The sequence below is a fragment of the Toxorhynchites rutilus genome, chromosome 2, assembly GCF_029784135.1.
Source record: "Toxorhynchites rutilus septentrionalis strain SRP chromosome 2, ASM2978413v1, whole genome shotgun sequence".
NCBI lineage: Eukaryota > Metazoa > Arthropoda > Insecta > Diptera > Culicidae > Toxorhynchites > Toxorhynchites rutilus.
Window position 1 is genome coordinate 319,269,069 of NC_073745.1, and position 70,339 is coordinate 319,339,407.

General features: G+C 42.0%; 7 protein-coding genes and 1 long non-coding RNA gene across 11 annotated transcripts in view; 3 read left to right on the forward strand and 5 right to left on the reverse strand.

The window, feature by feature from the left end:
* LOC129770046 (cyclic nucleotide-gated potassium channel mll3241-like) overlaps nucleotides 1-1,360 on the reverse strand; it is a 2,082-nt gene extending 722 nt beyond the window's left edge. The window contains exons 1-3 of the mRNA XM_055772639.1: nucleotides 947-1,360; nucleotides 758-886; nucleotides 1-299 (exon numbers count right to left, since the gene is read on the reverse strand). The exon at nucleotides 1-299 is cut by the window's left edge and continues 722 nt beyond it. Of these exons, the coding sequence (XP_055628614.1) occupies nucleotides 6-299; nucleotides 758-886; nucleotides 947-1,009 (486 nt within the window). The 5' untranslated portion in view covers nucleotides 1,010-1,360 and the 3' untranslated portion in view covers nucleotides 1-5. The remainder of the gene's footprint in view (nucleotides 300-757; nucleotides 887-946) is intronic.
* A 6,146-nt stretch (nucleotides 1,361-7,506) lies between these two features.
* LOC129765375 (solute carrier family 12 member 8) lies at nucleotides 7,507-11,296 on the reverse strand. The gene is made up of 5 exons (XM_055765632.1): nucleotides 10,835-11,296; nucleotides 9,305-10,772; nucleotides 8,965-9,243; nucleotides 8,729-8,907; nucleotides 7,507-8,666 (listed from the first exon to the last, which is right to left on the reverse strand). Exons 1-5 carry the CDS (start codon nucleotides 10,873-10,875, stop codon nucleotides 8,507-8,509), a joined length of 2,127 nt encoding a protein of 708 aa, XP_055621607.1. The 5' UTR covers nucleotides 10,876-11,296; the 3' UTR covers nucleotides 7,507-8,506.
* Nucleotides 11,297-31,274: 19,978 nt separating this feature from the next.
* On the forward strand, nucleotides 31,275-32,042 carry LOC129767072 (uncharacterized protein K02A2.6-like). The gene has a single exon (XM_055767691.1). The coding sequence runs from the start codon at nucleotides 31,275-31,277 to the stop codon at nucleotides 32,040-32,042; it is 768 nt and encodes a 255-aa protein (XP_055623666.1).
* Nucleotides 32,043-35,005: 2,963 nt separating this feature from the next.
* On the forward strand, nucleotides 35,006-37,143 carry LOC129768216 (eukaryotic translation initiation factor 3 subunit J). Of its 2 annotated transcripts, XM_055769707.1 has the most exons (7): nucleotides 35,009-35,107; nucleotides 35,170-35,208; nucleotides 35,369-35,460; nucleotides 35,786-35,896; nucleotides 35,959-36,259; nucleotides 36,328-36,467; nucleotides 36,534-37,143. In XM_055769707.1, exons 2-7 carry the CDS (start codon nucleotides 35,193-35,195, stop codon nucleotides 36,594-36,596), a joined length of 723 nt encoding a protein of 240 aa, XP_055625682.1. In that variant the 5' UTR covers nucleotides 35,009-35,107; nucleotides 35,170-35,192; the 3' UTR covers nucleotides 36,597-37,143. The 2 variants fall into 2 exon arrangements, with proteins under 2 accessions (XP_055625681.1, XP_055625682.1); XM_055769706.1 differs by having other exon boundaries at nucleotides 35,006-35,208.
* Nucleotides 37,144-38,901: 1,758 nt separating this feature from the next.
* On the reverse strand, nucleotides 38,902-40,289 carry LOC129768807 (survival of motor neuron-related-splicing factor 30-like). The gene is made up of 4 exons (XM_055770696.1): nucleotides 39,917-40,289; nucleotides 39,595-39,851; nucleotides 39,386-39,532; nucleotides 38,902-39,326 (listed from the first exon to the last, which is right to left on the reverse strand). Exons 1-4 carry the CDS (start codon nucleotides 39,956-39,958, stop codon nucleotides 39,056-39,058), a joined length of 717 nt encoding a protein of 238 aa, XP_055626671.1. The 5' UTR covers nucleotides 39,959-40,289; the 3' UTR covers nucleotides 38,902-39,055.
* Nucleotides 40,290-41,474: 1,185 nt separating this feature from the next.
* Nucleotides 41,475-43,424, reverse strand: LOC129768911 (uncharacterized). Of its 3 annotated transcripts, XR_008741761.1 has the most exons (7): nucleotides 43,381-43,424; nucleotides 43,126-43,313; nucleotides 42,909-43,059; nucleotides 42,599-42,848; nucleotides 41,993-42,526; nucleotides 41,725-41,932; nucleotides 41,475-41,666 (listed from the first exon to the last, which is right to left on the reverse strand). It is a non-coding gene; the product is annotated as an uncharacterized LOC129768911 (long non-coding RNA). The 3 variants fall into 3 exon arrangements; XR_008741759.1 differs by having other exon boundaries at nucleotides 41,475-41,932; XR_008741760.1 differs by having other exon boundaries at nucleotides 41,475-41,932; nucleotides 43,377-43,407.
* Nucleotides 43,425-45,258: 1,834 nt separating this feature from the next.
* On the reverse strand, nucleotides 45,259-56,755 carry LOC129767073 (uncharacterized). Its single transcript, XM_055767692.1, has 3 exons — nucleotides 56,718-56,755; nucleotides 51,371-56,659; nucleotides 45,259-45,347 (listed from the first exon to the last, which is right to left on the reverse strand). Exons 2-3 carry the CDS (start codon nucleotides 56,538-56,540, stop codon nucleotides 45,259-45,261), a joined length of 5,259 nt encoding a protein of 1,752 aa, XP_055623667.1. The 5' UTR covers nucleotides 56,541-56,659; nucleotides 56,718-56,755.
* A 5,336-nt stretch (nucleotides 56,756-62,091) lies between these two features.
* LOC129768521 (peflin) lies at nucleotides 62,092-63,380 on the forward strand. Its single transcript, XM_055770231.1, has 4 exons — nucleotides 62,092-62,279; nucleotides 62,352-62,601; nucleotides 62,654-62,797; nucleotides 62,864-63,380. The coding sequence occupies exons 1-4, from the start codon at nucleotides 62,268-62,270 to the stop codon at nucleotides 63,088-63,090; spliced, it is 633 nt and encodes a 210-aa protein (XP_055626206.1). The 5' UTR covers nucleotides 62,092-62,267; the 3' UTR covers nucleotides 63,091-63,380.
* The last annotated feature ends 6,959 nt before the right edge of the window (nucleotides 63,381-70,339 follow it).

Sequence of the window (70,339 nt, forward strand, 5' to 3'; positions counted from 1 at the left end):
GACATTTAATAGTCCATCCCTATGCTGCAGTTTTCGCTGCAACCCGCGATAAGAACCCATTGGCCGGCGACGCAACCGTTCAACCGGTGAATGGCCCCCGTCATCAAAGCAGTAGCCCCAGGATTAACTTGGGCACATATCCCGAGGATTGCTAAGCGCATCATTTCCCCCCTCCGCTCGTTGCCACAAACTAATAATAAAGTTAATAAATAAATAAGTAAGACGCAAAACGATGCAATGATTTTTCCTTGCCACGTTTCCGGGACCATATCGCCGTATCCGACCGTACACAGCGTTATCTGGCGGTCGGAATTCGGATCCAGCCGGATGATGCGAAGGTGCGTGGAGGTTCGCCACAGAGCGAAGGTGTCGATTAATTCCGACGGATTTTCAACATACATTATGGTATTTCCACGTATGAGCACACAGGTTGGCAGGCGAGATGAAAAAAAAAGAGAGAAGGTAAAGGTAAATTTGGAAGACATTAAACATTGAAATTCTAATCTGCACTCAGGGCAGGTTCGCATGCGCGTGAGTGGGGTGCGGGATAATTCGGTTGATTGCTTTGCTTCAGTCGGGGGAATTTTTCATTCCTGATTAGGGACCGACTTTCGCCGCCATGTGAGGAACAGGCACGCACGTTTTGGGGGCCAATCTTTCTTCCCACTGGTGGATAATTTAATTGCTCTCGCACCCCATTCGATCTGCGCTGCTGCCGCTGGAATTTCTGGTTTCCGTAGCTAAATCCCGTACTCACCACACTCCACCATAAGGCTTGAGCAAAGTTGTTGAATATTGTGTTCTCCACTTCCTTCTCCATTAAATACACTAAAGACGAGGCAAAAATAAGGCCCAGAAATCCTATGTACAACGTTGTAATTAATTCCTGAAACGAGAATGGAACAGATAAAGTTTGGTGAGAGTTAGTCGGCCACACTATCGTTACAATAATAAATCTGCTTGAATTGGTGGCCTTATCACTGTTGGCCCTCCGGGCTGATATTAACATAGTTGATTTTTTGTTTTCAGTCTCAAATCTATCTTCTATCTTCTATATATATAAAAATGGAGTGATGTCTGTCTGTCTGTCTGATTCTTATAGACTCGGAAACTACTGAACCGATCGACATGAAAATTGGTATGTAGGGGTTTTTGGGGCCGGGGAAGGTTTTCGTGATATTTTGAGACCCCTCCCCCCTCTCTAAGGGGGGGCTGCCATACAAATGAAACACAAATTTCTGCATTACTCGGAAATTAACCAAGCAAACGAAACCAAAGTTGGCATGTGAAAGTTTTAGGGTGCAATAAATGTTTCTATGATGGTTAGACAGTCCTTCCCCCACTCAAAGGGGGGCTGCCATACAAATGAAACACAAATTTCTGCATTACTCGAGAATTAATCAAGCAAATGAAACCAAATTTGGCATGTGGAGGTTTTAGGATGCAATAAATGTTTCTATGGTGATAAGATACTCCTTCCCCCTCTCTTAGAGGGGGCTGCCATACAAATGAAACACAATTTTTTGCATTACTCGGAAATTAATCAATCAAACGAAACCAAAGTTGGCATGTGAATGTTTTAGGGTGCAATAAATGTTTCTATGATGGTTAGACAGTCCTTCCCCCACTCAAAGGGGGGGCTGCCATACAAATGAAACACAAATTTCTGCATTACTCGAGAATTAATCAAGCAAATGAAACCAAATTTGGCATGTGGAGGTTTTAGGATGCAATAAATGTTTCTATGGTGTTAAGATACTCCTTTCCCCTCTCTTAGAGGGGGCTGCCGTACAAATGAAACACAAATTTTTGCATTACCCGAGAATTAATCAAGCAAATTAAACCAAATTAGGCATATGGAAACTTTAGGGTGCAATGAATGTTTCTATGGTAGTTAGATACCCCTCCCTCCTCTCTTAGGGGTGGCTGCCATACAAATGAAACACAAATTTCTGCATTACTCGAGAATTAATCAAGCAAATGAAACCAAATTTGGCATGTGGAGGTTTTAGGATGCAATAAATGTTTCTATGGTGATAAGATACTCCTTCCCCCTCTCTTAGAGGGGGCTGCCATACAAATGAAACACAAATTTCTGCATTACTCGAGAATTAATCAAGTAAATGGGCGGGACGAAGTTTGCCGGGTTAGCTAGTAAGTTATATTTATATCTAATTTACAATAGAGGCTGTTAATATGATGTTTACACACCATTCGATAATCCATGTAGAATGGCCATCATAGCCATCATAGAAGAATTGGATCGAAATCCACCTTCTACCCTCACTGTTAACAGGAATAGAACATTATTCCGGGTTCAAGTTACAGATAAGATTAATGCGATAATTAGTTACTATCATTGTCAGGAGTGCTACGGTACATCGGCCCACCCCGAGCAAACCGGTGAACAAATACGTCCCATCGGTACAAGAAACAAATGACCAGTTCCTTCATTACGTCGGACAATGCCTTGGGTGGGCCCAAAAGGGGAGCCTTCACTGTGGCGTCATGCGAGAAGTTTACCCGGAGATCCGACCGAACCAATCTAACTTGGGAATGGTCGAAGAAACTGCGAATTAGTAAAAAAAACAAATAAAACATTGCCATCGCTGCTGCCGCAAACATAAAAGAGAAAACAAAACGGCTGATGGCAATTTAGATAATGAACTTCTGGGACGCGTTTCTCTTCGGCTCCCAGGAACGAATATCAAGAAAATTATACAAAAAATATTAAGTAAGAGTCAGTACGCGATGTATGCTTTTATCGACATTTCATATGAGGGGATTAGAATGCAAGGGGTGTAAGTGATTTGCTCGATTTCTCTTCATCAACTTTTTCTTTAGTTAATAATTCAACTGCAAAAACGTTCCAAAATATACAAGTTAATGCCATAATTAGACGCTATATTTATACATCCAAGCTACATTTGGGTGATATATGGTGCGTATAATGTCCGAGATTCAGGTGCAGGGAAAGATTCTTCCAGAGGAAATAACACCTAGTCGAGTTGACGGTTGAACTACTAATGAAAAATCTTTATTATTCTACAGTAGTTGCTATGTTCAATATATATAGCAACGGAACGATGTTGCATATGCCCAGGTTGCCTTGATGCTTCAACACTCCTCCTCAACATCGTATGGTAGAATCCCAATGGCTTCCCGTAATTGCCGCAACTGCATTGCACCCAAGGGCTTGGTAAGAAGATCCGCTTGCATCTGCTCGGTGGGACAGTACCGAATGGACACGATGCCACTTGCTGCCACATCCTTAATAAAACAGTACTTGGTGTCGATGTGTTTCGATTTTCGCGTTGTGCATCTGCCAACGAGTCACTGTCCTCCTACTTTTGTTGCACGAATCCTGTCACCATCGGAACCCGGGAGGTTTTGCAGTTCCCCATGTTGAACCGCGCCAGAATCTTCGCCACGTATGATTTCTGGTTCAAGACGTATCGGCCTGCATGCTGTCGAACGTGGATTCCAAGAAAGAACGCCAGATCGCCCAGCTCCGTAATCTTGAAACTCTTCTTCAACGCTCCGACCAGTAACCGATAGTCCTGCTCCGTATGGCACACAACTACGATATCGTCCACGTAAATCAGGATAAAAGTAAACACATCGTCCGAATTCCGCAGGTAGGACACGGATCAGCTGCTGATGGGTAGAACCCCATTTTCTTCAGTATCGCATCGATTCGCTGGTTCCACACTCGCGCCGCTTGCTTCAGACCGTAGAGACTTCGCTTTAAAGAGCACACCGTATCAGGATCACCGTTAGAGTATCCCGGGGGCTGCTTCATAAAAATCTCCCCTGCAGGGCGCCATACAGGTACGCTGTCTTTATATCGATGTTTTTGACCAACAATCGCCGCTTGCTCGCTACTGTCAGCACAGTACAGAACGTGATTTGCTTCACCACCGGTGCGAAAACCTGATCATAATCAGTTCCGTACTTTTGGAAGAATCCCTGTGCGACCAACCTGGCCTTGTATCGCACGATCTCCCCGGACTCGTTCGCCTTGCACTTGAACACCCACTTACAGCCTACCACGTTGCGCCGTTGGGGTAGCTTGGTGAGAATACACGTTCCGTTGTTCCGGTGAGAGACCATTTCCTAGTTCATGGTCGCTTTCCACTTTTCACTGTCCGGACTCGCAATCGCTTCGCTGTACGTTTTTGGCTCTGCGCTCGTGTTCACGGCCAGGCCAATCGTGCATGTGGCGAACCGCTCCGGTGGAACTCCAATATTTGCTCTCTGCGACCGTCTCACGCCATCACGTGCTGCCGGAACTACTGCGGTTTGCTCCTCCTGTACCAGCACCGCCTCGTCCGGATTATCTTTGGGATCGTTGTCGCTATCATCATCGAACCCGAAAAATTCTTCGTACTCTTCGCTTTGCTTGGCACCGATACGTCCACATCTGCAACGGTTGACTCACCTGGTGCTTCACGGATGGTTCCATCTTTCACGTTCTAGTTCTCCACGTGGAGCTCGACGTGGAGAAACGCACGTCATGACTGATGACTATCTGACCAGTTGACGTATTCAGCAAACGAAAGGCCTTGCTGTCCGACGCGTATCCGACGAAGGTCATCTTGATTGATTTCCTTTCGAACTTCTTCCTCTTTTGCACCGGTAGCTACACGTATGCACTGCAGCCGAAAATCCTGCCGTTCTGCTGTGGCGCGTACCCCGCGGTGAATTCAGCCTTGATCAGGAGGGTCCTCAGCGTAGAACTTGCGCAGGACGTTGCTGGTATACTCGCCGCCCCTGTCTGAACGGATGACTTTTGGTTTCCGTCCAAACTGCGGTGAACCTGATATACTCACGGATCCTGTCGGCGACTTCGGACTTCTCTTTGAGGAAATAGACGATCGTATAGCGGCTATGGTCATCTATCATCGTCATGTAGTATCTGCACCCACCCGGCGATGTCGTCATGGGACCACACACGTCGCTGTGCACGATATCTAACACTGCTCTCGATTTCTTCTCAGCTTCCTGGGGAAATGACGGTCGTGCCATCTTCCCTTCGACGCAACACTCGCACGTCTGCCGAACTCCGCAACTCTTGATTTTCATCCCCGACGCCAAACCACGCCGACCTCGACCTCGCCAATCACATCCGGATCTCTGTGTTCGAGTCTTCGGTGCCACACGTGCAGACAGTCAGGGTTGTGGCTCTTACCACACACCAGCAACGATTTTTCAATCACGTTCAGTCGGTACAGGCCACCCGCGCGATATGCCGTCGCAATCACCAACCCGTCATATACCAACGAACACTGATTCGCATCGAATTCCGCACGTACACCTTTTTCTGCGAGTTTCATCACCGAAATCAAGTTGCCTTCTAGTCCCGGAGCAAAAATTACACCAGTCAACATAACGGACACTTTTTCATTGCGACCGTCCACGCACTCGATTTTACAATCACCAACGCCCGTCGTACGTAGAACTTTTCCGTCGGCGGTTGAAATGTCCGGACGAATACTCTCATCGAGATGCACAAAGTCACTGCGATTTTTCACCAAATGCGAAGTCGCGCCCGAGTCGATCACCCACGCATTAGAGTCAGAAACATACTTATCGGACCGCACCATAAACGTGAACGACTTTGCGTCGTTTTCGCGCACTGTTTTGGCCTTGGCCTTTTCCTTTTTCTGCTCTGTCTTACCGCATTCCGCCAGGAACGCCTTGCAATTCCGCTTCCGATTCCCCGGCTTGCCGCAATGATAGCAGACAGCACCTTTCTGCGACGCGCCGGATCCGTACATCCGCAGCGCATGTTCGTCGAACCCGGAACGCCTCCGATGTTTATCCGCTTCGTCCAACAGTTTGATCTTGACGAGCTCTAGCGTAAGCTCATTCTCGTTCCTCGCTTCTAGAACCGTTGTGAGAGGAATGAACTCCGACTCCGGAAGGCCCCGAAGTATTAGCGCAACTTTGAGGCACTCTTTCATTTCAAATCCGGAACTCTCCAGACGACCATACTGCTTCTCGATATCTGCCAAGTAGGTCTCCATGTTGTCCCCAATCTTGAAATTCTGGTTCGTGATCTGCCGGAAAAGGGTCACCCGCTGTCCCAGCGTGGTCTTCTCGTGGTGCGCCTTTAGCGCGCCCACGTGTCCTTCGCCGTCTTCTTGTCACGAATCAGTCCGAATTGGCTTTCGTCCAGCATTAGCTGAATCGTGGCCAACGTCTTTTCGTCGCCTTCCGTCCAAGCTGCCGTAACCGGAACCGGAGGAGTACCTGGATCAACATGCCTCCAGAGCCGCTCCCTCCGCAACAACGCCTTCACGGAAAACGACCATGCTTGGTAGTTTGAATTGGTCAACTTGACAATCTTCGCCCACTCCATCACTTCGAGAAAAAACAGCAACTATTCACGCTTCAATTTTCCGACTTCAGTAGCTTCCGGACTGGGCCCATAACCTGTCCGAGATTCAGGTGCAGGGAAAGATTCTTCCAGAGGTAATAACACCTAGTCGAGTTGACGGTTGAACTACTAATGAAAAATCTTTATTATTCTACAGTAGTTGTTATGTTAAATATATAGCAACGGAACGATGTTGCATATGCCCAGATTGCCTTGATGCTTCAACATATAATGCGTATAATTGGTATATACATACAAAAAATGGAGGCAATATACGAATATGTCATATTATATGTGTATATAGAGCCGCATATATCGATACACGATACTTCATACACTGATATGCGATTTGACCTGACAATGTTATATAAAATTAATATAATGCACGTATATAATACCACGCATTGCAATATTAGGACGATATACGACTCAATCTATCTGTGATACAGAAAATCGTGTTTTTGCATGTTATACGATTTCAGATACACATGATGCATTCTTTGATTGATATTTTATACGATTGCAATTTGATACGAATTTATATGCGACCTAGCATGTGCAAAAGTTATACGATGTTATGTTTGTTGGGTGGTAGACAAGGGTAGTTTTCAAGTTTTACTCCCGGAAGATAATCATTATGTACGCTGTACGGAAACTAAAATTTTATTGGATGAAGTAAAAGAAGATTTTATAGAAAGAATTTCCAAATTTTCCATATGTTGGTCGTAATTATGGTAAATATGATCCATTCTTAAATTCGATTGATTGAACACGATACGATACGTCGAAAAAGGCGACATTGAATATAGAAATACTCTTACGCATAAATGGCTGCTATGTCATATTCAACATAATGATCGAAAGATCGAAAATGTACACGAATAAATTCGGCCCTGTTACAGCTTAGGTGCTAAATGAGCCTAATAAAATAAACAGATGGGATAAAAACACAAACCGATTCGTTACAGGATCTGCCATTAGAACGCTACTACTATTTCATTACTATTTCTGATCCGTTCCTCAGATATATTTATCTGAAAGAAATTTCCATGAATATATTATTACGAGAACGATTTTCTGGAAATATCGATGGCATAATCGCCAAAAATGAAACAACTGTGTCATTTAGCTTGTATAAGAACTTATTTGTTTATTAATCACTATTACAATAAACATGAATACAGACTGTAGTGACTTACGTTGTTGAGGAAAACCATACAGAGGGCTATTTAAGATTAGTAGAAGTAGTAATAGAGCAAATCTGATACGTAACAATGTAGTAAGCAGTCAATCCCTTTGGACGCCTTCAGAGAAAATCGAAGAGAATTCAACTCCCTCTGACTACTTTTATAATGTCCACATGATTTCACAAGTATTCGGCGGGAAGCCTAACTGGAAGTTGAATGCACGAAAGCCGTGGTAATTTTGAGCTTGTACGTATCCTAGATTAGAATGAACACAACACTCAGTCGCTTGTTCTCTAACAAGTCATGCATATGATCTAGTTGAAACTGTCAGTTGTTTTCCCTACTCACTCGCCTTCCAGTACCCAAATCTCCCAAGGGTTGCATAGTTACACGCTCATGTTAATATTGTTCAATGTATTTATTATTTAACATTTTCCGTATGGTTTACCCAACTTAAAAATGTTTGAACAAAACATACACTTAGGATGATGGACTTATTAGCTGCGATTTTCAACGAAATTTCACTGGTAATCATGAAAGCAATAATATAAATAATCGTCATCTTTATAAATAATCTTGTGTTAACTAAACATCAGTAGCGGGAACTTTCTATTTACATTTTCAAAATGTTATCAATGGAACTGCTTTCAGCCAACATTGTGTTGCTCGTCTCATACTTATTGCTTAAAGATTGCGCGTAAATTTCAATAATAAAAATGTCCTTTCTTGCCCACTTCTCTTGTTTCTGCGTGGATTTTACAAAATACCTATTTGACCTTTGTAAATCACTTTTTTAGACTATCAGTTCGCTTTGGTGGTCTCCCAACGAATATATAATAAATGTACAAATACCCATCTCTAGCACTTTGACTACCACAATAGTAAGTATTGTTCAGTGTGTTTGTCACATCATTGGCGATATTCGCCGTTCACCTTCTCAAACGTCGTCCACATAGTGCCCCTGGACCACGGCGGACTGGTGATACCGTCGCCGCGAGGCGAAGTCTTCATTCTCCTCGTTTAATTGCGCCGCCGCTAATGGAACATTCGGGCAAGAAGGCGTCACCACTACCTGTTCGTAATCGTGCATCCGTTTTCTGTGAAATTGAAAACCAATACTTCATTCCTACAATCAATTGGATTGCTTAAGGTAACTCACCCAAAGCATCTGAAAACGACGTTTTTCAGCCACACAAAGAATCGAAATTCGTGCGCCAAACCAGGTTTAACTGCTGGATTGGCCGTGCCAACATAGAACCACACCACAAACACACTCCCTATGCAAATCAGCGCAAACACCCAGTTTACCAACAGCATCACGAGAACCTTCACTCCGGCCTGGAATGAAATTCATGATAAATGTTATTCTCGATACTTGCTTGTTCCGAAACCTACTCCCATCAGTGAAGCCCATCGGTTGCAGAACCCGGAGTACCAATTCTTCGTTTTCGAGTGGATCGGTGGGCGAATTGGTGCTATCGGTTCATCGTCAGCCTCGTCCAGTATGCTTCCGTCATTGTTGTTGCTGTTAGTTCCCCCACGGAAAATCACCTCACTGTTTATGGAAGTGCTATTGGATAACCCTCCATTCGTTTGATTCCCGCTTGTTTCTCCATTTGCAGCTGGACGGCTGGCTACTGTCGAAGGCACGTGCTGCGGTGAATTGGTTGGACTCTGAAGTAGAAAGAAACACGGATGAAGCTCATAATGACTTTAACCAACAAAGCGCTCTTACCGATAAATGTTTGTGTCTCGTTCGCTCCGGGAATAGCTGATCCAAGTCATTGTTATCCTGCAAATCCACCGTTGTTCCATAGTTTCTCGTTTCATACAATGGACTTTGGGCTTGTATTCTGAATCGTTCCTCCCTGGTGCTCTGAATGTCAAATGTTTGTGCCAGCGCAAAGTACGAGTAATCGATACATGCGTAGGTTAGCAGGAATGGCATAGTTACAATTGGAGCCAAAGTGTTGATATCTCCGACGATAATAAATGCAGTCGTCACCGAAGCTACAACGGCCATTGCATACAGCGGCACTTTATTCGGACCCCGGCCCATCCCAAGTTTGCCTATGCCAGGTATTACATTTTCATTCGCTATACTTTGCAACACACGTGGCGTTCCGTACATTGCTCCCAGGCAGGATGACATACTGGAAACGTAAATACCTGCGAGCAGGAGAAAAGGAATGGCCGACACTTTGGTCGCAATCATAAAATCTTTTGCCAGCGCATATCTCTGACACGTTGCTCCAAGGAACAGGACGAAGACCATATACAAAAATGTCGATGTACTCAGAGCGGCAAGCGTTCCGTTTGGTATGTCTGTTGAAGGTGCTCGAAGATCTCCACTCATGTTGATACCGGACAGTATTCCCGTTATTGTTGGGAAGAATACACCAAAAACGGTGAACCATGTCGTTCCAGAACTATACTTTGGCCACAAATTTAGTGCCATGTTCCCTTGACCCCAACCATCGAATCCATTCTCAGGATCTTCACCAGTGAAGCTACCCACCATAAAATTGAGCGCGGATATGAGTATTATGATCAAAAGGGCAAATTGTAGCTTCACTACCCATTTAACCCCTGCCACATTGATAATCCCAAGCAGCAAAACTGCCGCAACTGCGAACAATCGAATAGCCAAAGGATCCCCTTCCAATCCTACAAGCCCGGCCATTGATTCTCCAAAGCCAAGTACGTTCAGAGCACATCCCACAGCCTGGCCGAAGCAATAAAGTAAACCCAACGATCCACCAAATCTAGAACCCAGAGTGTGAGCTATCAAAAAGTAAACTCCACCACTCTCCACCCGACATCGTTCACAAATCCCAATCGCGGAAAGGACCGATATCAATGCGATCGACACAGCACAGAAGATAATCAGCACAGCGTGCATTATTCCCGCTTCAGCAACAATCCATCCGGCACGAAGAAACACGATGACACCGAAAATGTTGATCAAACAGGACGTGAACACTCCATCCCATGTACCGAAAAGCACTGGCTGCGAGATGAAAAAATTGCTCCTCCACCATGGTTTATCACCCTGGTCTTCGGCGAAAATTTCATCTCTGCCAGAGGCGTGATGTCCTCCGGCTCCATAATCATATTCATTTCCCAAATCAACGAATCCTCCGCTGTTGCCTCGCGGTCTGGCTCGGTCCGTTGGAGATGAGTCATCGCTTCCTAATCCGTATCTGTAGTTTTAAACGACAAATTAAAAAAAAAACTGACAGGAACCACGAAACTAAGGACCAACCTGGACCAATCAACATTGTTTCTGTTCTGATTGTTTGGCATGCTGCTATCTTTATAGATTACGCAAGTTCGGCTGACGTTCGTACGCCAATTGGTTTCACCTTAACCGTAGGAGCAACCAGTTCCGAAATCTCCCTGGCCACAAAAAGGTAAACAATACAACGCAGACCCTAAATACAACCAGGTCCTCTCAAACATCTGTCATCATAATCATAATCATCATCGATCCAGCGAACGGAGAATGTAACGTGATGTCATACTTTTTTTAAATGAAACTACTTTCTTCTGCAAACAATTCGACGTATTCACTTCGTATTTCGTAAATATCACGGAAGATTTCTTCCTAAAGAATTTGGCTACGTGTAGTTGCTTGCGCAAAATAAATAACAAAACGAAAAGGAAACATCAGCACTCTCGCGACGACAGCAGTAAAAAGTTTGCCACTCTGTTGCGCTACGCGAGATCTTTGATGGGAGGAGACCCGAGTAAAGAAAGAAGGCAATTGATTTTGTTGAGGTCATGGTGTGTCGATCCCAAGGCTGCCCAGCCTTTTCTGTTCTTTTGCTTTCTTTTCGGTCATGTTTTGCAAAGACATGAGAAAATGGATGCCATTTTTTTCAAAAATACTACAGTAATTAACACACGCGTTTAATTGGTCATTTTTGTAAACATCGAGTTCGAGGCCCAAATTAAAGCCCCACATTGAAAGTCGCCACCAGATGCCGACACTGTACCACTCTCATCGCCAATGTCCAATACAATACAGGTCAAAATTACCTGCAATGCGACACTGAGTGGTGCCTCGGCATGTCGCATAAAATGTAAATTGCTGTACATAAAGGCTGATTTAGACGATGCCAGTCAGCGCTCTAGTTGAAGTATCCAGTGAATTGAGAACAGACACTCTGTTCAAGTAAGAGGCCAATTACTTGTTCGATACTGGTACAAGTGACTTGAACAGAGTGTCTGTTCTCTGTTCACTGGATACTTCAACTAGAGCGCTGACTGGCATCGTCTAAATCAGCCTTAAGGGTAAGAACACACTGGAAGGCTCCAAGCGCTGGTTTTGCAGTGACAGGCCACCGCATGGGCTTAATCAAGGCGGCTAGAAGTAAATCCTAAGGTGAGGCCGTTTCGTCACTAAGTTGGTCAGGGGAGGGGTATATGAAAACAGTACGGAGGGAAGCAGAGGGGGAATTATTTGCTTGAAGCGTGAAAGAGACAGACTGATCATGAGCGAGCTTGGGTACAAGCGTAATGTCTTTTGTTTACAAACAACAGTAGACTTCCAAGATGGCTGAAGAGTGGTTTTAGCATGTTGGCCCACCTTAGGATATACTTCTAGGCGCCTGGGGCTCACTTATGGTAAGAGAATGAGATAAAACACACAAGGGGGGACGGGAGTGTACGGTTCCAAAGTCACTGTTGTACAGTTCCTCATTCACTGCGATGGAGATGATGCGCCGCACGGTTTTGTGAGAGCATTAAGTGAGCTACACATACAACGTCCCGTCACCGTGAAGTCAACCTACAGGAATGCCACTTTAAATATTATTTCATGGAAATCATATACGGCTTTTGCTACACATAGAGACGTCGGTTAATCGTTCGATTAATTCAAATAATCGAATAGCTGAAATAATAATCGAGTAATTTTGTATCGAATAATTTAAAATCAAAATATGAATACATCGAATAATTGTCACAGTAATCGCGATTAATGAAAGAAGGAATCTTTCTCAAGATAAATGCATTTTTAGGTTAAGAATTAGACTATATAAATTTTTTTATCCAACATTTTTTATCCATTTTATATCGACAACCCGATAGAATCGATAATCGAACAAATGAAAAATTTAGACATCACTAGCTACACATACATACAGAGCATGATTTGGGCACACATCGCTTGTTTACATTCGTAGTTCCTATGCAGCAGAAGCAGATTCATTGGGCCTGATCACGAACATCACTTCACGGTGAAAACGGAAAGAAATGCATACAAATTGCATACAATTCTTTTCGTTTTTACCGTGAAGTGACGTTCGTGATCAGGCCCATTATCAATCGGCGTTCTTGTAGATAATTTAAATATATTTGCGGTCTTTATACTAGCGCGAAATATTTCATAGAACTTTGTGAAACAGTTAGGCAAGCTTTTTCATGAACAAGAGTTTTTGTGACACACATATTACTTAATTTACTAGTAACTATTCCGCGATGTTCATTGATCGACCTCCCCACTAGATGTTGAATTGAAAAATTGGCAGTAAAGGATTTTCCTAGATTAAAGTCACAAAGGCTCAATACTAATTGATCGATTTTCTCCGTTTCCGATCAATCTTCTTATAAACATATTTCACTTCTCCGCAGGGCATGCAGGTACCCGGAAAACATAACTGAGGGTTGGATGATTTTTCTGGCTGAGTGTGTCCTCAATTTCAACATAATTAACCGCTTTTTTGGTAGAACTAACCGCCGATTAAGGATTCTTTTGTGGCTGTATTATAGTGATTTACAGCCTTTGGCTGGTTTATCACTTGGATCAACGGATTTATTCCAACGGAAGAATGTTGGGAGTGAGAATTGAACTAGTGGCCTTTAGCGTGAGAGGTACGAATGTTAACCACCACACCAGATCGCCTCCTACCGGTTAAGGATATCTGTACACGAATGTTCATTATAGTCTAATTCTTCACGAGACCTAAATTCCAGGGCAAAAAGCACAAAGCCCACATGGGAACTGTTGAAGTGTAGTCATCCAGTCTAAGCAAACCTATGTTTATTTGTACCCAATACCAACCTGAGACCCCTAGCAACCTAGTTTGTTATTTTGTTTGTTATTTTGTTTAAATGTTCACTTCACTAGTTTCACTCCTCAAGACTAGTCGTCTTTATTTCAAGCTTCCTGAAATCTTCCAAATCGTTACCACTCAAGAGGTTATGGGTACTTCAAGCAAGGATTCGGTGCACGGAATACCCCAGTTCAGCGGAGGTCCTGGATTTCACAACTGGAGTTTCCGGGTACGGATGTTCCTGGACGCGCAAGGAGTGGTCAAGACGTTGACAGATGATCCCCCAGCGGACACTGTGGAGGCCGCGGTGAAGACGAAATTTGACGAGACGGACAGAAAAGCGAAGTCACTGTTGATCGGTTTCCTTGGCGATGACTGCCTGGAAATCGTTCGAGATAAAACTTCTGCGAAAAAAATGTGGCAAGCTCTCGAAAATTCCTTTGCTAAGAAGTCTCTGGTGACGCAGAACCTGGTTCGGAAGCAGATTGGACGGTTGAGGATGAAGGAAGGCGATTCCATGCGTGGTCATCTGGTGGTTTTCGAAGACCTGATTGGGCAGCTCAAACAGGCAGGCGGAGAGTTAGCTGAAGCGGATTTGATCGTGACGCTGTTTGGGACTCTTCCGGAAGTTTTTGATCCGTTAATCACGGCGCTCGAAAACCTAGGCGACGAAGATTTGAAATTCGATACCGTCAAGCAGCGGCTCCTGGCAGAGGAGGTGAAGCAGCGTGACCGGCGTTCATCGGCGAAAAAGGTAAATTTAAACCGAAAACGTTCAAAGGCAAGTGCCACAAATGCGGCCGGAAGGGACACATGCAGAAAGATTGCCGCCAGAGGAACAACGGTGAGGCCAACGTAGCTTCAGGAAGCGGTTCTGTGAGCTTTATGGTCAACCGTGAAAAATCTGGCCGGCGGCAGAGCGAAAAGGTAACCTCAAGTTGGATTCTGGATCAAGTGACCATTTGATTAATGATGCCAGGGTATTTTCGTCGTCTTCAAGACTGGCTGAGCCGATCGTTCTTCAAGTTGCCAAGGACGGCGAAACACTCGTGGCGAGAACGAAAGGCGTGATCGATGGCTGCAGCAACAAAGGTGTTCGAGTAAATATCAACGAGGTGCTGTATATCCCCGACCTACGGGATAACCTGATGTCCGTTAAACGACTGGCAATTGCTGGAATTTCGGTGCTGTTTGATGGTCGTCAAGCAGTGTTACGGAAGGAGAACCAAGTGATTGCCACGGCCCATTTGAAGGGCAGTCTGTACGAGCTGGAAATCAACGTGGATCCACCGGCAGAAAACATGTGCGATGCAGAGGCGAGCGGATTGTGGCATCGTCGACTTGGCCATCTCAATGAAAAGGCGATGGCAAAACTGGTGCAGCACAACATGGTGAATGGCATCAACGTGAAACCAAAGGCCATTGAGTTCTGTGAACCCTGTGTACAAGGTAAGCAGTGCCGCGAACCTTTCAGCGGAACTAGACAGCGAGCAACCCGGGTGTTGGAACGAATCCACTCGGACGTCTGTGGTCCTATTGATCCACCGGCGTGGGACGGGTCACGATATTTTGTTTCCTTTATCGACGACCACACGCACTTCGTGGTTATCTACCTGATGAAGAAGAAGTCCCAAGTTTTCGAGAAATTCGGTGAGTTCGAAGCAATGGCTACAGCGGCGACAGGCAAGGCGATTTCCAGACTGACCGTAGATCAAGGAAGGGAGTACTGCTCCAACGAACAGAAGGCGTGGTACAGATCCAAAGGCATTCAAGTGGAGCCAACGGTCGCTTATTCTCCCCAGCAGAACGGTGTAGCAGAACGTTTCAACAGGGCTCTCATCGAGAAGATACGTGCTATGCTCTTCGATTCACAGGCCCCAAAGAATTTGTGGTCTGAAGCCGCCTACACCGGAGTGTACCTGCTGAACCGAAGTCCTACGGCAAGCCTCCAGTGTGAAAAGACGCCAGCTGAACTGTGGTTCGGTACGAAGCCAAGTGTAGAGAAGGTTCGCATATTCGGATGCAAGGCATTTGCGTGGATTCCAAGCCAGACAAGGAAGAAGCTCGATCCGAAAAGCGTGGAGGTAGTCTTGATGGGGTATGCCCCTAATGGCTACAGGCTCTGGGACAGAAAGCAACGGAAGATCATCGTAGCCCGAGATGTCAAGTTTGACGAAACACGTTTTCCTTATGGTGCAGAACCAGATGAATCATCAAAAGCTCCCCTGGTCGTCGTATTCCCGCTTGAACAAGAGGGGGAAGCTGAAGATGTACAAGCTGACGTGGCAGAACCAGGTGACGATTCCCAAGAAGAAGAAGATCCGCAGTCCGACGACGAAGCTCAACCAGACGAGCCTGACGATCCGACACCACCAGCGCTCCCTTCCCAACCAGAACACTGCGAGTCCGACGGACAAACGCAAGTGAGGCAGAGCGAACGGGAGCGCACGCTCCCTGGTAAGTTATTTGATTACTTTACCGGTTACGGAGCAACTTCTGGCGGTCTACTTTTCATAGATACTCCACAAAGCTATGATGAGATAGCTGGACGAAATGACAGCAAGGATTGACCGCACGTAGCCAAAAGCGAACTAGGCTCTCTGAAGAGGAACAACGTGTGGCAGTTAACGACGTGCCCGGCTGACGTGAAACCCCTCAAATCGAAATGGGTCTTCAGACTGAAGGAGGACGACAATGGTAGGCCCGTTCGCTACAAAGCACGTTTAGTGGCGAAGAGCTATCTCCAAAAGCCGGGACAAGATTTCGAGGAAACCTACGCACCGGTGGCAAGGCTGGCCACAATCCGAGCTGTGCTGGCCGTCGGAGTTCATCATAAGTATCATTTTCATCAAATGGATGTACGGACTGCTTTCCTGCATGGAAGTTTGAAGGAAACCATCTACATGGCCGTTCCGGATGGAGTTCAAGCGAAGCCTGGTCAAGTTTGTCGATTGGTCAAGTCGTTGTATGGCCTAAAGCAATCCCCGAGATGTTGGAACGAGCGTTTCAACGAAGAGCTGCTGAAGATGGGCTTCATTCGGTCCAAGCACGACTATTGCGCAATTGAAGCGTGATCTGGCCAAGCTGTTCGAGATGTCCGATTGTGGTGACCTGCGCCATTTCTTAGGCATAAAAATCGACTACAACAATGAGGCTGGTGTAATGAAGCTGTCGCAGAACGCAGGCATCAATCGGCTGATGAAACGCTTCGGGATGGATGACTGCAATCCGGTCAGAGTTCCGATGGAGAAAGGCCTCTCACTGGAACCGACAGGCCAACGCACTGACGAACCATATCGCGAGCTATTGGGATCCCTGATGTATCTCATGCTGTGTGTTCGACCTGACGTATGTTTTCCGGTTGGATACCTGGGTCGTTTCCAGCAAAACCCTACGACTCAACACTGGCAAGCACTGAAGCACGTGGTCCGGTACATTCAAGGAACCAGAGGTATGACGCTACTATTCCGGCGAGAGGAATCGAGCGTACCATTGGTCGGGTACGCGGATGCGGATTGGGCCTCCCATGTCACCGATAGGAAATCTGTCAGCGGTTACCTGTTCAAGGTGTTCGGATGTCCCGTCTCCTGGTGTAGCAAGAAGCAGCAGACAGTAGCAACATCATCCAGCGAGGCAGAATATGTAGCTCTGAGTCTGGCGGCGACTAAAGCGATTTGGCTGAACGGAGTTCTGAAGGATCTGCAAGAAAATAGCGCACCGGTTACCATCTACGAAGATAACAGGGGCTGCATCTGCATGGCGAAGAATTTGGAGATGAAACGCACCAAGCATATCGACGTCAAGCATCACTTCCTCCGTGATCACGTGGCATCTGGATCCCTAAAAATCGAACCTATCAAGACCGAAGATCAGATAGCGGATATATTTACCAAGCCGTTGGAATCTACCCGTTTCAAGGCTCTACGGTCAAACCTAGGATTAACTGTTTGAGAGGGGGTGTTGAAGTGTAGTCATCCAGTCTAAGCAAACCTATGTTTATTTGTACCGACTACCAACCTGAGACCCCTAGCAACCTAGTTTGTTATTTTGTTTAAATGTTCACTTCACTAGTTTCACTCCTCAAGACTAGTCGTCTTTATTTCAAGCTTCCTGAAATCTTCCAAATCGTCACCACTCAAGAGGAACATATTCACCTAATCCGACTATACAACCGCAATGTGCAGTTTGCACTGTACCTGTGCAACTTTTTGAATAATCAACCTGCTCCCATTGATATGGATCATAGCAATAACATCGAATAAATGATTAAATTTCAGAAGAAATAAACACATTTTTACATAAAAATAATGAACTATGAATAAATTTTCCGTTTAGAATGGATATCTTTTAATAGAATATCATGTTTTCTGCAAGGAATCTTCAACAGGTTTTATATTCTGATAAGGATTCAACTACTGATCTTCTCAGAATTACTTAATTGCAATCTTTTTAGACCCAAGGATTCAGTCGGACTATTTAGGAGTTCTTGAACCAAAACAATCTTGCTGGTAAAGTTATTGGAGTATATAAAATATCTTACAACGAATCTTCTGAGAGTAACAGCTCATCGTCGTCTTTAAGACCTGTAAATGAAACAAGAGAGACGAAACTGAATCAAACCATATACGAAACTCATGAAAAACATGTTGGGACTATTTTGACCAAGTGGCAAATGAAAATAATAGTTAAAGTCGTGTTCAGGGAAAAAATCCCGTTGCTAACGAAATCGATTTTTTACTTTTTTCTTCTTCTGAAAATACGTCAATAATATGTGAGATAGAGGAGCTAGTGAACCATTAAAGTCAAAATAACGGAACTAGTAACCAGGATGTGTTGTTTCTGTGCTGCTTTTTGAAACTGGTATTTTTACGGCGGCTCGACTGCGAAGGAATATATATATATATATATATATATATATATGTGTAAATCAAATGTAAACCGCCCGGACCTGACATGGTAAACGCGATTTCAATGCGGCGAAACTATGTGTGTAGTGTTTTGCCGCAAGTGACGCAAGTGGTGGTTGCCAGACGATTTCTATTATTATCTTCACAATCAAACTCATCGAACGAAAATAAAGATTGAGTTGTTTTATTATTTTTTCCGTTTTGTTCGATGAATTATATAACTTTATTCTAAATTACAGAATGCATATAAGGAAAACGTTTCGTGAAGGGCTTTCCATTCACCATGTTCACAGGAACAAAACCTCATAATTCAACTGTTTACAAAATGAAGACATGTTATCATATCTGGCATCCTTGTGCTGTGTTGTTTACATGTAGAAAGGAGTGGAATGAAACATCAAAAAACGCGCGATCTAAAGCGATCAGTATGTCATAGCACGCGATAAGTTCCAATCGGCCTATGGTTCGATGTGTGGCACCCGGATGCGTGAGCGTTCGACCATTGATACTCGGGCTCGAGTCCAACTCGAATTTTGAAAACATATCCCACAAATTATCATTTCATCGATTCCCGAGGATGTGACCATCCGGAAGATGCTTCGATTCTTCGGACAGGACCTAAACAGCAATACTAAAAACATGAAAATTACCTTGCTTTACTTCAGTCCAGATTGTTTTATGCATATCGATGGTTCGGAAGTACAACATCGTTGAAAACTGATACCAACAGGTGAATTTGAACAAATCCAAATTATACATATAGTACACAAAACAGTTTATTCTTGGCTGTTCCTAGTGTCAGAAAAGCAAACGATTCTCATGCCTCGGGAAATCAAAACCGAATGGCTTGCTGAAAGTTCTTGATTGACATCAACCAAGAGTTGAACCAAGAGCTTCAGGAAGCTAAAATCCGAATTGCCGTCCACAATTTCCTCTGGGTTTTGATTATAAAGAAAATCTAAATAGAATATCTTTACGCTGCAATGAATAAATATATACATTAAGCTAAACTACAATAGAAATAAACTTATTTAGACAAATTTATTATACCGCTCCATGATACTTGCAAAGCTAACACGTCACATCCTCACTGTTACTGATTGTTGAGATTTAACCCATAATGCACAATACCATTTTCACAACCAGTCTACCAGTATTGATTGTCATTGATGTACTGGGCACCTTACACGGTCAACCGGATTGACAATAAGTGTCTTCAATATCGTGACAGCTAGGCTTTCAACATCTGATCTAACCTCAATCAATATTTTTCCACCTTACACGGTCAATATCGCCCTCAACCCGAGACAACGAAAATATCCGCGATGGCTAGTGGCGACATTCGAGTTTGGGATCCAAACTATTCTCTATCAGATTAGAAGGCTAAAAGGCAATTTTCAATTGGTAAAATTTGAATGAAAATATCTACTTGGTATTATTTAATTAGTTGAAGCGCGTAGTCCTAACCTTAACTTAACCTACTTCCTCTGAATTTTCAGATATTCCTACTAAAATGTATTATTATAATATAACGTCAATTTCAGACATAATTTTTGTATGGGATTTTCTCACCACTTGCAGAAAAAAAGTGATTTGCATTCACATAGAATACTAATTTGATTCGTAAAAGTTAATTTTCATTCATAATTTACACTTTAGAATTCGGTTTTTCTTCTCAAAAATACATCATAATACTCGTTTCACAAATACAGACTGTTCCTTTCAGTTTCAGAGATGCCAGATTATTTTAGTTTGCGAAAATATATGCAAGTTATTTTATCTGCAAGCAAATATTTTTATTCCATAAATGAGACTATGACAGTAGAACCCCGATTATCCGCGAGCGGGTGATCCGCCCTGCGGATTATTCGTGACTGCGAGTTCCATAGTAAATCAATAGGCCTTTCCGGAATTTGTTAGTGAGTGGTAGGCCCATGCTCTTTTGTTGTGGTCATGGCTTTAACATTATTTAGCCACTGGTGTACACGACCTTATAGATGGATAGTTGATTGATTTTTGTATTGATAGAACATAGTTTTCATGTTGAAACATCTCTTTTCGTGTTTGCATTTTTTTTGTCCTTTAATGGGTCATCGCGATATTCGTTAATCGCGGTGAGTTTGCCCGACTATTCCGCGGATAATCGGGATTCTACTGTAGCTTGAATTAACACATGATGTTTTTTCATCTGTGATTTTCCCAGATCTTCTCATTCTCCAAATTTTATAGCGGAGTGTGAAGAAACACACAACCCGCTCACTAGCGCAAAGAATGACCGAGTTCAACGTTAAAAAATTCCTAAAACGTTGTTAAGTTTCATCCACTCTCTCACCATCACATTGTCAGTTTACTTTGAAGTTTTGATTTGTATCGTGAAAAGTACCGTATTTTGCTAATCAAAGTATCGGTTTTCCAAACCAAAAGCTTCCATTTATGATTCCTACAATTTCAGTAGTTTATAAATTTTAATTGCAATCGCAAAAAAGACTAACAAAAATTAAATGTGCGCTTGCATATCTGGCAACTCAGTCTGGAAGTCCGTGAGGTAAAACGTCAACATCATGCATCTATATGAAATGTCACGGTCAACTTTATTGACAATATGATGACATTTGAGAGCATAATGACAGCTGAACATGGCCGACAACGCAGAAATCCGGATTTTCTGATTTTCGGGCATCAATATCGTGACATTTCATACGGATGCATGATGATGACGTTTTACCTCACGGACTTCCAGACTGAGTTGCCAGATTTGCAAGCGGACATTTAATGTTTGTTAGTCTTTTTTGCGATTGCAATTAAAATTCATAAACTGAAATTGTAGGAATCATAAATGAAAGCTTTTGGTTTGGAAAACTGATACAGTAATTTACATTTAATGCGACATGCCGAGGAACCACTCAGTGTCGCATTGGAGGCGATTTGACCTGTAATTGGACATTGAAGATGAGAGTGGTACAGCGTCGACGTCTGGCGGCGAATTTCAATGTGGGGCAATAATTTGGGCCCGAACTCGATGTTTACAAAAATGTCTAACTAAACGTGTCGCATACAGGTCTGCCCAATTAGAAAAATGTCGCATTAAATGTAAATTACTGTACCTAAAATAGCAAAATACAGTACTTTTCGCGATACAAATCGAAACCTCAAAGTAAACTGACAATGTGATGGTGAGAGAGTGAATGTCATTTTTTGCGCTAGCGAGCGGGGTCTAAGTTGTGTGTTTCTTCACACTCCGCTATAAAATTTGGAGAATGAGAAGATCTGGGAAAATCACAGGTGAAAAAAAATCACGTGTTAATTGAAGTTACAGTAGAATCCCGATTATCCACGAATAGTCGGGATGATGTTTAAACATAGAAACTATATTTTATCAATACAGAAATAGATACAGATACAGATAATCGAGGTACAGATACAGATACAGATAATCAGGGTTCTACTGTCATAGTCTTATTTATCGAATAAAAACATTTGCTTGCAGATAATATATTTTATATTTTCGCAATCTAAAATAATCTGGCATCCCTGAAACTGAAAGGATCAAGCCGGGTTCAGACGGTGCGAGCAAGCATACGAGTCGGTCTAGTCAGTTACTGCAGTGCAGCTACTCACACCGTGTGAACACATCATGCCAGTTATTGTCATGTGTGATCCGGCGTGCGAGCTACTTCAAAGTTTTTTGAATTTAAGCCGGGTTCAGACGGTGCGAGCAAGCATACGAGTCGGTCTAGTCAGTTACTGCAGTGCAGCTACTCACACCGTGTGAACACATCATGCCAGTTATTGTCATGTGTGATCCGGCGTGCGAGCTACTTCAAAGTTTTTTGAATTTACTCGCACTCGCATGCTTCAAAACGTCAAAAACAGAATTTAGCGTTCGAATCAGGGATGCCAAATGTAAAGAAATGTCTCTATTTTTAAGATATTTGAAAATATGCGAAGATATTTATAGACTTGAAAATTATTGGAAAAACAAATAAAACCCTCATAGTTTCTTAACGAAATCATTGTTATTCCGTTTTGCACGCTGGCGGGGCACGCTTTCTTTTTGAGATAGTTTTCTGGAGAATGTCTAATATAGAATCATTATCAGGCACAATTTTCATTCAAAATTCACTCACAACTTGCGAAAAAAAGTAAGGTTCTAAGAAACAGAATACATATTCGATTTAAAAAAGTACATTTTCATTCATTATTTTAATTTTTGACGCGTGTGAATAAAATTTTAAAAAGTCTTCTAGACTATCATTTAAAGCATCACATACTTCCGGAATTATCTTAGCTATGGATGCTTTCGAGATTCTAAAAAATATCGACAACAATCTGAACAATATTCCAGAAGAAAGGCATATTAATGTCATTTATATTATCACTCTTGCAGGTACAGCATCCTTCATGAGTGTATCTTGGCGTTGTATTTGTGGAGCAATTAAATTCAACAGTTTTTCCACTTGTTCAGGTGTTATTCTCAACACTGCTCTGTAATCTCTATAAAATTGTGTAATGATACATTCAACTGAAAACCTAAGATGAAAACTACCAATAAAGAAGTCGATTTCGGACCAATCATTTGACAAATTCGGACCTGATTGCTGTTTCTGACTATTTGATGGACATTTGAAAAATCGCCTGGCATCCCAGGTAAACCCGTGCCGTAGTATCTAGTTTCTCGCCAGCAGCTCACACTATGTGAACGGACAAGGCGAGTCAACCAATTGTCAAGCGAGTCCACCGGGTCAGTAGCTGCTCATTGTCAAGTCAGCTACTAGCAACGTATAAATGGGCCTTTACTCGCACTCGCATGCTTCAAAACGTCAAAAACAGAATTTAGCGTTCGAATCAGGGATGCCAAATGTAAAGAAATGTCTCTATTTTTAAGATATTTGAAAATATGCGAAGATATTTATAGACTTGAAAATTATTGGAAAAACAAATAAAACCCTCATAGTTTCTTAACGAAATCATTGTTATTCTGTTTTGCACGCTGGCGGGGCACGCTTTCTTTTTGAGATAGTTTTCTGGAGAATGTCTAATATAGAATCATTATCAGGCACAATTTTCATTCAAAATTCACTCACAACTTGCGAAAAAAAGTAAGGTTCTAAGAAACAGAATACATATTCGATTTAAAAAAGTACATTTTCATTCATTATTTTAATTTTTGACGCGTGTGAATAAAATTTTAAAAAGTCTTCTAGACTATCATTTAAAGCATCACATACTTCCGGAATTATCTTAGCTATGGATGCTTTCGAGATTCTAAAAAATATCGACAACAATCTGAACAATATTCCAGAAGAAAGGCATATCAATGTCATTTATATTATCACTCTTGCAGGTACAGCATCCTTCATGAGTGTATCTTGGCGTTGTATTTGTGGAGCAATTAAATTCAACAGTTTTTCCACTTGTTCAGGTGTTATTCTCAACACTGCTCTGTAATCTCTATAAAATTGTGTAATGATACATTCAACTGAAAACCTAAGATGAAAACTACCAATAAAGAAGTCGATTTCGGACCAATCATTTGACAAATTCGGACCTGATTGCTGTTTCTGACTATTTGATGGACATTTGAAAAATCGCCTGGCATCCCAGGTAAACCCGTGCCGTAGTATCTAGTTTCTCGCCAGCAGCTCACACTATGTGAACGGACAAGGCGAGTCAACCAATTGTCAAGCGAGTCCACCGGGTCAGTAGCTGCTCATTGTCAAGTCAGCTACTAGCAACGTATAAATGGGCCTTCAGTCTGTATTTGTGAAGCGAGTATTATGATGTGTTTTTGAGAAGGAAAAACGAGTTTTAAAGTGTAAATTATTAATGAAAATTAACTTTTCCAAATCAATTTAGTATTCTATGTGAATGCAAATCACTTTTTTTCTGCAAGTGGTGAGAAAATCCCATACAAAAATTGTATCTGAAACTGACGTTATATAATAATAATAAATTTTAGTAGGAATATCTGAAAATTCATAGAAAATAGGTTAAGTTAGAGTTAGGACTACGCGCTTCAACTAATTAAATAATACCAAGTAGATATTTTCATTCAAATTTTACCAATTGAAAATTGCCTTTTAGCCTTCTAATCTGATGGAGAATAGTTTGGATCCCAAACACGAATGTCGCCACTAGCCATCGCGGATATTTTCGTTGTCTCGGGTTGAGGGCGATATTGACCGTGTAAGGTGGCAAAATATTGATTGAGGTTAGATCGGATGTCGAAAGCCTAGCTGTCACGATATTGAAGACACTTATTGTCAATCAGTTTGATCGTGTAAGGTGCCCATTACAAGAAGAGAGCAAACGAAATAAACTGTCACTAAAGCTGATGTCACATTAGGCGGCGGTGACACAGGATGCAGAGAAGTGATCGTACGAATTGTATGTAATAGTGAAAGTAAACAACCACATTGAGTTGTATTGGTGTGGTTACATTGCTTCCCCCTTGCTTCGTTCGAATTCGTCTGTTTCTATCGAACAAAATTGTTTGTTTCTATTCGTACAATCAAATTTTCGTGCGTACTCCTATCCAAAGTAACCTTAGCCTTAGGCGGATTCGCGGATATCGCGAAGGTTTTTTTTCTCGATATGAATTCGCTTCCAAAACTGGCCCGCTCTGTGTGACATGGCTAATTCACAATACACTGTAGATCCTCCGCTGCGGTTTTACTCGCGGAATCCGCCTAATGTGACATCAGCCTAAGTTGTAAGCAAGCGAATAATAGCGAATTCGTTTTTAAAATTGAGTCAGTGCCAAACTGACTCTGTAATAGCGAATTCGTTTTTAAAACTGAGTCAGTGCCACACTGACTCTGTAATAAAAAAACGTTTTCAGTTTCACGAATGCGGTGGTTTGTTGGTGTGCGTTATATAGTCTGATTTGTTTACATTTGCGACGACAAATGTACAGTGTCGACGTCTGGTGGTGATATTAGTGCTTGGGAGGTAAATTATTCTCCATCAGATCAGAAGGGCCAAGTGCAGTGTAAAAATAAAAATGAATGAAAATTTTTACTTCATATTGTTTGATTACCAAACACATGTAGTTCTGACACTCACTTAACCATTTGTCGATGCATTTCCTGTTTGTTCCACAAATAATTACTATTATAATATAAAATCATCATTAGTCACAGTTTTCGTTTCGCTTATTTCATCACATAAAATAAATATTCGATACGTTAAAGTAAATTTTCATTCATAATTTTGATTTTGAAAGCTGGTTTATTCCACCTGAATATCCATCATTATTTTCGCCTCACAATGAAAGCACACGTAGCTTAACGCCGTCTACGCGAATAAACTCTTCAAAATCAGAATCCGAATTGAATTACGATTCCAATAATAAAAAAGCAAAAGCAACAGGTTTTCCATTTTCATAGTCTTTATTTTTAGATTTTCCAAAACAATACTCGGAACTTGACAGTTCAGTATAGTTGTATTGGTGAACCAGAGTGCCAACCCGTGAAATATCTCAGTGCGAAACTGAGTGAATAAAAAAACGTTTTGACAGCAGTTAGTGCGACACTGGGGTTGAAACTGAAGAAAAACGAATTCGCTATAAGTAACACGCGTTTTACTTTGTTCATCACCAACCCGGAATTTCTACTGCGAAGTATTTGGTTATAGCAGTTTGGCGACGATACGGAAAAAACCTACGCGGATACGAAGGAGATAATCGGAAACGAAAGTTTGCTGTACCGGAGAAGAAATTTCATCAAGGAAGCAGATTCTAGAAGAGAATTCCGCTTGCAGAAGGAAAGAAGCTATTCATAACCTTCTTAGCGCTACGAAAAGGGGTACATTCAGCCGACGACGGTGTGGTTTGATTCCAATGAGGTACATATAGAGGTGGAGCAGTAGGCGAAGTGTATCTGTATTGGCAAGCCAAATATCGTGTCGTAATTATTTGCATTCAATATGGAATGTATATGGAAGAAACAAAACAATGTTGAAAGTACTTACGGTTGCATGATAATTTGAGCTAAAACTCTCATGAAATCATTCAACTGGTTGTTTTTTAACAGATGACAATTATATCGTGGCTTATTTCGATTATTCATGTGGTAAAAAGGTCCAGAGAGCAGTCGTATGCTTAGTTCTCGAAAGCAGTAATATTTTCGATGAATTTTTGATTAATTGGCGATTATTATCTCACAACATACACACCGACACTGAGAGCCTTCGAAACATCAACTTCATAACGGTAAAATAATGAAACTTCGTTTGTTTCTACGTGGGGAGTGAAAATGGCACATGGAAATATCGCTTTTATCCGTCTTTTTCGACGTCATTTTACAAATATTCACTTCACGTTATCGCATTAGCCTTATATTCAGCGGGAGGTCTACAAAAATGTACGTTTTTAATTGATAAATTACTTCCTGAAAATAGCATTTTTACATGGATGCGGTGGGCAATCAAAGATAAACACAACGACTGACGTCACTATTTGCGAAATAGTTATGGCAGCGCATGCTATGTCGCTCGAAACTCGACCATCTTCTTTACCTTTTTTCCAGGATATTGGTTTGATTCATATATAGTGATCCCCGATTTTTGAAATTAATCGTTCATCAGCTAATCGAATACTTTTCAGCAGTTTGTTATTCGATACGATTAATTACCCCAAATAATCGATTAATCGAATAATCGTCACACTGAGAGAAATAATTACTGATATTTCTCATTTGCTAGAAAGCTATCTGGAATCAAAAAAGGGTTCATACGGCCTGAAAATCAATTATTATCTTTCTTCTTCTTCTTCTTCTTCTTCAATGGCACTAACGTTCCTAGAGGAACTTCGCCGTCTCAGCGTAGTATAACTTGCGTCATTTTTTATTAGTACTTAGTTGAGATTTCTATGCCAAATAACACGCCTTGAATGCACTCTGAATGGCAAGCTCTAGAACACGCGTGATCACAGTGCAAGTCGGAGGAAATTTCTTTGACGAAAAATTCCCCCGACCAGAACGGGAATCGAACCCGAACACCCGGCATGTTAGTTATGACGCTAACCACTCGGCCACGGGAGCACGATTATTATCTTTTACGCTCCCCAAAACTCGTAAACGAAACTCAATTCGCGTTAACGGCATTGAGATAATGATTGATTTTCAGGATGAAATTGCAGCGGCCGTACGTTCTTCTTCTCTGGATTTGGATCGATTAATCGACGTAAATTATTCGTTCGCTTCGATTATTGGTTGCGCAGTATTCGTTCGATTAATAATCGATTTCGGTAGGAAGTATTCGATTAATCGATTAATCGAACGATTATCGGGGATCACTATTCATATACAAGCACATGTACATTTACATATACGAGGCGTCCCACTTTACTCTTAGTGTAGAGAAAAATAAATGCTGCCGTTTCACCAGTGACGATTATTTTGTTTTTGAGCTACTTTTCACTTAAACGGAAAAATGAATGTGCCAATTGGCGATCTAACGCAAAACGTAAACGATCGGTGAGACATCTGGATTTTGTTTTTGAACTAAGAAAATGATGCTAATGTAACCTAAAACTCAAAAACAAATCACGTATATTTTACTTCCGGGCTTTCCAAGGTAGTTCTCACATGCAGGAATCGTGCATTTTTCTACTTGTGTTTGATTGTGCTCTCGAATTTCCTTCTTTAATTCAACCATTATCAACATTTTTATAGTTTTCACTACTGAAAGAGGTAAATAAATAACATGTTGTATATAAAATTGCGCAGAATTAAATTTCTTACAAACTCATCGCAATCAAATAATCTTTTATGATTATAAGATTGTAATTTATGGAAAGAACTACAAACCTTCCATAAGCTCAAATGGCAAAATTTAAAACCATCATCACTTTCACCGCAGCGCCGCCTAGGTGTAGATTTGTACGTTAGATCGCCAATTGCAAACTGCGCGCTTTACAGATGTTAGGTATGACAAAAAAAACAAGGTTACTAATGGTATGAAGTAACATATACGAATCCTTGGTAAGAACGTTCATTGCGTCTCACACCACTTTTACGCGATTTTGGTAATATTTACAAAAAATATGTATATTTTACCAATGTTTTGGCTACTAAAGATTTGGTAGCTGCTTTTACTAAACTATTTCTCCAGTGTAGACGAAGCTGTTGCTAATGTGTCAGTCGCGCCCAATTTTTCGATCGAACCGTTTGACAAAGAGAAAGGCAAGTAGACGAGATGGGTGAAGCGCTTAGGAGAAGGTATCGAATGTTTAATGTACCGGAAAATCGTCAGAAGGACTACCTCTTAAGACGCGTCCATATTACGCCAATCGGCCTTGGCCGCCCGGTAAAGCCGGCTAAATGTGGACGTACCGCCCGGGCTTGCCGACGTGCCGAAAACCGACTCGAATCAAACCGAACCCAACCCGAAACAAGTGGGTCCGGTTCGAGATAGTCGAACCAAAACAAAACGACGTAAATTAGCGTTGACGACATAGTGCTTCGTGTGTTCGTGACGGCTTCGTGCATCCGATGGGGCGTCCACATTACATAACGAACCGAATTTGCCGCCTGGTACAGGCCGATCGGCATCATTCGGCATAAAGTGGACGCGCCTTTACACTACATGGGGATCACGACGTACGATTTGCAATGCGACCATATTGGCCCAGTCGAGCCTGAGACGAAAACTTATGCCGAGATTGTTTCTACGTTGGGCACATTTTTTGAGCCAGAACCACCCGAGATGGTTGAGGTATGGAAGTTCCGCACCCGGAAGCAAAAGGAAGGAGAAATTGTTAAGGATTTCGTGACAGAGCTGCAACGTGCTGCGAAGTTTTGCAAATTCGGTGACTACCTGAGGAAGGAACTACGAAATCAGTTGGTATTCGGGCTGCGGTCGAAACGGATTCGGTCGAGACTTATTGGGGAAAAGGACCTGACGTTCGAGAAGGCGTTGGAAGTAGCGCTCTCAATGGAAGCATCGGGAGAGGGTGCAGAGATTTTCGAGAAGCGATCACACGAGGTAAACTACACGGAGAAACGACCATTGAAGGTAAATAGCACTACTAAGAAGAAATGTTATCGTTGTGGAAATTATTTGCAGTTTCTGTAAGAAGGCAGGGCATCTGCAGCGGGTATGCCTTAAGTTTGAATCGCAGGGAGAACATTTGGAGAGTAAAGATAACAGAAAAATGAAAACGAAAAAGAAAATGCATGCTAATTTGATAAATCAGGGAAATAGTAGTGATGGTTATAGGGAAGAAGAAGAGGAGTCAGGAGCAGATGAAGTTCTTACTCTCGAAATTTGCAAAGTTGATGAGTCAAAGTCATTGTCGAAAGCTATTCTACCGTTGAATGTAAACGAAAGAGTAATCAAATTCGAAGGTGATTGTGGGTCTCCCGTTTCGCTTATGGTGGTACCTGTTATGAAGTCAGTGGATCGAGTGCGTTTGTGCGGAGACTACAAGGTAACGGTGAACAAATGCCTCTTGGTTGACGAACATCCTTTGCCGACTATCGATGAGTTGTTTTCGAACATGGCCGGTGGTCAGAAATTTACGAAGTTAGACCTGGCGCAGGCTTACTTACAAATGGAAGTTCGCGGAGAAGACCGTGAAATATTGACCTTGAACACACATCTTGGCCCCTACCAACCATCACGCCTAATGTACGCTGTGTCATCTGCGCCAGCGATTTTTCAACGTGAGATTTCGCAGCTGCCTGGGGACATCCCCGGAGTATCAGTATTCCTGGACGACATCAAGGTGACTGGTGTGGATGACGAAGCCCACTTGTAACGGCTGAAAACAGTTCTGCAACGATTGGACGAGCACGGCATGCGATTGAACGTGGAGAAATGGGAATTCTTTGCGGACTGCATTGAATACTGCGGGTTCGTTATGATTAGAGTTATTAATATTATGGCCGATTCATGAAGAATTTGAGCGCACGAATCTATCCAATCAACAACCTGCTGAAGGAGAACGTTCCATTTCAATGGAATGAAGATTGTGAAAAGGTGTTTCTGTGGGCTAGGAAAGAGATGCAATCCGACAGATTTTTAGTACACTACGACCCAAAACTTCCGCTCGTTTTGGTAACCGATGCTTCACCATATGGTGTTGGCGCAGTGCTGAGCCACCTGTATCCGGATGGAACAGAAAGGCCAATTCATTGTGCGTCTCAAACATTGGATAAATCGCAACAAAATTACATTCAAGCTGATAAAGAGGCGTGTGCAATTATATTTGGGGTTAAAAAGTTTTACCAATACATCTATGGGCCGCAAATTCATTCTTGTAACTAACAAGGGCGTTGCACAAATTTTGGCGCCTCGCAAAGGACTTCCAGCCCTGAGTGCTTTACGGATGCAATATTACGCTGTTTTTCTCTAGTCATTCGATAATGAAATAAGGTTTCGGTCTTCGAAGGAAAATGCAAATGCGGATGGAATGTCACGATTACCGATCCACGATGAAAATAACCAGCGCCTTTTTGAAGAAGTGGATCTCATTGAAGTGAATCAAATCGAAATGTTGCCTGTTACAGCAGAAGAATTGGCGGAATGCACTAAGCAGGATTCTCATGTAATAATATTGCTACAAAGTCTGAAAGTTGGTAGAAAAGTTGAAGGACGAGACAGATTTGGAATCGACCAGAGCGAGTTCTCGATCCAGAAAGGTTGCCTAATGAGAGGCATACGAGTTTACATTCCACCTAATCGGTGACGACGAGTATTGGAAGAATTGCACACAGGACATTTTGGTGTATCCAGAATGAAATCATTGACCCGATCGTATTGCTGGTGGGAAACCATTGACCGTGACATAGAAGAACTGTCAAGGGACTGCTGTGAGTGTGCCAGAGTACGGAAAAACCCCGTGGAAGTGGCGCCGCATTGCTGGGAACGAGCTTCGCAGCCGTTCCAGCGAATCGATATCGACTTTGCTGGGCCGTTTCTAGGATTATACTTTTTTGTGATTGTAGATTCATATACGAAGTGGCCAGAGGTTAAGATAATTCCCGATATGACAACAGATACCACCATCGACCGTCTGCGAGAGTACTTCGTAACTTATGGAGTTCCGTCAATTGTCGTCAGTGATCGAGGAGTTCAATTTACTTCAGATCAATTCCAAGCATTCCTAAAACGAAACAACATCATGCACAAAATGAGAGCACCTTATCACCCAGCTACAAATGGCCAGGCTGAGTGGTTCGTTCAGACCTTTAAGGATAAACTGAAGGCTTTGAAATGCGAACGAAAAGCCGTACAGTTTGAACTCTACAAAATCTTGATGGCATACCGAAGAACAGCACAACTGGAAAGTCATCATCAGTCACCAGTAACAACTGGAAAGTCTCCATCTATGCTAGTGTTTGGGAGACAGATGAAGTCCAGGCTCGATTTATTGGTTCCTGTTAACGCCCAGGAGAATTCATCCCGCGAGGAAGGAGGGAATGTACGACGTTTTGCGATCAACGAGAGAATTGCTGCGCGAGATTTCTTGGGATCTGCAATGGCAGTTCGGGACAGTAACTGAACGATTTGGTAAGCTCCACTATATGATCGAGTTAGACGACGGCAGAATCTGGAAGCGACATGTGGACCAGATGAGACCAGGTCCCAAGAAACAGAATAACGAAAACGATTCCTGGATGGAGTTTTTCGATAGACCACGCAGTGATACAGTGTCTTATCGCCCTAGCCAGTCGGTTGTTGAAAACAATGGCTCTGTTATCCGTCAGCAAACAACGAATCTTCAGACGTCGAGCGTACCACCAACACCAATTTCAGTTAATCCTATGGCACATTCAAATCAGGTTATCGAAAGGGTTCAGAGCGAAACGCGGCCAGGGACTGAATATATAGACAGGCCCGCACAAGACAAAAACGAAACACTCCGTAGATCATCTAGAATTAGGAAGCCACCAAAACGTCTTGATTTGTAATGATCAATGTAACTACCAATTCATTCGTTCATGTTAGGGCATAATTCTACTAGAGGGGGAAAGCTGTTGAGATTTAACGCATAATGCACAATACCATTTTCACAACCAGTCTACCAGCATTGATTGTCATTGATGTACAAGAAGAGAGCAAACGAAATAAACTGTCACTAAAGGCTGAGTATCGAACAAGTAATTGGCCTGGAACAGAGTGTCTGTTCTCTATTCACTGGATACTTCAACTAGAGCGCTGACTGGCATCGTCTAAATCAGACTTAAGGCTCAGGTTACTTTGGATCGGAGGACCAATTCGAACGAAGCAAAGGGGAAGCAATGTAACCACACCAATACAACTCAATGTGGTTGTTTACTTTCACTATTACATACAATTCGTACGACCTCTTTTCTGCATCCAGTGTCACCGCCGCCTAAGTTGTAAGCAAACGAATAAGTAACACGTGTTTTACTTTGTTCATCACCAATCCGGAATTTCTACTGCGAAGTATTTGGTTATAGCACTGATGCACTAGTCAATCCAGACTACCTTTACATAAACTTACCCTGGTGTTCCTGTGCCTTTGAAAGCAGGGGTACGACTAAAACGTCAAATCCCTCATATTGCCAGTGTACCCAATATTGCTGCGGTTTACTGACATTTTGGTTCAATCAATTACTGTTGTGTACAACTCGGTGCGGTTATATAGTTGAATAGTGGCTAACTTTAAACTCCATGTTAAATGTGAACACCTCCATGTGAAACCGGAATATGAAAATCGCTCATGCAGTTAGAATAAAGCAGCGCATTTTTCGATTTCAATCCTCGTAAATGATATGTTGATAGACAAATGACGCCATATTGATTTTGATTTTGGGTAGCCTATATTCAATTGATGTCTAACCCCTGTTTGAAAGGTGCACAGAAAGCAAGCCCATGAGAAATGTACTATCAGGTGAGCCAGTACGTGAAAACCACTCTGCGGTCATGTAGCTACGAATTCTCGAATACCACCCAAATTATAGGGAAATACAATATTTCAGATGTTTGTGATTAATTTCCCTCTCCCTCTCGCTCAGGTAAACATCCCCTCTTCCTTTTTCCACCATTCTGTCTTTATATATCGCCCCTCTAATCGGCTTACTGTCCTAACAGTTGCACCATGTATCATAGAATCGTCTTGCATCCGTTTATAATAATATAATAATGGCAGCTAGTGAAGCTGTCGAAAGCCGCTGAATGTGTTTTACACCAAGCATACACCCGCTGCGGCTCATCATTCCAAAATCCGCGCGGGAGAGACGTCTAGTGTGTTTCTATCCTAAGGTCGCCAGCGATCACTAGAAAACCTTGTTACCTTGTTATTATGGGTTGTGTACGGAAATTGATTCATGTCGAGGTTGCGTTACTTTCTGTGTATTAGAAATAGGAAATTGCGTTACGTAGGGGGGAGGGGGTCCAGAATCCGGATTTTAGCGTTACGTAATTTGTGCACGACGCCATATTTCTGAAGTTTAGACATTCTAGAATATACCATAGAATTTTTTTCTAGAAAAAAGTAGTTTTTGATTGACATGGATGTGGTAGGCGATTGATTATAAACACAAATATCGACGTCATGATTTGAAATATAGTTAGAAGTGGTGCACACACCTAACTTAACGTTAGAAATCCGAATTTTGGATCCCGTCCCCCCTTGGGTAGCGCGATTCCTATCTCTAAGGCTAGGTGCAAATTAAGAAGCGTATGGAGACACGAAACTACCATTAAGACTCATACGTGCCAAAATGTAGCGTGGTGGAGCGCATAGTGTGTCGCAGTCTGGTGTAAATAACGCGCCATTCGCATACAATGTCTGATTCACACAGAGTTTCGTGACATATTCATTTACTAACACAATCACTCAACCGGTACAACCATACAGTGCCACACTCACGGCGCTATATGATTGTTCACCAGCACAAACACCACAACCGGCATGACCAGCACAAGAAACTGTGGTTCAGCCACGGCGTCACGCGAATCGTGTCTCACGAGCGCTCCACCATCTCGCGTCATCTGGCCAATTTGCGCAGCTCTATCTGTTATCATTAGCTACAAAAACAGGCATTATATAGCGCTACACGCGTCTCAATTTGCGCCTGCCCAATACTGGTCATGGTGCTCATACACTGTTTGGCCGAAGCCAAATATTTGTCTCTTTTTGACAGATAAAATTTGATCAACGTGTACTGATCATATATATTCGACACAAAATACGATAAGCAAATATTCGGTTATTGGAAGCCTAAAATATTTTTTCAGTCTGTTTGTCAAAACTGTGGGTACATGGTTAGGTTACCTTAAGCATTTCAGTTTAATTTTTCCCATGTACGATGTTCGACATTGTTTGTCACTGTTGATAATTCAAGGGTGGCAAAAAAATCACAAACTCCACTATCATGATCACCATTATTTCCTGCTCGAGAGGTTTCACTGTGCCCTTGAAAGTGTATAACAAGACGACGGTATAATGGCACAACGGTGTAATGCGACAACCCCACTTCCACCAGATATGTTACCGAGAGCTGTCAAATCGAGTAGACACGAGAAACGCTTGAGGGTACGTAAAATGATAATAAGAAAAAATTACCTCGACGACACTTTCGCTCTTTGTGGCACCAGGTAATCGCTAGGAAATACTTTAAATAACACGTAGGAAACTCGTCTCAAATATTCTTAAACAGTGTTACAAACAGACTAGTCGGCCATGGAGGAAGATTGGGGTAAGTATTCTCGCCAGAAGCATCGTTTGCGACTGGGAGCCTTTCCATAAGGAAGAAAATGCAGCACGTAAAATGTGACTCGTGTCCTCGAAACCAGTTCGACACGAAGTTGGTTGGGCTCAATAATATTAAATATGTTAAAATTCTTGTCCTCTTTCAGAGCAACTCAGCGAGCAGGAAAAGATAGTCATTCCGGCCAAAAAAGCAATCGCCAACAAATGGGACGGTGAAGATGAGGAGGACGACGTTAAAGTATGTTCCACACGTTTCTCGTAATCTTTTTTTCCCCTTGTGATTTTTGTTGTTGGAAAAATTTGAGTGTTGCCAAGTTTGCTCTGTTGTTGTTTGGTTATTTCGTAGTGCACTCGAACTATTAACAGATGAAATCACCAGCACTATTTTTTTTAGCGCAGGTCTGTGTATTAAATTATGATTGAAATGAACCTTACAGCTTTTGGGAATTAGGCTTTGCTATTGAAAAAAAATAAGTGAAGCAGGTGATTTCAGTATCTAATGAACCAACATGCACTCATCATGTGTGTTGTTATTTAGTTATTTACTTTATTGCTACTTACAGGATAGCTGGGAGGACGAAGATGAGGTCGAGGAGAAGAAAGATGAAGAGAAGGTAGACATCGTAAAACCCAAGCCGAAGAAAACCTTGCAGCAAAAAATATTGGAAAAGGAGGTAAACAGTTCGAACCATGATTTGATGAATGTTTCTTAAAAATCATTTTCATTCGCCGATAGATGTTGAAACAACAGGCACTGGAGCAAAGTGAGCTTGAGAAAGAAGAAAATCTAACTCCTGAACAGAAACTGGCTGAGAAGCTTCGGATCCAAAAACTTCAGGAGGAATCTGATCTGAAAAATGCCTTGGACACATTTGGGGTTACAGAAGTTGCAGGCGGAATCGACGGAATGCATCCAACGAATATGGAAGAATTCACTGAATTTTCCGATGCCATTTGCAAGAAGCTCTCAAATTACAAAAGTCACGCCGATTATCCGAATTTCCTGGAAGATCTAGTAACAAAACTATTCGCTAGCTGTCAGTTATACAAGTTTGGTTTTTTGGTATTCAATCGATTGAATTTTTGTTTTGTTTCTTTTTTTCAGTACCATCCCATAATATTAGAAAAGTGAAAGGAACACTAGATAATTTATATCTTGAGAAGCAAAAGATAGAAAAGGGAGATAAACCCAAAAAGAGTAAAGGTGGCAAAGTGAAGGCCAAGCTACGATTTGAAGGAGATAATGTAAGTGTTTTCCGTGTGATCTCTATGGAATTATCTCGTCGTCACATTCTAAATTTCCTTTTCCAGACTAAGCTTGACGAATACGCCACAAAATACGATGATTTCGACGATTACGATGACTTCATGTAACATTCGCAACATTACTCTCAGATTAGCAAACAGGAAGTGTTCACCGTTGCGTTTAGAATTGGAATTCTCGTCCCGATGGAAAATGGTGAAGTTAAACACATATTCGGGAACACGATGCAGGAATTTACTATTTACACAACCAATCAAAAACGAAAACGTTGCTGTTATTCTTTTGCAATATTTCTGACCTAGCCCTCCTCGATTGGTACTCCGATTTTAGCATCTATGTTTTTTTCATTTAATAATATAGCAAAACTTATAATTTCTTTTTAAAAAATGAGAATGTATTGAATGTAGCAAACAATCAATTTAGAAATCCACCAAATCGCTTAAATTTTCCGGCTTTGTCCGGTAAACAGTTGTTTTCACCGAATGTTTGTCTGTATAGCAGTTCGATTTGTTCATCGTGGTGGAATAGAAACTATAAATTTATCGATTATCGTTGCGGAACACGGCAACGATGTTTTATTAGCGGTATATACATCTGGGAAGACGATGCTTGTAATGTAAATAAGACATGAATAAAAATGAATTCCATCACAAAAAATGGTAGCATTATTTCTCTTAATTTTCATGTTAATACTGTAATCACATTTGTAGCCACAAGTATAACAAATCTGATAACACTGAAGAAAAAAATGCAAACACAGATAATCTTCAACGTGGAATATCAAAAATTATTCCTGGGAGTTTTCATGCCCCATCTACATACAATAAGAGCCATCAACTAGATCGTGGCAACAATGGAAACATTGGGCCTAATTATGTAAATCGGATCGAGAATTCGATACAATCACTGTCACTATCACTATCACTTCATATTTTGCAAATCGAGATAGTCTGACTGAGTCGCAATTTTCATATATTTAAGCGGCGCGATGAAGCGGAGCTTCAAAGAAGCAGCAGAAGGAAACTTGTGTCCTCACCGCACTCCCCAGGTATCCTGTTTTGTCCATGTGCAATGTGATGTCCCCTTAGTTTAAGTGAAATTAATGTACAAATAAATGTAGATCGTGTGAGTCGTTGTCCACTCAAAATCGGGAAGATTGTCGATTTGTAATGTTTATTAGAAGTAAAAGTCGTTAATATAAATGTGATCCTGTAATTGTTCATTAGGGTTTCACGTTATCTGGTTCGAGGTTAATTTATGGATATTTGTTGCTGTTCTGAGCATTTTGTTTCCCAGATGGCCGTGCCAGTCTAGTGGCTTGTTCGTTGAATATTTCCGGTGATGAGAAAACCCTGTTGAGGTTTTCTGTGCTTTTTATGGTGATTCCTAGTCGTTTTGATGGTTTTCTCAGAGTACCCTACGGGTGTTTTCTAGAAGTCTTCGCTGGCTGGAATTTGTACAGCTCGATCGTTCCCCGATCCTTATAAGAGGATACAATTTAGGCCTTCGTGTCAGGCCTTTAGCTGGTCAATCGAACATGACGACTGGTCCTCGGAAGAGGTGGTGCTTTAGCCAATCGCTTAAGTGGGGACGGGTGGGAAACCTAAGCCTTCAGCCTTCTTCGAGCTGATCGTAGGTTCCGGGTTGTCTTTCGAAACCCGGTCCACTACACTGTAGGATTCGCCATGACCCATGTCCCTGATTAATTCGCCGTCATGGACTCCGTAGCCTCCGCACTCGGTGAGTGAGTTTTTTGTAGATGGACACAGCGGACGTTGTTCTCTCCGACGATGATAGCTGACGTCTCTCTCATTCCACCACAACTCTCCTCCTCCCGTCTTAATCACATTTGTCCGTCGCAATGGGGTTTCCCAAATATCAGTAATATCAAATATCGTAGTGATTTATCTGGTTATGGGTCACCCGGCTCAGGGGGTTCTTGTACTGTAGCCTCCACTGATGCTAGCGCTCAGTACTCTCTGTGTCTGTTGCTCCTCTCGTCGATTTTTGTTTGGGAAAGCTATTATTGCGTACAATTGCTCTATGTCTCGCTTTAATCCCGTTTTGGTCAAGCCTCCCGAAGAACTCTGGATACGCTTCCTCGAACATTGTAAGTATTCGTAGCTCTTCGGGTTGAGCCCGGTTGGTGACCCGCTCTTGCAAATCGCATCCGGCCGCTCGCTCTTACACCCGTTCCAGCTCAAGCCTTCGATGGGTATTCGAATCCAACCATAGAACAGTACGCAATAGGAAATGAATGGAAATACATATGTTTTCAATGTCATCGAAATGTTTGTGTTTCAACCCTTTCGAATCCTTTTTCACACCGATGTCATCTTATCGGTCTAGAACGTGAAGTGAAAATTTAAAAAATATGATTGATTCGATATCGTTTACAAATTGCAAAAAGATAGATTTGAGTTTATTTTAATTTTTATTATCTTTCGTTTGGTAGTTTCTAAAAACTAGTAATCTACTGAAATGTGATTACAATTTAATGGAAATCCTGGCTGAGTCTATTATATATTGTATGTGTTGGGAAAAATGTTCTTTCGAGCCAATGATTAATTCACACCCCCTTCCGATACTTCTCACCGTGAGAGAACTCTGTCATTGGCTTGCCAGAGACTCCACATGTGCCAATTCCTACTCGCCCATTCACATTCTCAGGTGAGGCAAATATGCTCTTGCACTTAACGCCTGTTTTCTTCGTATTCTTGGCAGAAAATTGGAGCCATTTGTTTTTCTCGGTTTCCCGCTCTTCCTCTAGCTCCTTGAATCGAATCAGTTTCTTCTGTTTTTTTTTCTTGAGATACTCCTTTTGGTTCGGTCTCATTCGCCTACAAAATATTCACCATGAGTAAACGAAAAACAACTGAAGTTCTTGGATAATACTCACTTATTGCTATTCGAAGGGAAAACTTCATTCCGGACTTTACGCTCCTTCAGCTCGCTAATCGTTGTGGTGCTTCGATTTTGGTACGCATCGAAGACTATGCTGACCTCTCCGTTATCGGTAATCGCTTCAATTGTGGCATCGTAATATCTAGCAGAGATACGAAACATTATGCTTTGATCACCTATAATAATTTCATTAGAACAACTTACTGCCCGTCTTCAATCCATTTGGCTGAACATTTGTCGCCAACTTTCCATATAACAAGGGGTTTGGACTGCTTTTTCTCTGCTGCTGAAAAAGCTTCAAAATAACTGGTGCTAGCAGGTTCTATGTATGCACTCTTTTTCTGCTCAGCTTCCTGCTGTGCTCGAATCAAATCCTTGGTCAAATCGATAACTTCCTCCAAATCTTGTTTGAGTTTCAGTAGCTCTGAATTTTCAGGATCTGTGAGGAGCGCTGCTTCCACCTACGTATAAAAACAATCATTTCATTGCATTAATAAACAAAGATCTTTCTTCGCGCAACACTTACTTGTTGTAGCTGCAGTTTATAGTTTTGAAGATCGTCTGCCATACCGAACTGCACCTTGTGAAATTTAAAAGCAAGATTTAATGTTTATAAACGTATATTATTATTTCCATAGATAGTTTAGGCAGCAGACAATTTAGGCAAGGCTCCTATATATATAAATCAGGTGAAACAATCATATGAAAAGCACTTTCAGCCATATTGGAATTGCTGTCGGTATTGTTTACAAACAGCTGCCGGCGGCACTCTACAAACTGCTACGACACTTATTCGAACGATGCCTACTATGTTCGGCTTTCGCGAATTTATGTGAAAAAGAAGCGATGGTTTTGGAGAATTTCATTTTCATCCAGTTCATCCACTATACTCTCGCATGTGAAAATGCAAAAATGGCGTAATAACAAAACAAACAACACTCGCTCCACAAACCGTTACCCCCTTCTTAATGAAGTGATGATGTTGCTTCACCTGTTATACCTTTTTATAAGCGCCTTGAATTTAGGTTGTACATCAAGATCAGTATTGTAAAGTGGGACCAAGATGCTGAACTATAGGTGTTTCGTTCTTGACACTTTCAGGACATGACGTGAGACGAGCAGCGAGACGTAACTTTCAGAATTATTTACTTTTTGTTTGGGTGTGTGGTTATGATTTCAATGTCAACTCGCTAAGGAAAATAATTGAAGGAAAAAATAAGCAAATATATATTCGTGGAATATAGTGCACAACCTCCTTTTGCTCTAGCCAATTACCGTTACAAGCTCTTTCCGGATCTCCTTCCAGGTATATGCACAGCATTCTCCTCCTTCCTGAGCGAAATCAGTGGAGGCACAATCAGCGTTATTGTTTGTCACCATCGCCGTAAGCTGATAGTACTCTTTTCCCCGCCGATGGCAGCCAAACAGAAGTACATTTTACAATAAACAATAAAGCGCGAGCAGCTATTTTGCCAACGAATGCATTTGTCACCAAAAGATACGACTTGTTTTGTAAACAAATTTGTTTTTTCACGAGCAATGGCCGAACAGCAATTTTGACATTGCGGTCCACCTATAATACAACGCCTTGAGTGGGACTACTAATGAATTTTGATAGCTTCCCACTCTACATTATTGTGCCAGATTGGTCCCAACAAATGGTGTCGACAACGATGCCAATGTCGTGCCATTTTGCAATGATTTTATCAACCTATCCTTCGTATTTGACAACTAATTACGAGCCAACGTTGGCACCAACCTGGCACCACGTCGGTCGATTGCCAAACTGCTCGTCTCATCACTGCTGGCGTTTCGTATATAATCCGTCATTGTATCATCACCACCCACTCTACATTGTTGTGCCGAATCGGTCCCAGAAAATGCTGTCGACAACGATGCCGACTTCGTGCCATATTGCAATAATTCTGTCGACCCAACCTTCGCATTCGACCACCAATTACGAGCCAAAACTGTGCCAATCTGGCACAACGTCGACCGATGGAAGTACTACTCGACCCTTATTATGGCTTAATCTGTTCTCTTGCAATAAGAAACAAAAAAAAAAGAAGACCACCGTTGTTTATAAAAAATTATTTTGTTCTTGTTATAATAGTTATTATAGTGAAATCTATAAATTATAAGATTACAAAGATGAAAATATAAAAAATACAATAATCTGAAGGCTCTAGTGTTTGTGCGTTTTAGTCGCTATTGCCCGGCGTTTCTCTAGCTCATCGATCATAAGCAAAACATGCTCAGCATCCATATGCAAAAATCTAGACATAACGACCTCTTAGAATAGCAGTTAATCTTCACTGTTACGATATCCTATACCATTCGTAGCGTTTGTATCGTCATAAACGAAATTCCAACAGGTGCTTTCAATCATCAGAAATTTCCTCGTTCGATTGTGTTCGTCACATTCGTGCTCCATATCGACAGCAGGAGCATTTAGCATAAATCATTGATACGGGATACGTTGGATACGTTGAATCATGGATACGAATTCAGTTTTCTGTTAAACAGACTTGCAATAAACCACCTGAAATACAAAGTATGTCAAGAAGAAAAGCATAAATGCAATATATAATCATTCATTTACCTATTCTACATTTTCATATATTTCTATATAGGGATTATAGGAAACATAGAGATTGCGTTGATTTCTTGAAGTAAAGTGGCACATCCTCATAATCAAAAATAATATATGGATTTGTGCTTGTCAATTATTCAAGTGCCACTTGTTCTTCTGAACGTACAGTATTGTATTGAGCACCGATGATCTCCCAAATACCTTACGCAGCATCCAGCATTCTGTTTTTTCGCTTCCTAGAGCTTCGCCATTCCCGATTGTTCGTCAAGTGCAAATTGTCAAATTTAATGCTTAAATTTTCTTTAATGTTTTGACTCCTGAGACGAACCAGCCCAGGAGGCTGAAAGTCTCAAAAATAAAGATTAAAAAAAATGTTTTGACTCGCTATATTTTCTAGGATGTTCGCCGTTTGTTGAATTTGGGATAAAACTACACATAAGCTTCCTTTCAATCATCCAAATCAGTTGCATGTTTTCGCTGTTCCTGCTACTCTCAATAATAATGGAACATTATTTTGCCATTGTGCCATCGTGGAATTCAATTCTGAAATTGTGTTGAGATAGAGGTAAGATGATATATAATATAAACAAACATTACATAAAGCATTTTTGTTACCTGTCCATAATTCGATTTGGGAATTCCTTATGCTGTTTTTTTATTTGCTTGCTTCCGAGGCAGAGAAACTTTAGCAATATTTTCCGCATCGATAAGTATTCTAACTGCAAAATAAGTACACAAAAACCAGTTGATATTTGAGACTGTTTCTTCAATATTATAATGTTCGCATCCGTGTTTTGCGGTTCAGCGAGAAAGAGAAAATCAATCGCTGCAGTGATGCCGTTTCACTCAATACAGGTAATTGAGCCTGCGGGAAGGAAATCGGGATTAGATTCCAGTAGTTTCCGTCGCTCGGTCCACATTGTACCTATAACCGCTCGAAAATATAGGAAACTGGGCAGTGAAATCCTGACAGCTGCAAATTTCTCCATCGGAACATTCGTCACACCCGCGCTCTACAAGGGAAGCAGCAACACCTAATTCTAATGGCATCAACCATAATATGTTTGAGTTTGTTTCTGGAATAGAATTAAGAAAATAGTATTTACATAATATATATAAAAATTAAAGCTAGTCATACTTACACCCGTTCAACTTAGTTATATCCGTGATGAAGTTATTTTAGCGATATGCGTTGACCTGAGTTCATCGGCAATACTCCACCGGAGCTGTAAACATGGGTTGGCATCATTACCTTCATCATCCAATAAGATTTTATAATATATGAATCCTAATTTTGTCTCATTTTGTCTCAACAAGATTGAATGTTTTTCTGGAATTAAAATAGGAGTTGATTACACATATTCTATGAGTACAAAATAAAAACTATCCATACTTACGAATTTGATTCTCGATCCATTCTCTGTTGTGTTTTGAATGACAGTTTAGAGAGAAAGAGAGAGAGAGAGAAAAAACAATCTCTGCAGTGATGCCGTTTGGCTCAGTACAAGTACTCACGATAGCTGCTTGCGGGTGCAGGGTGGGGGGTAGATTCCGGCACTTTTGTAGCACTTTATGGCGCTCGGTCGACATTGAACCGACAACCGCTTGAAATTATTTAGAGCGGGTTTGTATCCAGTACACACTAAAGGTGGATTGCCAAAAAGTCAGATTATATCAATCCACCAACACTGAATTCAAATGCAGAAGCTCCTATCAATTTTTCATAATCGTAGCAGTCTTTTGAAATTTTTTTTTTGCAATTGAAATTTCATTTATTGCATACATTTGGTTTACAATACATTGTGATAAAATTTATAGAAGACCGTTTTTACGTGGGGGAGAACCATGGCAGTGATGTTTGAAGTGTTTCGTTTCGCTCAATTATATTCACCACTCGAACAAGCTGGTGTACGGCGGAGTGGCATTTCCGGAAACCGAGTTGCCCTGGCACGAGATGCTCCTTTCGTCGGCATGTGCCGTCAAATGCGGCCGGAATTAGAATCCGGAATCTGCAGCGTGGAGATCACCCTAAAAAATGTGCAGCCCTAAAGAGATCACCCTAAAAAATGTGCAGCGATGGCCTCTACAAGTATATTAACTGTCAGATCAGGGAGACGCCGGTCCACTAGGTTACTAATGGCAACAAAATTTACCTGATGGTAGCCGCCTCAGGAACGATAAGCTTACATATCACCAGGTAGTGACTTGAGCTCAATTATTGGAGGGTAACTGGTTTGGATATTCTCAGATACGTCAGGAAAACATCCATCGTTGATGTTGTACTAAATGGAGAGAGAATGTTGGTTCACTCACTTCCTTTCTGTTCTCAAAGTGCTTCTACTTCAGACATATTCAATCATGTTTCGTCTTAATAGTAGAACTTTACATCCCACCTTGATTCTATTTTCTTCAACAATGCACATAATCTCGGTTCTTCTTCGAAGCCAAACATGTTTATTTTCCAGATAAGCAGTAGCACTTGCATTTTCTTTAGACTTATTTTGATTTTCGCTAATAGAATTTGTCTATTGGTGAATCTGCTATATAATTTTCATCCGAGATTTTATTTACATTCCTTCCCCTTTTACTTATCCTGCGGTCAAAAATCAGCTTCGTGCAGAACTTCCTTATTGTTGAATAAAAATTTCTCAGCTATAAACGGCAGTCCTTGATTAATTCCTGTGCAATTCGTACACGTTTAAAAATACTCCTGTTCTGGCACTCTAATTCACCCTTGGGGCCAGAAAGAAAGCGTGTTTTGATAGATAACTGGCACTTTTCGGACATATCGACTTTAGAACTTTGTCCTTGTTGTGTCCAGTACTGTTACAAAATATTCCCTTCTGTTAATTAGCGCATTGCACTAAGAATGTGTGGGAGATATCGTCAATTATACATTTTTGAATGAATAAACGACGTTAAAATAATCCGTTTATGACAGTGTGCAACGCGGAAGCTCTTTTTTCCTGTGTTATAGCTATAACTATCGTGGTAGTCTTTTTCGCAGTTGGCAGGCTTCTGGATCACAGAGATTATATATTTGTTCAGTATTATTCGACATTTATAATAAACTAAACGTAAAACTATGATAACAACTACTATCTACAACTACAACTATCAACCTTTCGGAATACATTAAAACAACAATGTGTGCGTGCGATGCGAATATATATAATTATTCTCCCCCAGTCGGCGGTGTATCATTTTATCGATTTCCACCTTGAATTTGAAATTGAGAATAAAATCGATGCGCGATTTCATTTACAACACACTATTTACTCCTTATTCTCCACATGTTCTTTGCGGGCTACTGTTTGCTCATCTAGTAACATGCCCCGATTTTCGTACTCATTCAATCTGTGATCTGGGAATGTACGTATGATTACAAGCTAGATCAAAGAATAGATTTTGTCTCTAGTGGAATCACAGGCTGTCACTGGTTGAAAGAGTACGATAATGGGGACATGTTATTAGACGAGCAAACAACAGTTACGCAAAGAACATAAGGAGAGAGGTTCCGAGTAAGGGAAGTGGATGAACAAGATAAACAAAAAAGACGGGTGGGTAATGTCGGGGACATAACCGGAGTGACGTAGGACTATACAAAGGGGACAGCTTTTGTTAAATATATATTTTAAATATATTGTTTTATTTTCTTCTCCTACGTGAATACCTACCTATCTACCTGAAAAATGGATTAGTTTACTGTTTACTCTTTATGAATATGTTGATGGTTCTGAAAAGAACCTTTGGTGTTGTGTTTTTGTGATCACTCGATATTCCCATCTTGTTCGGTTAAACCTTCCTGTTTAGCTATTGCGTTTGCCACTCGCCACAGCTTTCACAGTTGAAAAATTTCTTCCCATCCGACTTGTGACATATTGTTCAGTAAATTACATTTAATGCGACGTGCCGGAGAAACACTTTGCCACTCACTGAAACTAATTGTTGCCTTGATGAGCGCCGAACCGAAGCTGCTCTGTTCTTGATGCGAGTTTTCTGATTGTCGTGAGCAGCTTTGCAAGCCAACTCGAGCACTCCGACGGCCGAAACTCTATAATCGCTGTTAGGTATACTGGTGCTTCGGCACCAATCCGTTCGGCCTAGTTACCCTTGCGGAGCAATCAGTGAATGCGACCAACAGGGAACTGGAGACCTGCACGGTTCGAGTGAGACTTTGCCTTTTTTTTAGCAATTGGCGGATACGGGGAACTGCACACTTGCACGGTTCGAGTGGGACTTTGCCTCTCCCTTAACTTGTCCTCCTTTGTTACGTCCACGATGCCGATGCCGTACAACCACACGGGTTTACGGTTTGAAAGAAAATAAGATATTTTTTGGGGGTCCGCGTGTTTTATACTCTAGCGGTACACATTCACAGGATAGAGACAAATCGGCAGACTCAGCCAGAGGGGCGAGTCCAACGAGACGAACGAATGAGCGTTAAAAGGGAGCGATGGCAAAAAAATACATTCATTACGATTTGTTCGCTCTTTGGATTCACATGCAGGCTAAAAGGGTCCTTTTCAGGATCACAAAATTATCTTCAATCTAAAGAGTTTATTGTTTTGTTATCACTCGATATCCCCATCTTGTTCGGCTAAACCTTCCTGTTTAGCGATTTGTTGCCACTCGCCACAGCTTTCACAGTTGGAAAATTTCTTCCCATCCAGCTTTGTGACATGTTGTACAGTAAATTACATTCAATGCGACGTGCCAAAGCGCCACTCAGTGTCGCATTGGAGGCGATTTTAACCTGTAATTGAACATTTGCGATGACAGTGGTACAGTGTCGACTTTCAATGTGGGGTCATAATTTGGATCTCTATGTTTACAAAAATGTCCAACTAAATATGTCGCATTACATGTCCGTCCAATTAGCTAAATGTCGAACTAATTGTAAATTACTGTACTTTCAATCTGGAAACAATTTAAGAATTGGTGAAAATTGAATACTCAGGAAAGTCCCCAACTATCAATAAGCTCAGAACAACTGCCAAATTCACATACTCATCAGATCCTGGCAAACAAATTATGAAAAAATCAATTTGTGTTTTATTATTATTTTGGATAATGTTTTAGAAAGCATTGAACTGTATTTCCTAAACTCTTTTTTGGAAGGTTTAATGGCCCTGAAAAGCGCCTTGTTTTATGGAATGGTTCCAATTTCGAAAACTTTGTACTCGTGGTTTTGAAAAAAAACATTTCGAACGCCCTCGATGCCGCCTTGTTCTGGATTTGCCACCAAAGCAGTTTGTATAAAGAACAAACTTTTTTCTTCTGCTACCTGATGCCGTTTTGCGATTGCGTTTGCCACTCGCCACTCGCTGCAACTGCCTGTTGTCTTGATGTCCACCGAACCGAATGTGTTCTGTTCCGAATGCGGGTTTTCTTATCGCCGCGAGCAGCTTTGCCAGCTTACTCGATCACTTCGGCGGCCGAAACTATATAGCGCCGGCTAGGTGGACTGGTGCACTGGTACTAACGCGCTCGGCCTAGCTACCCTTGCGAGGAACTCCAGATCAACACCGTTCGAGCGGGATTTTGCCTTTCCCTTCACTTTTCCTCCTTTACCACGTCCAGAAATGGCTGCTTGGGTTGGTTTGTTGATGTGTTGTGATGCGAACCGATGTGGTGTACGGTTTGAATGAGAATGATCGTTACGGCAGCGGAGCGGGGATTTTTAAGCTGACTGGCTGGCTCGAGAATTACGCATGTGTGAGACTGCGACCAATGTTTCGTTCATATTTTTTCTTTTTCCTTTCCAATCGTGCTTCATTCTATTTCGCTGCTGCTCTGGTTGCCCGTTTTGGTCGGTTCGATTTGAGGAGCACAAAATGGAGCAATCAAAAATGGGCACATAGTGTATTTGGACAATGATTGATATTTCACAATTATTCAATTGTTTATCTCAAGAAAAATGAAATGTTATTTGTTATGATAGATGCGTAGATATATTTCCTATCAATTGATGCAAAAACCTTTGCGATCTATTGGGAAATGCTCGAGTTATAAGCGTTCCAAATCTTGCATTTTTTCCTACTTGTTCAGTGCCTAGATTTCCATTTCACCCCTATATCTTCCGGTTAGACGTAGTCCTACGTCAAAAAGTGAAAATTGATGATCCGCAATAATGTAGAGACGTAGGTTAACGTAGTCTGCCGATTCGTAATCACAGTCTAGTGTTGCTTTCGCAACGAAATGAAACGACTTCCGGAAATTTAACGCGTATATTTGAGAACCGCTCGGGGAACGGTTAAAATTCTCCTAAAATTTACAAAGTTCTGTTTTTTTATTCTAAATTATTCATTGAACATTGACTTACGTTTAGTGGGTTTCATGTACTCGCTACCTGGATCTGAATTTTATAAAAACCCTTTTTTCTCGGAATCTGCTTTAGGTTTAGAATTCGATTTAAGCCATACTACAAATTGCGCTAAATAAATGAAAATACCTGCCTTCGATTCGATATTCGATGGATAGTAATTTCACTATATAATTTTTTTTTTCTTCAAACTTCCAACTATTGCTATATTCACTTAAGACTTCAAAAGGCTACCTTTTTTCTCAAATGTCACGTTATATTGTGAAGTTGGTTGCGATGCGTACCATCGTACATCGTAGTCGATTTCACAACACAACGCGCTGCTGCCTCAATGTTGTTAATAAGTAGGTGCGGCGGTCGACGAATGTTGTGTTAAATTCTGCCATTAATTGGTTCTGGTCCAACGCTGCTACTGTCTCTTTCAACTCTTTGTCCGCACCTACAAAGTTTGTCCCTCGATCGCTAATTATCTCCAACGGAGTTCCTCGTCGAGCAAAACAGTTTCTGAGTGCCAGGATACACGAACTAGTGTTCAGAGAAGCGGCCAACTCGAGGTGTATCGCCCGAACGGTAAAGCACGTTATGATGACACCCCAACGTTTAGACGTAGGACTACGTCTAACCGGAAGATATAGGGGGTGAAATGGAAATCTAGGCACTGAACAAGTAGGAAAAAATGCAAGATTTGGAACGCTTATAACTCGAGCATTTCTCAATAGATCGCAAAGGTTTTTGCATCTATTGATAGGAAATATATCTACGCATCTATCATAACGAATAAAATTTCATTTTTCTTGAGATAAATAATTGAATAATTGTGAAATATCAAGCATTGTCAAAATACACTATGTGCCCATTTTTGATTGGTCCATTTTGTGCTCCTCAAATCGAACCGACCAAAACGGGCAACCAGAGCAGCAGCGAAATAGAATGAACCACGATTGGAAACGAAAAAGAAAAAAATGAACGAAACATTGGTTGCAGTCTCACACATGCGTAATTCTCGAGCCAGCCAGTCAGCTTAAAAATCCTCGCTCCGCTGCCGTAACGATCATTCTCATTCAAACCGTACACCACATCAGTTCGCATCACAACACATCAACAAACCAACCCAAGCAGCCATGTCCGGACATGGTAAAGGAGGAAAAGTGAAGAGAAAGGCAAAATCCCGCTCGAACGGTGTTGATCTGGAGTTCCCCGCAAGAGTAGCTAGGCCGAGCGCGTTAGTACCAGTGCACCAGTCCACCTAGCCGGCGTTATATAGTTTCGGCCGCCGAAGTGATCGAGTTAGCTGGTAAAGCTGCTCGCGACAATAAGAAAACCCGCATTCGGAACAGAACACATTCGGTTCTGTGGACATCAAGACAACAGGCAGTTGCAGCGAGTGGCGAGTGGCAAACGCAATCGCAAAACGGCATCAGGTAGCAGAAGAAAAAAGTTTGTTCTTTATACACACTGCTTTGGTGGCAAATCCAGAACAAGGCGGCATCGAGGGCGTTCGAAATGGTTTTTTTCAAAACCACGAGTACTAAGTTTTCTAAATTGGAACCATTCCATAAAACAAGGCGCTTTTCAGGGCCATTAAACCTTCCAAAAAAGAGTTTAGGAAATACAGTTCAATGCTTTCTAAAACAATATCCAAAATAATAATAAAACATAAATTGATTTTTTCATAATTTGTTTGCCAGGATATGATGAGTATGTGAATTTGGCAGTTGTTCTGAGCTTATTGATTTTCACCAATTCTTAAATTGCTTCTAGATTGAAAGTACAGTAATTTACACTTATCTCGACATTCAGCTAATTGGACGGACCAGTAATGCGACATATTTAGTTGGACATTTTTGTAAACATAGAGTTCGGGGTCCAAATTATGACCCCACATTGAAGGTCGACACTGTACCACTGTCATCGCAAATGTTCAATTACAGGTTAAAATTACCTCCAATTCGATACTGAGTGGTGGTAATGCGACGTGCCATTGAATGTAATTTACTGTAAAATATGTCACAAGCTGGATGGGAAGAAATTTTCCAACTGTGAAAGCTGTGGCGAGTGGCAAATGCAATCGCTAAACAGCAAGGTTTAGCCGAACAAGATGGGGATATCGAGTGATAACAAAACAATAAACTCTTTAGATTGAAGATAATTTTGTGATCCTGAAAAGGACCCTTTTTAGCCTGCATGTGAATCCAACGAGCGAACAAATCGTAATGAATGTATTTTTTTGCCATCGCTCCCTATTAACGCTCATTCGTTCGTCTCGTTGGACTCGCCCCTCTGGCTGAGTCTTCCGATTTGTCTCTATCCTGTGAGTGTGTACCGCTAGAGTATAAAACACCCGGACCCCAAAAAAATATCTTATTTTCTTTCAAACCGTAAACCCGTGTGGTTGTACGGCATCGGCATCGTGGACGTAACAAAGGAGGACTCGTTAAGGGAAAGGCAAAGTCCCACTCGAACCGTGCAGGTCTCCAGTTCCCTGTTGGTCGTATTCACTGATTGCTCCGCAAGGGTAACTAGGACAAACGGATTGGTGTCGGAGCACCAGTATACCTAACAGCGATTATAGAGTTTCGGCCGTCGGAGTGCTCGAGTTGGATTGCAAAGCTGCTCACGACAATCAGAAAACCCGCATCAAGAACAGAGCAGCTTCGGTTCGGCGCTCATCAAGGCAACAATTAGTTTCAGTGAGTGGCAAAGTGTTTCTCCGGCACGTCGCATTAAATGTAATTTACTGAACAACATGTCACAAGCTGGATGGGAAGAAATATTCCAACTGTGAAAGCTGTGGCGAGTGGCAAACGCAATAGCTAAACAAGAAGGATTAACCGAACAAGATGGGAATATCGAGTGATAAAAAAAACACAACACCAAAGGTTCTTTTCAGAACCATCAACATATTCATGAAGAGTAAACAGTAAACTAATCCATTTTTAAGGTAGATAGGTAGGTATTCACGTAGGAGAAGAAAATAAAACAATATATTTAAAATATATATTTAACAAAAGCTGTCCCCTTTGTATAGTCCTACGTCACTCCGGTTATGTCCCCGACATTACCCACCCGTCTTTTTTCATGATGACGACCAACGCATACAAGGAATGGTCCGAAGAAGTCGACGCCAACATAAGAAAACGGGCGTACAAATGCAGCCAACCTAGCCTTCGGAAGAGGAGCCATCGCCGGTGGTGCAGGAGTGGCGCTCTGCAGCTTACAAAACTGGCACGCCCGTCTAACCCGATGGTAAACAGCTCGAACTCGTGGAATGTGGAATCTTTTGCGCACTTCGTTCACGCATGTTTCGTGACATTGATGGTGATATCGTAAGTGAACATCATGCACGACTAGCAACGTGACAGGATGATCCCGAGGGAGCACGATAGGATACCTGTTGTTCTCCTCCAAGAAGTCACATTCACCCAACCGGCTGCGAATCCGCATCACACCCTGTTCGTCGACGAACGGATTTACTTTGTATAGACTACTCTTCTTATCGAGGCGACGATCTGCTACTGCAAGGATTACGAGTTCGTTTGCAAAGCCATCCTCCTGCGCTCGCTTTATGTGGAGCACCTCCGCTTCGAACAGTTCCTCTCGTGTCAGTGGTCCGATTTTCGACTGTTGGCCACCTTTTTTCAACCGAATGTTATCGACGAAACGTTGAACAAAGGCTGTAACACGTCGCAGACGGTTCCAGGAAGAGAAATTCTGCGGTAGTAGAATGGTGCGCACCCTTCCTACGGTATGGTGTAACATGCTCGAACGAATTTCCTCGACGGTTTCTATACCATTCAGCGACGATTTCGGCCACTCGCCTTCGTGTTCCCATAAGAACGGAGGTCCATTGAACCAACGACTGGTTGACGAAAGATCCGGTTTATTCTTCCATTTCGTGCCATCGTCGGCCACGTTCACCTTTGTACCCAGCCATCTCCACTCTGAAATATCTGTCGCTTCCAAGATTTCCCCCACGCGAAATGCTACGAAATTTGAATACCGCCGGTGATCTGATTGAAGCCAGCAAATAACGTCTCGAGCGTCTGTCCAAAAATACCGACGTTCGATCTTTATAGAATGGCCCGCCATGATACTGTTAGCCAAGCGTGCTCCGATAACCGCCGCTTGGAGCTCCAAGCGGGGAATGGAGACGAACTTGAGAGGTGCCACTCGGGTCTTGCTTCCGACGAGCGCACAGTGAATGTTTCCGTTCGTTCTGAAACGGAAGTAGGAGACTGCTGCGTACCCAATCTCACTAGCATCGACGAACGTGTGAAGCTCAATCCTCGCTTCGTCAATATTTGACTCTGCCCGATAGTAACAACGGGGAATTTCCACGGACTCGAGTTCCGGCAAGATGCGCAACCATGTACGCCATTTTACAAGCTGCTTTTCTTCGATTTCATCGTCCCATCCTGTTTTTGCTCTCCAGACCTCTTGTAAGAGAACCTTTAGGTACATTAGATAGTGCGCTATTAAACCCAAAGGATCGTAGATGGCCATCAGCGTACGGAGCATGTCCCGTTTGGTTGGGTTTTTGGTTCCGTTCAGAAGCTCCCTGTTGCGATCTGCGCAAAGCTTATATCGGAAAACATCCGTCGTAGTGCTCCACCACATGCCGAGAACCTTCTCCAATGCTAGATCGGAGCTCAGCTCGCTTTCCATCGATTTTTCTTGCTTTGAGGTCTCGCCTAAGCCTTTCAACACGGCCTGTGAATTAGAGACCCAGTTCCTCATGTGAAATCCGCCCTGCTGATGGACGTATCGGACCTCGTTCGCCAATTTGATCGCTTGCTCCTCCGTGTCCACGCTTGTCAGCATGTCATCAACATAGTGCCGGTGGCGGATGGCGTCGACGGCGGCGGGATACTTGCTGGCAAACCGAGTTGCGTTTTCGTTTAACACGAACAGTGCCGTGCTGGGTGAGCACGTAGCACCGAAAGTCACGACCTGCATAACAAAGTCGCATGGCTCCATTGTGTGTTCATTGGCACACCACACGATACGCTGACTATCTTCATCTTCAGAATTTGTTCTCAGCTGATGAAACATCTCCGCCACGTCGCCTCCTAGACCTATCAAACGCTCTCGGAACTTATACAGCACGGGCGGCAGATCATTCAGCTGATCTGGGCCTTTCATCAGAACAGAATTCAGAGATACACCTCCGAAGGAGGCGGCCGCATCGAAGACAATGCGAACTTTCCCAGGTTTGTTGGGATTAAATACCGGGAATATCGGCAGGTACCATGTCCGATCTCCGGTCCTTCGGCTCTCTTCAGATGTGAGCTTACGGATATAGCCCTTTCGCTCGTAGTCCGCCATTTTTGACCGCAATGTCCCTGCTAATTCGGGCTCGCGTTCCATTCTTTTCGTCAAGCAACGATGGCGTCTCAACACCATGGAGTGGTTGTTGGGTAATCGTACGTTGTCATATTTCCAGAGCAAGCCCACTTGATAGCGCCCGTTCTTCAAAGTTGTAACATCACGCAGTTTCTCCAAAGCTCGTTCGTCCTCCTTGGAATGAAGGTGGTTCTGTGGGGCGCATATTCCCAAACTGTCGAGAGCAAAGAATTGTTTGACCGTCTCGTGCAACATTTCATCCGATTCATAAGAGTGGAAGCAGATATGATAGTTATATGGAGTAATTTTCGACACCTGGCCATCTTTGAACGAGCACATCCCATAAATCGTCCATCCAAGGCGTGTCTTTATTGCTACGGGTTCATTTGACTCCCCTTCACGACTCTCCAATGAATGTACAACACGTAAATTGTTAATGCCAATCAGTAACTTAGGTTGGATGTTTTTGTAGGATTCTATCGGCAACCCATCAAGATGAGAATACTTTTGGGAGAGCTCGTGAACGGACAGAGATTGTGACGGAAGCTTCAGTTCCTTAACGGTGTAGACATCCGTCAAATTGCATTTGGGACTTCCACCGCGCGTACCGGAAATGTCGAAGGAAACACGCATAGCATTATTCTCGTACCGACAAGTGTCAGCCGTCCAGCGTAAACATAATGGGTGCTTTTCGCCTTCCAAATTCAGCTCCTTTGCCAAACCTTCCTCCATCAGTGTGAGAGAGGATCCACTGTCTAAAAAGGCATATGTGCGCAACTCGACATTGTTGTTGTACAACGTAACAGGAACGTACTGGAATATAACAGCTTCGCATCCTTCACGATGAGTGTTACATGAATTAGTATCCTGGGAACGACCAGCAACAGCGTCTTGTGGAACTTGAGTTCTCCCTTTAAAATGCGACGAGGTTGATGGTATCGACTTATTCTTGGCATCGTTATGCATAAGCTGATGGTGCTTGTACTCGCAGCCATTCTTCCCACATGACTTTCCGGTTTTACATGGACCACGATGACTCCCCAGACAACTACGACATAATTTGTGTTCCCGGAGTGCATCCCAACGGGCAGATAAATTCATCGAAAGGAAACGCTTACATGTTTCTACATCCCCACAACTACCATTGCAGATGATACATCGATTTCTTGTTACTTCATATTGTTTGGATTTAGGAACTGATTCGATATGCGCATTCAAGTATCCATCATCCTTCCTTCCACGGCGAACTTTGTTGTCGATGGGTGCCGAGAACGGTGGCATCGTTACCATACTTGCTGCTTCTGCCAACTTATACAACCAATCGCTAAAGTCGGATAACGTTACCAATTGTAGAGACTGACGATGGGTCGCCCAGTTTAAACGAATCATTGGGGGGAGACGTTCAACCAGATTGTGCAAAAGAGTTAAATTACAAAGATGCTCCTCTAACTCACAGGCTTTCACGGTAGCTACCATATTGCGAACGGCTAGCGCAAAATCGACAAGTGTAGCCAGCCGCTCCGCTTTGGGTGCTGGAATACCACTTATCTTCTGGAGTAACGAATGAACAATAATTTCAGGACGACCGAAAAGCATTCTCAAGGTGGAGAGAACCTGTTCCACATTAGTTGGATGTAACAGCTGACATTTAACCGCTTCTAAGGCTTTGCCTCTTAGACATTTCTGTAGACGGGCCATATTCTCCTCGGGCGAAAATCCACACAGGTTCGTTGTGTTCTCATACGTAGCGAAAAACAGCGGCCACTCTTCCGGCTCACCGCTGAATATTGGTAAGTCCCTAGCGACTGCATGACGTGCGGCGATTTGGGTTCTATTTAGCAGCGCCGTTCCTCCTATGGCGGAGGGAATGTCGTGAGAATCGAACGGGTAATATCCTTGAGCAGTATGACGCGGAGGGCCAGCATATGGTGCAAATGCGGATGCATTCGGGCGCATATAATTATTCGGTATAGAGGATGACGGAATATGCGGAGGCAGATCGACACGAGGCGGCGGAAAGCACGTTGCATTCGGTCGGTGAAAGGCTGGTGGTGGATTAGATGTCGGAATATACGACCGTTGGTTTGTTCGAGGAGGATCAATCGCCGAGAAATTAGTACAATTATTGATTGATGGTGGAATATACGTTAGTTGTTCTCTTAAATGTGGAACGAAATTTGCCTCATTACGCTCTCGCCCCATAGATGAAACAAACGGTAAAATATCGCGGCGGTGACCATTCATTGGTGACGAATGAGAAACAGGAGGATCTCTAACATTATTACTCGCTAAACCTATTCTATTGTCGGTTCCCTGAACAGTTGGAACTGTATGCACTGATGATTCTAGCAAAAGCTGGTACCTACGTAACAGAAACTTTCGCTCGATGGCTTCTTCTTCTTTTAACAACTGGATACGAAGCTCATCAGGAAGCTTGTTCAGCAAATCGGGATCGACCGCTACCTCTCTGGCAACTGGTGGCACAACACGTTGCATACTCGAAGCTGGTGGAGTGCGTGGGCGTGGAGTGGGTGGTAAATTTGACGTTCGTGGAGTGTGAAGACGTGGTGAAGGCACTGGCATGATCGACGTTGGTGGCGTGGGATGACGAGGGGCTGGTAATGCTGACTGAAGGTGTGGTAATGGCTCATCTGTGGAAGCTCTCGGATGCGGCGATTGTGGAGCAGGAACTCTGGCATTGATGCATTCCTGGCAGCTCCAATCATGATTGGCTACATCTTCGTTCACTCCGACGCAGCCGAAGTGATACCAACGCTCACAGTCGTCACAGCTGACCATTTCGTCGGAATCTGGCAAGTGGCAGAGCGGGCAGGACTGCTGCAGACCGTTTCCCTGTGCTGCATCTCTTGATCGATCTCTTCGTGACATCTCCAATCGATCCGGTAAACGAGAATTTTAAAAACTGTTGCTTTCGCAACGAAATGAAACGACTTCCGGAAATTTAACGCGTATATTTGAGAACCGCTCGGGGAACGGTTAAAATTCTCCTAAAATTTACAAAGTTCTGTTTTTTTATTCTAAATTATTCATTGAACATTGACTTACGTTTAGTGGGTTTCATGTACTCGCTACCTGGATCTGAATTTTATAAAAACCCTTTTTTCTCGGAATCTGCTTTAGGTTTAGAATTCGATTTAAGCCATACTACAAATTGCGCTAAATAAATGAAAATACCTGCTTTCGATTCGATATTCGATGGATAGTAATTTCACTATATCATTTTTTGACGTAGGACTACGTCTAACCGGAAGATACAGGGGGTGAAATGGAAATCTAGGCACTGAACAAGTAGGAAAAAATGCAAGATTTGGAACGCTTATAACTCGGGCATTTCTCAATAGCTCGCAAAGGTGTTTGCATCAATTGATAGGAAATATATCTACGCATCTATCATAACAAATAACATTTCATTTTTCTTGAGATAAACAATTGAATAATTGTGAAATATCAATCATTGTCCATTTTGTGCTCCTCAAATCGTACCGACCAAAACGGGCAACCAGAGCAGCAACGAAATACAATGAAGCACGATTGGAAAGGAAAAAGAAAAAATGAACGAAACATTGGTCGCAGTCTCACACATGCGTAATTCTCGAGTCAACCAGTCAGCTTAAAAATCCCCGCTCCGCTGCCGTAACGAGCATTCTCATCCAAACCGTACACCACATCGTTTCGCATCACATCACATCAACAAACCAACACAAGCAGCCATGTCTGGACATGGCAAAGGAGCAAAGGAGGATCGCGACGATAAGAAAACCCGCATTCAGAACAGACCACAATCGGTTCCGTGGACACCAAGAAAACAACAGGCAGTTGCAGCTAGTGGCGAGTGGCAAACGCAATCGCAAAACGGCAGCAGGTAGCGTAAGAAAAAAGTTTGTTCTTTATACAAACTGCTTTGGTGGCAAATCCAGAACAAGGCGGCATGAAGTGCGTTCGAAATGGTTTTTCTTCAAAACCATGAGTTTTCCAAATTGGTACCATTCCTTAAAACATGGCGCTCACAGGGCCATTAAACCTTTCGAAGAAGAGTTTACGAAATACAGTTCAATGCATTCTAAAATAATATCCAAAATAATAATAAAACACAAATTGATTTTTTCATAATTTGTTTGCCAGGATATGATGAGTATGTGAATTTGTCAGTTGTTCTGAGCTTATTGATGGTTGTGGACTTTCGCAATTATTCAATTTTCACCAATTCATATATTGCTTCCAGATTTAAAGTGCAGTAATTTACATTTATTTCGACATTTAGCTAATTGGACGGACATGTAATGCAACATATTTAGTTGGACATTTTTGTAAACATAGAAATCGGGGTCCAAATTATGACCCCACATTGAAGGTCGACACTGTATCACAAATTTTCCAACTGTGAAAGCTGTGGCGAGTGGCAAACGCAATCGCCAAACAGGAAGGTTTAGCCGAACAAGATGGAGATATCGAGTGATAACAAAACAATAAACTCTTTAGATTAAAGATGATTTTGTGGTCCTGAAAAGGACCCTTTTTAGGGTTTGCTTCCGGATCAGCAGTCGGAAAACGCTCTTTACTTGGAGCTGGTATACTTCGTCACCGCTTTGGTACCTTCGGAAACCGCATGCAAGTTCACCGGGCAGCAACAGACTGATTGCAATCTGAATTTCCCACGCCGTAATGGTTGACCGCTTATTGTAGTGGATCAGACGCGAGGCTTCCGCTACGATACGCTCAAAGATGTGTTGACGAAGCTCATGACGCTCATCGCCTTCGATGAGAAATCGGTGTCGGAATGAACCTGCCTCAGCACCTTATGATGTAGATAGCATATGATTCCTTCTCTTCCTTCCTGTCGGTTTCCGAGATATTCTTCTGCGCCGTGTCGAACTTTTTGGCGGCTTTTCCACTATTCCACTAGTCTTCGGTGCCTTCGTGTTTGTTAGAAACAACTGCATGTGAATCCAACGAGCGAACAAATCGTAATGAATATATTTTTTTGCCATCGCTGCCTTTTAACGCTCATTCGTTCGTCTCGTTGGACTCGCCCCTTTGGCTGAGTCTGCCGATTTGTCTCTATCCTGTGAGTGTGTACCGCTAGAGTACAAAACGCGCGGACCCCAAAAAAAAATCATATTTTCTTTTAAGTCGTAAATCAGTGTGGTTGTATGACATCGTTTCGCATCACATCGCATCAACGGATTGGTGCCGGAGCCCCAGTATACCTAATAGTGGTTATAGAATTTCGGCCGCCGGAGTGCTCGAGTTGGCTTGCGAAGCTGCTTACGACAATAAGAAAACCCGCCTACAGAACAGAGCACATTCGGTTCGGTGGCAACAACTAGTCTCAGCGAGTGGCAAACGCAATCGCCAAACGGCAGCAGGTAGAAGAAGGAAAAAGTTTGTTTATGCAGACTGCTTTGGTGGCAAAACCAGCCACCGTAAAACACGGCGCTTTTCAGGGCCATTAAACATTTCAAAGAAGAGTTATTAAAAGTTTTTCACAATACCAATGCATACTAAAGTGACATAATATGACATATAATATAAACTGATTTATTTTGCTTGTTCTTGAACTTATTGGTGGTTGGGGTCTTTTAAATTGATCATTCAGTTTTCACAAAACCATGCATGGTTTCCGAATTAAAAGTGGCTTCAAATTACAACACATTGTATGCAGGATGGCATTAACGAATTTTCTTGGTAGCAAGAACTGCTTTCTTTGGTTGATAACTTTTGTTGAAAACTGACTGACGTTACATCTGCATTGTATAGGAAAATAACTAAGGAGCAACATGATGAGCTATGTATTTCCTGCTGCTCTGCTTCTTATTTTAAAGGACTTTAATCCGAAGGTCATCCGTCGTTATTTTTCAACAGATCGTCTCCAAAACCTCAGTTCTTTTTTATTTTTTATTTACTTTGTTTACGGATACTACAAATCTTACAATTCATACGTCTCCGAAGCCACAGTTTAAGGTACGGTAATGTGCTCAATAATGAAATATATGATAGTGAATGAGCTGATGACCACCTATGCATTCCCTATCACAGCCATCATTTTGATTGTACGATATATGCATACGCCGAAAGATGCCCGGCGTTGAGCATTTAATAAGTACAAAGCCTTTAGAAAAAAATCAAGAATCAAGTTTGGAAAAAAAACGCAAAAACACAACACCAAAGGTTCTTTTCAGAACCCCCAACATGTTCATAAAGAGTAAACAGTAAAGTAATCCATTTTTCAGGTAGATAGGTAGGTAGTCACGTAGGAGAAAAAAATAAAACGATATAATTAAAATATATATTTAGCAAAAGCTGTCCCCTTTGTATAGTCCTACGTCACTCCGGTTATGTCCCCGACATTACCCACCCGTCTTTTTTTTCTTCAAACTTCCAACTATTGTTATATTCACTTAAGACTTCAAAAGGCTACCTTTTTTCTCAAATGTCACGTTATATTGTGAAGTTGGTTGCGATGCGTACCATCGTACATCGTAGTCGATTTCACAACACAACGCGCTGCTGCCTCAATGTTGTTAATAAGTAGGTGCGGCGGTCGACGAATGTTGTACGCAACAGTCTAGTGTATATGTCGTCGCGTTTGAAAGACGTATCTTTCATTAAGGGTGCCAAATCAGAAAACAGGTCACGTTTTTATGAAATAATGTTAACATTAATAACAATTTTTGCCACGAACGGATTTTGGCGATTTACATACTAAACGAATCGGAAATTCCGTAAGATTTATTTATTATGCTATACATTAGAATCCCCTGGTTTGTAAATGGTTAAAATTCATGAAAACTTTAAGCGTTTCCATTTTCCCATACATTTGTTCTGTCCATTTGTGTGTTTTCCCGAACAGAACTGTCAATACCGAGCAACTTATCGACGACCAACGGAGGGGAAATCGTAGGATTTAAAGTCTCCGTGAACAAAAGAAAAGTGGAAGAATGAAGGGGAATACTTGCCTAGAATATAAACAGTGGATCTCGCTGAGGCAAACTTTCATTCGGCATCGGACTGTTGAGCAATCCAGTTCACTTTGCTTTCGCTGCGCTTCGATCTAAGATTGGACCCCACCAGTGGTAATCCAACTTGGATATCGTCGTTTGGTTTTTCTGTTCGCGTTTTTGCATTGTGTGCTTTTCTTTCCGCATCATAAATTGGACGCTTCGCGTAGTGTGTGATGAGCAAGAAGAAGAGGAAGGCGGGCTCGAGCCCTGCAAAAAACGAACGCATTGACAGGGGCAATAAAATTTCGAGGCAAGCGTCATCTAAGGATGCACGCGATGTTGGTGCAGTGAAAAGTGCATCGAACAACATCGAAGTAGGCGATTTCGGCGCGTCGGTCGAAAATGTAAACGCCGTTACCCAGGCAGCAACCAAAATCAAGCTTCCCCCGCTGGTGGTGAAGGCGGTCACTCTTGACAAACTCATCAGCGAATTCGCATCGATGGGTGTTACAGCAGAGTACAAGCTGTGTGGCATAATTCAGTCTTTTTCCAAGCAGTTAAAATTTTGTTTTCCGTCATCATAAGGGCTTCGTTGGTACCTTTGAGAATGCATCAATGCATTAAACTGCCGTTATGTCGAAGCAGACGTTAAGGTTGTGCGCCAAAAAAATATTTGGGGAATACCAAGCATCTTGAATGTCTTACTGGAATGTTATAAGTTATTTGGGTTCGCGTGCCAGTCGTAAAACTGCCTTCAACTAGGATTGCATTTGCGCTAATATTGATCATAATGAAGCATTGACACTGTTTTCGAGGTTGTTATTAACAAAAATAGTTTATTTTGCTTGTTTAGTCACCAAGAAAGCAAATGTTCTGGAATTTTGTATGTGATTAGGTTTCACTTGCCAGTAGTAAAACTTCCTCCACTAAGGGGTAGTAAGACTCTCGATCATGAGAAAGTTATGCAACTCTTTTCGAGGCCAGTAATATTAACAGAAGCATTTCTTTTGAGAATAGCGCAAAATTCTAGAAGTGTTTATATTCCTAGTAGTTTCAAGTCACCAATGTAAACCAAGAAATAAATTGCAACATACGATCAGCTAGTGCATTGTTTTGCGAGGGCAAGAATGAAAAATCAATCAATTATCGTCAACTGATTCTACAATGAAAAACCATTTCAGAGATTATTCTACTAAGCAGTATAAACAAGCGACTAATATAAAATAACAGCGTAGTTCTACGTCAACAATGCGGTCGTATCTTGGACACAACCTCCTATTATTATTTGTTTTTTGATAACGAAAACGAAGAAAATAATCATTCAGCGATTGCATCTGCAAATTCAATTTATTTCATGCGCTTCATTTTTTATACAAATGATTACTTTATATTTCTTCAAAAGTATTGCATGAAACAAGAAACGAAAAAAAACTTTTCGGTGTTAGCACACCAATGCGTCATTGATATGAAACCCGTGGCTGTCAAACAAATGTTGACATTCAATGCTTGGTAATGATTATTAGTAGCAGTCAGTAGGGAAAGGAATAAATATTTGTGAAATATCATTTAATAACTCATGAATCGATTATCAACAAATGGAATAAAGTTAAAATAGTTGTTCTGTACAGGAAACGTATACTCGAACGATAGTACAATGGCTTATCAGGTGAATGGTTCGATGTTTATATTCGTGGATCTATTTGATAACGTTATGTGCATCACTGTTTTTTTTCCCCAGGGTGGATATCCTGGTCAACAGTATGGAGGCTATGGCCCAAACCAGGGCGGTTACGGTGGCGCAGGTCAATCGGGTGGCTATGGGGGTTATGGTGCTCCCCCGCAACCTGGCGTGAGACCTGAGATCCAGAACGTATTCCGTAGCGTGGACAAAGATAATTCCGGCAAAATTAATAATAAGGAACTTCAGCTGGCACTGATCAACGGTCGTGGCGATCACTTCTCGGATACTGCTTGCACTTTGATGATTGGTAACGTTAAAATACACATATTTTCTAGCTAATCAATCTATTCCATGTTTAGGAATGTTCGATCGTGATCGCAGTGGCACAATTGATGTGTATGAATTTGAGAAATTGTATAATTATATCAATCAGTGGCTTCAGATTTTTAAAACTTACGATCAGGACTCATCCGGTCATATTGAGGAATCCGAACTTGCGCAAGGTTACTAGATCTATTCTCGCTTCGTGTGTAAAAAATATTGATGCTTAGTTTGGCATTCATTTTTAGCATTGTCTCAGATGGGTTTCCGTTTTTCGCCACAATTTATTCAATTCTTGATGGCCAAAAACGATCCGGTCAACCGCAAGGAGATTTCTGTTGACCAATTCATTGTTACGTGTGTGCAAATTCAACGCTTCACAGAGGCCTTCCGCGCGCGGGATACGGAGCAGAAAGGAGTCATTACGATTGGGTTCGAGGACTTCCTCAACGTGGCCCTGACGACGTCTACATGAACAGGAGCGCCCAGCACCGCATGGCACTTCTCATCCATCACCGATTGCTATTAAATTTTTGTTGCTGGATTCGGCTATCTGATTATTGTCCTCAGGAGGAAACTACACAATACCGATACATTCGACAGGAAGGAGTTTGCTATAGAATATGCTTCATAGCATAACTATTATTTTTTCATATATTTAAAAACACGTTTAATCAGATTCTGTGCTCACTACTAAGGCTGCTTCAAATGTTGGAAGCGATATACTAAAAATTAAAAAATAAATTGATAGTGTAATAAATGGAAGTAAGCTTAATTATTTCTCAACTTTATTCTAAGGTTTGTACGAGGGATGGGTAATGTTTTATTCTAGGCAAGAGACTAATACTATTGTATATTTCATAATACGAAAAGGGAATCTTCGTAGCCACATTGGTTGCGCGTTCGCTTACTAACTAACTAAGCGTTAATCGTGAGTTCAAATACAGGTCCTTCAATTGACCATCTTTGTGTTGTTATAGAATCACTTCGTCCACGCAACAATCATCAGCGATGCAGTTTGATTCACGGTCGGAATCCTGGCCTCTCTCCATTCATACAAGCTCTGCTTGCAATAAGAAACATCTGGGCTGTTGTGTTATTAATAACACAATAATGATCATATTAACTGTCTCCGCTACCCGGTCTAAATAAACAATGGAAGAACAGAATGAATACTCTTACGCCTGAAAATGACTATTGTGTAACGTACAATTCATAGATACGTTCATAGATATAGATAAACATGTAAAATGTACACGATTAAATCCGTCGAAGCGATCTCACAGTTTCGAGACACGGAGCCTTTGTCGCGTCCCAGGATCCCGAAGTTACAGCATTCCCGCAGACTGACAAGTGCAGTAAAGCTCAAGAACGAGCACGTTCTTCCACCGCACTTTATTGACGCTGAAAACATGGAGGAGTTGCAACTGATAGTTTACTGTGCTGCTGTGGCGACCGCTAAAAGTTTGGGATATCGTGTTAGGCCAAGAGGCGGATTGCTCCAACATCTCCGTGAAAGACGTGAGCCTCTATGACAAAGGAGATTCAGGCAACGGAACCAGAACAAACCTAACATGCCGGGAGTTCGGGTTCGATTCCCGTTCTGGTCGGGGAAATTTTTCGTCAAGAGATTGTAACCTGATTTCCAGGTTCCTTAAGGACACACTGGAAGAGTGAGTCAAGTGCCATAGGAAAAACACATCGCACTCACACAACAGAACAACAGAACATACCACACCTTGGCTGGGGCTAACCGGGGAGATAAATGAAGGTGGTCAGTGGGTATAATTCATCTCCATTCTCTCCAGAATACCGGTACTCATGGAGGAAGCTGGTCACTCATCTTGGAGGATATAAAAGGAACCTACAAAGAGAGCTGGCCTCTCTGATTGCTGGAACGATAGTAGAAACCAGCATGCTCCGCGCGCGCCAAATGGCTGAGTAGACCAGCCAACATTAGCCTTAGTAGAATAATCTCTGAAATGGTTTTTTCATTGTAGAATCAGTTGACGATAATTGATTGATGATTCATTCTTGCCCTCGCAAAACAATGCACTAGCTGATCGTATGTCGCAAATTATTTCTTGGTTTACATTGGTGACTTGAAACCACTAGGAATATAAACACTTCTAGCATTTTGCGCTATTCTCAAAAGAAATGCTTCTGTTAATATTACTGGCCTCGAAAAGAGTTGCATAACTTTCTCATGCTCGAGAGAAGCGCAGCTGTCACTCTTAGTGGAGGAAGTTTTGCTATTGGCAAGCGAAACCTAATCACATACAAAATTCCAGAACATTTGCTTTCTTGGTGACTAAACAAGCGAAATAAACTATTTTGTTAATAACAACCTCGAAAACAGTGTCATTACTTCATTATGATCAATATTAGCGCAAATGCAATCCTAGTTGAAGGCAGTTTTACGACTGGCACGCGAACCCTTATAACTTATAACATTCCAGTAAGACATTCAAGATGCTTGGTATTCCCCAAATATTTTTTTGGTGCACAACCTTAACGTCTGCTTCGACATAACGGCAGTTTAATGCATTGATGCATTCTCAAAGGTACCAACGAAGCCCTTATGATGACGGAAAACAAAATTTTAACTGCTTGGAAAAAGACTGAATTATGCCACACAGCTTGTACTCTGCTGTAACACCCATCGATGCGAATTCGCTGATGAGTTTGTCAAGAGCGACCGCCTTCACCACCAGCGGGGGGAGCTTGATTTTGGTTGCTGCCTGGGTAACGGCGTTTACATTTTCGACCGACGCGCCGAAATCGCCTACTTCGATGTTGTTCGATGCGGTGTCACACTCGCGAAGGCTCGGTTCAATGCGAGCACTTTTCACTGCACCAACATCGCGTGCATCCTTAGATGACGCTTGCCTCGAAATTTTATTGTCCCTGTCAATGCGTTCGTTTTTTGCAGGGCTCGAGCCTGCCTTCCTCTTCTTCTTGCTCATCACACACTACGCGAAGCGTCAAATTTATGACGCGGAAAGAAAAGCACACAATACGAATAACGCGAACAGAAAAACCAAACGACGATATCCAAGTTGGATTACCACTGGTGGGGTCCAATCTTAGATCGAAGCGCAGCGAAAGCAAAGTTAACTGGATTGCTCAACAGTCCGATGCCGAATGAAAGTTTGCCTCAATTCAATTCAATTCAAATTCAATTTATTTCTATTACTTGTTATTAAATATCAATTTTTACAGAATAAGTGATCAACATATTGTTTTTCAGTCTTCATTTTACCATTTAACAGAGTCAAGTACTGACTTTTTCTTTTCTTTTTTGTTTGCTTTTCCATATATACATTCTGAGCATTTTGCTGTTTTTTTGACGTAGGACTACGTCTTTCATTTCTATACCGGGGTGTAAAATCAAAGTTTCGAAAACGAAAGCGTTACGCCGGAGACCGAGATTTTGAGCGTTAATAGCTCCTAAACAACTGAACGAAATGGTATGATAAACACTTCATTCGAAAGATAAAATGTCTACGTATTCTATACTTGTTACTTTCTGATCCAAAAACTTGTTTCAATAGTCTTAAAATTGCTTTCAAAAGAGGCTATTGAAATCACAAATCGGTATATAAGCGAGCGCCGCTCGGAAATCCACTCAGTTCTAATTGAACAGCGATTGGAGCATGTTGTCGCTGTTGTGGTGAAGCTCTTCGTTTATCATGAAAGCGCGGATGAACGGTGTCACCAAGAGCCTGTTTGTGCACCTTAGGCCAGAAGGGAATCCATCAGGAGGAGAGTGATGCCACAAACGGTTCCCCGGGAAGATCTCGAAGCAGCCGCTACACACACATATACACGCGCGGAATTCTTTCCGTTTGGATGCCATTCAGCATCGAGAAAGATCCGGAAAATAATCTGCCAGTTCCTCTGGGAATTTAAAAATACATTCATGTGAAAGAGCTTATTTTAATGTTTTCTATCCATGTAACACTGTGACCAAATATGTTATACTCAAGTGCTATTAACAGGTGGTTATAGAGTTAGCATTAACCACTGGTGGGCTTCCAGTATCGAGGAAAATGTGGAAATATCTAATCGTTACTGAAAATAATCTGCCAGTTCCTCTTGGAATTTAAAAATACATTCATGTGAAAGAGTTTACTTTAATGTTTTCTATCCATGTAACACTGTGACCAAATACATTTGGTTTTGTGATTTTTCAATCAATCGCAATCAACAGGATACATGAAGAAGATTATTCTTCCTCATCAGTAGGATATTTCCGTATCCAATATTGTATGCGCACGCAATCGCAATATTGCTCAGTCGCCGAAAGTTCCGAGCTCAGAGAGTTCATTCCCCTCTAGTTTGCCTTCCAAATTGTAACCGTTGGTTCCAAGCATTAATTTGGGCTCTACCCAAATAATAGATCCCAACATAATGTTTCAATAAAATCGCCATAAATACCCACCGCCTGTTGCTTGTGAACAGTTGGCCCAATAGTGAACGGTGTGAGCCCTGGGTAAAGATGCCCACCGCGAAATACGCTCCATCGGACCATCTGTCATTCAACAGAGCTGCCAACTAGGTAAAACATAAATGAACTCACACAAAAGAAAAAAAGAAAAGAAAAGCTCGGTAAAGAGTAGTGCCGGCTAACGACTTTCCACCATCAAGGAAGTAGGAAGTGCGCGCCGGAACAAGTGAATTTTAATAGTGCCAGAGTGCATCGAGAGCAAATAGAGAAGATAGAAAAAGATTGTTATAAGAATTAAAAGGTTAGTGGGAAATTGAAAAGGAATGAATTATTAGTAATTTAATATTTAATTTATAGAAATTATAAGAGAAAATATAAGAGCTTAAAAGAAGAAGAGAACCGGAAGAGAGAAAAAAAGGTCCTTTCAGCGGGCCTTTTTTTTATATTTCATCTTTTTCTCCGCCGAGACGTGTGGTACCCGCCATTGAGATAAAGGACGTTCGACTGCAATCTCCGCCATTGATAGTCGACGTCGAGTAAGGATACCGGAACCAGAAGAGTCCTATTCACGCTTGGAGGTTACAGCGGGGATTTTATCCGGTTAAACGACGGAGAAAGAAGAGAAAAAAATACACGAAAAGTACTGCAAGTATAAAAGCATAAAATTTTGTGACGTCACAAATAGGACAGAAGAAAAAGGGAGGGAAAATAGGATAGGGTCAGAAGAGAATTAAAGAGTAGATTTAAAAGGAAGGAATTAAAAAAGAAAATTGTAAGAAAATTACATTTATCTCCTCTATTGCGGTTTTGGAAATTCCCGTTTTTTTCGGACTCGAAAGGAGTCGCCAGCCCTCGTCCTCGATTGGTCGGCGGAGTTGGCTAGCATTGCTCAACCTTTGAGAGATAGTTGATTGTGGGAGTAGTTGGTGGCTTCAAAGGAATGCGTAGGTCTTGTGGAGAAAGATAAAACCGACACTGCTCCTTTTTGCTGGAGGAACAGCTGTTTGCGAGTGACCGGAAGCAGGTTAAACGACCCTGAGAAAGGAAATCCCTAATTAGAGAGTTTCAAAATTGCCATCGTAAACCACGCCTTCTCTCGATTCAATCACGCACAAAAAGCATACTTAAGCGATATTCTGGTGGTGAGACGCATTCATTTTTCGTGAGGACATCGACAAGACAACATCGATGCTGAGGGTGCCTGACGGCGAAGGATTGAGATCTGCCCGCAAACAAACGCAAGCAGTTTGTTTGAAACTGTGAGGGAGCACAGAGAAGCCGATCCTTCAGGAGAAAAGAAGGTGACCATCGAATCAGCCGCTACACACACACATACACTCACGGAATTCTTTCCGTTTGGATGCCATTCAGCATCGAGAAAGATCCGGAAAATAATCTGCCTGCCAGTTCCTCTGGGAATTTAAAAATAAATTCATGTGAAAGAGTTTACTTTAATGTTTTCTATCCATGTAACACTGTGACCAAATATGTTTCAATCAAGTGCTATTAACAGCTGGTTATCGAATTAGAATTTAGCCCACCAGTCGCTTCCAGTATCGAGGAAAATGTGGACATATCTAATCGTTACTGAGAATAATCTGCCAGTTCCTCTGGGAATTTAAAAATACATTCTTGTGAAATAGTTTATTTTAATGTTTTCTATCCCTAAAATATCCATGTAATACATTTGGTTTTGTGATTTGTCAATCAAGTGCAGTTAGCAGGAAAGCTTCTGAAGATTATTCTTTAGAACAAGGTTTTTCGTATCCTATATTGGATGCATAAAACCTTGTGCCTCCAACGTGTAACGCTCTCGTTTTCGAAGCCCCCCAAATATTCATTTATTCATTCATTCAGAATGGATTTAGATTCAACTTCAAACAAATTATCTCTAAATCAACGATAGTCCTACGTCACCCTTGCGGTTATACCATAGATATAACCCACTACCTAACTACATTAAAACTATCTAAACCTACTAAATACAAAAATTATGGGTAAAGGTTTCTAATTTGTTCGTGCTGTGAAATTTGAGCCCTAGTTTGATGCCGATTAGCGAGCGAAAGCAGTCTGGTATCGATCAGGTCAAGATTTGCCAGCCGATGAACTTGAGCTGTCGGGGTGCGTGTTGGTAGGTTGAAAATCATCTTTAAGTATTTATTCTGCAGAACTTGTAGCTTCTTATGATGTGTTCGAGCGCATTCGTGCCATACCGGGGACCCATACTCTAGCATAGGCGCAACAACCTGTCTTGAGGTGTGTCTCAGTCAAAAACGCAATGTGAATATCATGGTGTCGCAGGAAATCGATGACTTCAAGCTGTTGTTTACCCACAGAGTGGGCATTCTAGTTAAGAACGTTGATGGTGAACGCTGAAGTTTGTCATGAAGTGCATCATTTGCACCATCATTTTTTGCATGTCGGTAACGAGCGTTGTTAGATGGACGATGATCTGCGACATACCTTCCGTTGACTGGTTAGGCGGGATGGGACCGTGCTGGTTTCCCCAGAAGCCTGGAGGAGGAGAGGAGTCCTGCTGCTGAGATGCAGTACTGCTGGAGCCAGCTTGGTTGGTTACCAAAGATGCAGCACCATTGCTACGGACTCGATGATTCAGAGGAAGAGGAGCCAGGATAGGAACCACTGGCCGTGAAGGGAGCGAAGGGAAGATGAATTCCGAAAAGTCTGGTTGACGCATGGTGCGATTTCGGCCACGTTGATGACTGACAGCTGTTCTTTGCCGGATCTCGGCGTATTCGGCACGTTTCGGACATGCTTTGCTGGTGGCTTTGTTTGCGGCTCTACAGTTTACGCAGACGGGATCAGCGGTTTCGATTAGATCACATGCATTTTTCTCATGGGTTTTGCCACACTGGATACAGCGCTCAGCCATATGACAGTTTTTTGCTCCATGCCCGAATTTGTAGCATTTCATACACTATGTAACCTCCCGGTGAACCGGCTTGTAGCGGTCCCACTGAATCGAAGTGTGCGAGAGCACTCGAATGGTCTGCAGATCCTTCAGTGATGTTGAATATTTTTCTAGTTGGACCAAATATATGACATGATCTCTATATGTACGGGATGTGTCATGTCGCTTCATTTTATATATCTGGACCGGCTTGAGACCCTTTTGCTTAAGCTCCTCCAACATAATCTCCACATCCATGTCAGGGAGTCCACGCAGCACTACCTTGAAAGGTTTGTCAGCTTCGATGTCGTGGCTGTAATATTCACAGCCCTGTTGTTTTAGGATTTCTTTGACGGCGTTGTA

What these genes read in the sequence shown, in the direction of transcription:
- LOC129765375 (XM_055765632.1), bottom strand. Translation starts at nt 10,875, where the DNA reads ATGCCAAACAATCAGAACAGAAACAATGTTGATTGGTCCAG. An exon ending in AACAATGTTGATTGGTCCAG is followed by an intron (nt 10,773 to 10,834) that starts GTTGGTCCTTAG and finishes TTAAAACTACAG; the next exon opens with ATACGGATTAGGAAGCGATG. An exon ending in GTCGTTTTCAGATGCTTTGG is followed by an intron (nt 8,667 to 8,728) that starts GTGAGTTACCTT and finishes TCAATTTCACAG; the next exon opens with AAAACGGATGCACGATTACG.
- LOC129767072 (XM_055767691.1), top strand. Translation starts at nt 31,275, where the DNA reads ATGAAATCATTGACCCGATCGTATTGCTGGTGGGAAACCATTGACCGT.
- LOC129768216 (XM_055769706.1), top strand. An exon ending in ATGAGGAGGACGACGTTAAA is followed by an intron (nt 35,461 to 35,785) that starts GTATGTTCCACA and finishes TGCTACTTACAG; the next exon opens with GATAGCTGGGAGGACGAAGA. An exon ending in TACGATTTGAAGGAGATAAT is followed by an intron (nt 36,468 to 36,533) that starts GTAAGTGTTTTC and finishes TTCCTTTTCCAG; the next exon opens with ACTAAGCTTGACGAATACGC.
- LOC129768807 (XM_055770696.1), bottom strand. Translation starts at nt 39,958, where the DNA reads ATGGCAGACGATCTTCAAAACTATAAACTGCAGCTACAACAA. An exon ending in AAATGGATTGAAGACGGGCA is followed by an intron (nt 39,533 to 39,594) that starts GTAAGTTGTTCT and finishes TATCTCTGCTAG; the next exon opens with ATATTACGATGCCACAATTG. An exon ending in TTCCCTTCGAATAGCAATAA is followed by an intron (nt 39,327 to 39,385) that starts GTGAGTATTATC and finishes AATATTTTGTAG; the next exon opens with GCGAATGAGACCGAACCAAA.
- LOC129767073 (XM_055767692.1), bottom strand. Translation starts at nt 56,540, where the DNA reads ATGTCACGAAGAGATCGATCAAGAGATGCAGCACAGGGAAACGGTCTG. An exon ending in TCATGAAAAAAGACGGGTGG is followed by an intron (nt 45,348 to 51,370) that starts GTAATGTCGGGG and finishes GTACATTCCCAG; the next exon opens with ATCACAGATTGAATGAGTAC.
- LOC129768521 (XM_055770231.1), top strand. An exon ending in TGCTTGCACTTTGATGATTG is followed by an intron (nt 62,602 to 62,653) that starts GTAACGTTAAAA and finishes TTCCATGTTTAG; the next exon opens with GAATGTTCGATCGTGATCGC. An exon ending in GGAATCCGAACTTGCGCAAG is followed by an intron (nt 62,798 to 62,863) that starts GTTACTAGATCT and finishes ATTCATTTTTAG; the next exon opens with CATTGTCTCAGATGGGTTTC.